Raw genomic sequence first — 72,089 nt, forward strand, 5'->3', positions numbered from 1 at the left:
CTGATTGATTGACTGTTATTTGGGGGATGGGAGGGCTGTTTGTTTTCTCATGCTCTGGCCATTTTGATCCTTTCCTAGAGAATCTCACCTATTTCTCTTTAGATATTCTCATTCAGTTTAAGAAACTAAGTCCTCTTCTTTATGTGCTGCAAGGTTACTACCCTTCTTGTCAGACAGAGGATAATTTTCAGTCTGAAAAGAAAATCTTTTGGAGGAAGGAATAAAGCCAGGGAGTTGGGTATATGAGGATACAACTTTCTGGGGATATCTGCTTCACTCCTTCCTTGTATCAGGTCATGTTAAAGTACTTTTGCTTTTCTGTTTCACATCCAGGTAACAGAGTTGATACCCACAGAGAGAGAAAGTGTCTCTCTTCCATTTTTCAACTTGTTATAGAAAATGTTAAGTAACGTGAGGTCCACGAAAGATCCCTGCATAATATAACTTAATAGGATAACCAAAGTGGACACACACCATGGTAAACAGATTTAGAATAGCAGCTAGCCCTTGTTTATTTTTAAATAATGGTGTTAAGGTTTGTGGTTTCTGTACCTGGGTAGACATCAGAATCACCTGGTATGCTTGTTAAAAATATAGATCAATCTTTACTCTCCACCTCTCTCACCCTCTGTCTCATCCCCACGTCTAGTAATCTGCTTCATTAAATCGGAGGTAAGGCTTTGGAATCTGTATCTTTAATAGCATTGGGAATCACTGTCTAAGATGATTTATACTTGTATTCATAAGAAATTGACTTGATAATATAATAATAGTGAGTCTTCATTTTTTTCTAAATTGACATTGAAAACTATCTTATTTTAAAACAAGATCCAATTTCCCTAAACAGTCTTTTTTCCTGAGTCCTGATGAAGAGGGACTGGGAGAAAGGGTTAAAAAATCAGTCATTTTTAACTTGTTAGAAGCAGAATTTTCAACCTGGAAGAGAGACTAAAAACATACTCATATTTTTTTACTTTGCAGATACAGAAACGACTCTTTCAGTGTAATGAGGGGCTACAATGAGAATTCACAGATCCACAGACATGATGACTTCCCAAAGCAAGACAGTTAGCTAGAAAAAAATTCTTGATTTCCATCATGCTTCACGGTCGCTTCATTGCTTTAATAATCACCCAAACGGATTGGATCTATTTCTCATTTTATGGCATTTAAATACCCAGTGTATTTTTTAAAAAAAACATGGGCATAGTAACTATATGCAGCATCCTTCTTATCAAATACCCCTTAGAAGCACATTTTGAGAATTAAATGGAATCTTACCTGTAAGAGGCACCTTGACATCAAGGCCATAGAATAAAGGCAAGAGAGAAGAACAAGAATAGAAACAGAAACTGCAGAAGAAAAAGAAGAAGATTATGTAAATCTGAATTTCTGTACTGCCATTCAGGTCGTACAAAACCTCAGCTTTTCCACTTTGCTCAAATCTGACCATTTCTCATATATACACCAAACACCTTTTATTTCAAAAAACCATACCTTTTATTTATCCACTGGTAAAGCAATGCAATGAATAACTGGTGTTTAACTAACATCGACTGATACATTTTAGAACTCTGAGAGGGTCTTAACAGGTCATCGGCCTAAGCTCCTAATTTTATAAGTAAGAAAAATAAGCACAGAGCAGTTAATCAATAGTCTAATTGCCTATAATCTGATGGTATAGTGAAGCCTAGAGGTTAGACCTTCCAAGTCCTACTCCATTACATGTTATTGTCTCTATTTTTAATGAGTGAGAGGGTAATTTAAAAAATTAAAAATGATCAAAGTGTACACAATCACTCAATGCTATCATTATTTGGTTAACGTGTTAGGTTTTAGGACTAAGGTATTAATCTGTAGGGTAAACATATGATCACTTATCCACAGTGGGGCACTCCTCAGAGGGAAATGGAATTGTATTAGTAATTACATCAGGGCAACAGGTATAACCTGGGTCTGTCCTGGTTGAGTGAGGATATGTGGTCCTCCTACTGGTATGAACTATGCTTATTCATCAGAGGTAACTACACACAGTGAATGGATGCTGCCGCTCCAGGCTGTCATGCTTCTGAGATAGATTTCTCCTTATTTGACTCATAAAAGTTAAATGGAGTCCGACATTTCTCTCTTCACCAAGAACCTTCACCAGAGAAGCAGATACTTGGATGGAAAACATGCTTGTGTAGCACTGGTAGAAAACCAACTGTATACTAATTATAAAATGTCATAGGTCAGATCAGTTTTTTCGAATACTGATTTCCTCGGTGATTTACAGAGTCATGAAGTCTTTTGCCTTGTTATCACACTTCAGGAGCCTTCTGTTGGTCATGACATTTTTGAATAGGGTCCTGTATGGCAGTCTCATATTGGGCATATTATTTGCATATTTCCTTTAATGCCATACTTATAAGGCTCTTGCTTCCCTGTGGCAAAATTGCATGAACAAGTTATAGACATGGTGTGAAGAGCCATGTATTAGTGACTGGTCTAGTACTATGAAAAGCAGAAACTCTGTCCTTTTTTTTTTTCCATTCCTTGAAGATGGATAGTAATAGGATGGCACATGGAACAGGAGTGGATGGAGGAGAGGAATGGAAGGCTTCCACTATTCCCATGAGAAGGTCCGGTGTCAGAGCTACCTCTCTGGGCATGAGGGGACGCCCATCACTTGATTTACAATGAGAGTCTAAATTCCATGCTATGTGGTAGGCAGGCTGTGGCACTTAGGGTCGGATACCTGACCTCTGGTCTTGATTTGCCATAGACTGGTTATATGATTTGGGGAAAGTTGTTTAATGTCTCTGAGCCTTTGTTTTATTATCTGTATAAAAGGGGAACATAATATCTGTGGTATGTTTCTCAGGATAATTATAATTAATTATAATAATTATTATTTATTATAATAATAATTATAATGAATGATGATAATTCATCATCAAATGAGATGATGAATGTGGAAGTGCCTTGGATGGTGAAGAGCGGCACATGGGAAGCAATTTTGCTATGTTTGTTTTTATCACCTGATTTATACTCACTGTGTGCATGGGAATTAGGAACAAAGAAGGAATACTGTATGTACCCTGAGAAGGTGTTCAAGTACTCCAGGGGAAAGAATGAAGACTATCCCTGACATAAGTGATCTTTAGCCTTTTCACTATGCTTGTGGATGAGTAGAATTGAGGTCAAGTGAATAGAAGGTACTTTATAAACCTCATCTGTCATTCTAACCTCTAATCAAAAACCAACTGGATTGTTTTTGAAGTGGCTTAGTTTAGTACTACATACGGAATATGCTGCTTTGATAGCTAAATAATCGTCATTTTCTGTTAATTACATTAACCTATTATCATAAATATTTAGGAAGTTCAGGCCTGTAAAATGAAAAGTTCACATTTAATTTGGCTAGGGTGGTGACCTGACTAGATGTTAGAAAATTCCTTTATTTGTTTGTTTTTCCTCAGTTCAGGACTGAACTGAACGAAGTTTCTGGGGAAGAGCTGGCAGCTTCCTCCTTGAGCCACCCCAGGACTGTTTACAAATTAGCAGAGAGACTGACTAGGACCAAGGGTAGCCATTTAAATACGTGGAAAATGGAAGATAGCAGGTGTGTCCTTTGACAGCCAGGGAAACTGTGGACAACCCCTGCTTTCTATGGGTCTTTCTGCCAAACACTGGGAAATTAGATGCAGCTTTTCGTTTACTACACTCTTACCCTGAAGAACTAAATAGCACAGTTTGGAAAAGAGGAAAATTCAAATTTAAAATTTTGTATAAGATATGTAACTTTACATTTGGAAATTTTAAAAAATATACTTTAATTTGACTTATACTTTTTTAGTATTTCCTAATTTTCATGTAAGTGACCTCATTTTTTTCCTCATGGAACCCATGAGAGGAGGTGAGGGTGAGTGTTACCATCCCTATTGAATAGATATGGCTTAGACACAGTGGGTAAAGTCACTTACCCAAGCTCAAATAAGTACATGAAGACCCAGACTACATAAGAATCTAGGTGGCTGATTGTTTGGCTACTGGACCCTACCAGTGGCCTTTGAGCTCACATAAGGGCAACGATAAAAGCCATTTGGAATGAACCAAATTCTAATCACTATCTCAGAAATGGCAGGTGGTTTGCTATTTGCTTCTTGGGTGCCCATGAGATACTGCAAAACAACCATGCTTTTTCGCAACACAGGGATTCAGGCTGCTACTTCCAGTCAATGAGACTGGAACTCCATAGAACACCTCTTGCCATCCCTGCTGTGTTCCTTGGCAGGGTGCCCCTGGCATCGCAGGCAGGATAATTCTTTGTTATGCAAGACTGTTGAACTCACTGCAGCTAAGGAGCATCCCTGCGCTAGCCCTCTCCCTTCTCCCAGAACACACACAATTCCAAATGCCCTCTTTACCTCACCCCCACCCCTGCCAAAAGTGTTGGCTGACTTGGAAGAAGCAGTTCCTCTCTCAGACCACTGGGGAAGTGACATGAGGGCATAGTTTTCATGTGTCAATCTAAATTTCTGAATGTATTATTGAGGTGAAATTGCAGCACAAGGAGGAAGGGCTTTTTATGAATAATGGGAAAGACTTTTTTAAAAAGGGACTAAAAAGATTTTAAAAAGGAAGAGGAACGTAGAGTAACAAAACTCAGAAGAAACTTTTGGCAAAGAAGTGAAGATGGGAAAGGGAAAACTGAGGAAAGAAAACACTGATAGAAAAGGACAGGAATCAACACAAAAGGCAAAAATGTAACTGAAGGCAGAAGCTTTGCTAGAATCCTGGTGCCTGACTACAGGCAGAGTTTACGTTTGCTGTAACTATACCTGCCTACACAAGATACACAATAGCTGAGAAGAAAGAAACACGGTGAGTGAAAACAATATTATTGTCTGATCTAAAAAATAAAGATTGAAATACATATTGAACTTCACATGTACCTTTTCTTCTAAGTCCTTTATCTGTCTTTTCTGGATGTCTGTTTTATCTTCTAAGTCACGAATTCTCTGAAAAAGAAAGGGATGGGAAAAAGAAGCTTTTCAGTCTGTTAAGTTAAACAAGAAGATCATTCACCAACCTAAAACACAGAACTTTTTATAAAAACATAACATCTGGAAATGTCACATATACGTTTTTCTATACCCAGTGGGTTATTGCATTTTTCAAAAATTACCCGTACTCACAGTGAAAATCATTTTCACTGATTATATTTTAAAAATATTTGCCATCCCTTTCTCTTCTGGGTCAATCTATCCCTGAAGACCCCTTCCCTGTGAGAGAGGCATGATTCTCACCCCACTGTCCTTGGGCTTGGTCAGGAGACCTGTTTTGGCCAGTGGAACGTGAGTGGGAGTGAGATGTGGGAAAGCCACATCCTTGTAGAGACAGCTGTATGTCCCAGAACTAGAGAGCAAGAAACAAATTTTGTTGTAAACCATTTGATTAAGGTTTTTGGTTGTTCATTACCTCATTAAAAAATGGCTAAAACTGGCTCACACAAATGCAACTATCCCATCGGTTTCTGTTCTACCTTTTTTTTTTTTCCAACCTTATTTCAAATCTGTTTCAGGGTGGAATTTCCTCACGAAACAGGACTGACCAATTTTCACAAAACAAGGTAGCGAATCCACTTCAAAAAAATTCAAAAGAAGGAACTGATAAACTAGGGGAAAAAAACCCCAAACATAACAAGAATAACACAAGTAATCCTGAAGACAAAAAAGTTCCAGGACTGTCTTTGAAATTACCTGTAAACTATAACAAAATTCCAGTAATTTAAATAGCACAGATTTGAAATTGACATTACATAGACTAATTTATAAGTGAAAAGAGTCTTCAAATTTCCTTCTGGCAATCTAAAGGCCTTGTATGTTCATGGTCCAGGGTTACACAGGGCAAGCTTGTAATTTAATGCCTCTTTTGGAAATAATTAGAAAATGGAGAACTGGAGTTTAAGAAGAAAACAGTGGAAGCTAAACAACGTGATAATATAGAAGGAGAGGTTTTACAATGCAATGTGGGGAGACAAAAGGGAAGCTAGAACAAAGAACAGTTGAACTTGGAAATCATATCTTCCTCTCTCTAAAGTGGTTCTCAACTGGGGGTGAGTTTGCACCCCAGATGACATCTGGCAATGTCTGGACATTTAAAAAAGTTAGTTAATTTATTTTAAAGTGTAATATTCAGTGGTTTTAGTATATTCACAAAGTTGTGCAACCATCACCACTATCTAATTTCTGGACAGTTTTGAATCACATGTGATCACTGGTCACAGGTGGGGGAAGGGGTGCAACTAGCACCTAAGGGGTAGAGGCCAAAGATGCTGCTAAACATCCTGCAGTACACAGATCAGTCTCCACCCCCCCACCCCACCCCCATAAAGAATCATCAGGCCCCAAATGTCAGTAGTGCAGAGACTGGGAAATCCTGCTTTAAAGGAAAGAGGGTGAGGTTTGTGCAGGAGAGGAGGGTGTGTTTTGTCAGAAGGACCATGAAATTATGTGACCATGATGTGTGTGACAGTGAATGATAAATGTGTGTGATGTGTGTGCTTGTATTTCCATAGTGCGGCTTATGCTCCAAAGCTACACAGTGAAAGGATAAATTTGCTAGCTATTTCTACCTTGAGTGTGCAAGAACTTCCTTCTTATGTCTGCTGGATGTAGAGGCAAGCACTACACCAATAAAATCATGAGCTTACTACGGCATCTATGCAGCCACCAAGCCTGTGCTTGTTGGGCACCTTCTCACATGTTCAGGACTGTGCTGGATGTGACGGAGAATACAGGCAAGGCATCAATTAGTTCCTGATCTCAAAGAACTATCACATCCAGATGGGGAGAAAAAATGTAAAACACAGGGACAAACAGATTAAGCAGAAAAAGTAAACAATGGCGAAACTATGCACAACTTCATCGCCAACCTCTAACACCCAGTACAGTGTTTAGCACAAAGAAGCTGCGTATACGTATTTATTCAATGAGTTAGGTAAGCTACACTGTGTGCTGCGGGCTTTATGTCTTTTTCCGTCCCATCTGCTTGCCAGCCTGCCATCCAGTCTCACAGTAAACTCTATGGAATCCAAAATAGATCCCTTTTCTACGACTTTTGGTCTCTACTGCTACTAAGTACACCAAGTCCCCCATCATGACTGTGTGAGAGGTTACTGCCGGCTCTTCCTGCTTCTAATCTTGTGCATCCTACATCCACCTATAGCAGCCAGTGTGAACTCTTAGAATGTGAAATGATCACGGCAGTCCTTGAGTTTTAAGGGGGCGAGGAAGAGGGAGAGGGACAGTTAGCCAAGTTGCTCTCAGAATAAAATGCAAACTCCTTCAAGGCCCAGCATGACCTTGGCCTGTCTCACCTCTCCAGATTCATCTCATAACCACCTTCCCTTGGCTCCATGTGCCCCTGCCATACTGGCCTTCTCTCTGCTCCTTAAATATTCCAAACATTCCCATGATAGAGACTTAGCCCCTGCTGACCCTAACTTCTGGGACACCTCGCCAAAATCCTTGCGTGGCTGATTTCTTGGGATTTCGACATTTTCAGAGAGGCCTGCTCTGATCAGCCAGTCTAGAGTGGCTAATCCTACTCCCAAACTCACTCTCATTCTCTCCCTCTCCCTCCCTCCCTCTCCCTCTCTCTCTCTCTCTCTCACACACACATCTTCAGAGCACTTATTGCCACTCTCTGAAATTGCCCTGGCTATTGCTCATTTGCACTGTCGCTTTTTCCCTCTTCATCGGTAGGATACATGAGAACAATGACCTTTATGTCTTTCTCCACCATCACATTCCCAGCACCCAGCACAAGCAGGCCCTCAATAAATGGTTCTGAGTGAGTGTATGAAAAGGGTATGGAATGTCGATTTTTTCAGTAGTATGTAGTTCATTGTGTTCATCAGGGACAGCATTCTGAAGAGCTGGATCTGAACTGAAAAGTGAGAAGATTTGGATAAGTGCAGCAGACTCTGAACGACATTTTGGGGTGAGCAGTCAGGAAAACAAAGGCTTGGAGGTGGGAAATCATGGCCTAAGGGGTACGGGAAGAGTTCTGCATGAACAGAGAGGAAGGTAAGCTATGAAGATTGTCTCAAATCTGGGTTTTAGGGGAGGAGTAGCCAGCTACTGAAGGACCTGGAGATAGCACGACTAGACTCAACTGGAAATTGGGGTCATGGAGGCTTTTGAGGAAGAATATGACATCAGAAAAGGGGAGAAGGACAGGGGAGACCCCAGGGTTTTCAGCTTGAGTGCTTTGACATATGGTAGTTCTACTAACCAAGACAGGCAGATGGGGAGAGAAGGGAGAAATAAGGATAAGAATGTGCGTTTAGGTATGTTTCATTTGAGTTCACTCTAAAACATTCAAACAGAAATGTCTAATAAGTGGTTAGTGATATGCTCTAGAATTTAGACTCCATTATAAACTTATATATGACAAATCCTGGCCAATGCTTTCTGGAATAATTCTCTCAAATCAAAGCTACTGATTGAAAGGAAAGTAAGAAATAACTGGAAAGGCATATTCTAATGAACATCTGCTTGCGAGACAGAAAATGTCAATGAAACTCTCTGAGGCTTAGAAATATAATGTACTTAACAGTTCAGACTCGGTAACTTAAAACAAAACAAACAGGACCATCTCTTTTGGGAGTGAAGTACCTTAGCTGACTGAAGAGACACAAAAGCATTGACAAGGCTTTAATCATAAAAAAATTTAGATAACTATTTGTCCATCTTAAAAATAAACACTTCTGCGGTTCTATGACACACCTCCTTCTTTGCTGAAATTAATTAAATGCTATTGCAGCCTGAGAAGTTTATGCAGAGGACATGTTCATTCCCTTATAGAAGGGAAGAATGCCTGCATTAATGCAATGATACCACACAGTCTATTATTGAAAGCTTTAAAACTCTCTTCAGAGTCAAAATCCAAACCTTTATGATAGAATCTCAAGAACCAGTGAAACAAACATGCATGTGTTTATCATCTCTGGGACAAAATGGCTTCAGAGTTCCCTGTTAACTTGGGTAATTTGTTAGCCTGTAAAGATCCACAACAAATAACCCCTGTTCCTTTTCTACTCACCTTGATCTCTAATGACCACGTGATTCTTACCTCCCGTAGAGCCCATCTGGATTTCGTACCAGTTGCTCATTTCAGCTTATGAGTACCGAATACCCTAGTTTGGAACTTTCAATTCTGGAATTATTTCAGAATCTGCTTTTTGACCAGGACCCTAGTCTTTGCCTGTCAATCTGTGACATGAACAAATAGTTGGAATTAAGAATTTTGGCTATAAGTTAATATTGGGTGTTTATTTTGAGCCTTGCCGGTCTAGATAAATCATATAAATTATAGATGATTCAAGTTGTAGAAGACAGCACAGTGCAATGTTTATGTGCACTGGCCTTGGAGTCAGGCCGATCTGGGGTGTAATTCTGGCTTTGTTGCTTACTCTCTGTCATCTTGGGCCAATCACCTAAGCACTCTTTTCTTCAGTATCATGATCTCTTAAGCTGGGATAATGAGAATACTTACAGTAGCGGGCTATTGCCAAGATTAAATGAAACAATGGAAGTAGAGCCCTTAGTTTAGTTCCTGACCTATATAGCACATGCCAGTAAGTAAGAGGCAGCTTCCATGCTTTGTTGCTGTTGCTGTTTATTCTGGGAATAAAGAGAAAGGTCCTTGTTCCCTTTTACCCTCTTCGGATTATTTGATCAGGCTAGGTTATGGACTGGGATGAGTAACAGCGGGGAAGCATTATCTGTGTCCTGGACTGAGTCCCAGAGAGTCCCTTCCCAGCATAAGGGACATAATCAGGCTCCATGAGATTCAAGGGGTGTTTCATGACAAAGTAGTTGCAAAAACAGTAGCATGACACAGTGCTTCTGAAGTGCCAATTCTCTTCAGATTAATTCATTATAAAACCATGGTCTTGTTTCTGAGTGTAGGTGGAAAACAACAGTTACTTATTTTACTCTTTGAAAATAGCTTCTAGCTCCCAGGCTTCTCCATACTCATACTCAACACTATGTACTGAGCACTTGGTCCCATTTTCTTAGTACCACCCAACACAGATGTAGTGACTACATCCTCACCTGATGGGCTTGCTGTAAGAGCTCCATTCTCTCCTGTAGAATCTGACAGTCGTACTCTCTGCTCTTCCTTAGCATCTGCCGCCGTAACTTTTCCACTGCTGTCCTCAGCTCCTCTTGCTGTTTTTCAGTTAATAATTCACCAAACTTGATAACAGTTTCTTGCTGCAGAGCATTGTACAAAGTCGCTTCTAGTTCCTGGATTCTCTGGCAAATAGAATTAGAAAACCTTGGAATTTAGCATCTTACCTGTGGTGTGTGAATGTACACGTGTGTACATGTGGAGGGATGTATTATTTTAGTCTCACAGGATCCTAGCAACAAAATAAATTTCAAAGCTTATCCAGCTTAGGGACTATCCTGATGGTGCAGTGGTTAAGAATGTCTGTCAGTGCAGGGGACAAGGGTTTGATCCCTGGTCTGAGAAGATCCCACATGCCGAAGAACAACTAAGCCCGTGCGCCACAGCTACTGAGCCTGCACACCACAACTAATGACCCCGTGCACCACAACTATTGAAGCCCGCACTTCCAGAGCCTGTGCTCCGCAACAAGAGAAGCCACTGCCATGAGAAGCCCACACACTGGGACTTCCCTGGTGGCGCAGTGGTTAAGAATCTGCCTGCCAGTGCAGGGGACACGGGTTCGAGCCCTGGTCCGGGAAGGTCCCACATGCCACAGAGCAACTAAGCCTATGCGCCACATCTACTGAGCCTGTGCTCTAGAGCCCACGAGCCATAACTACTGAGCCCGTGTGCCACAACTACTGAAGCCTGCTTGCCTAGAGCCTGTGCTCCACAACAAGAGAAGCCACCGCGATGAGAAGCCCGCGCACCGCAACGAAGAATAGCCCCCGCTCGCCACAACTAGAGAAAGCCCGCACGCAGCAATGTAGACCCAACACAGCCAAAAATAAGTAAATAAACTAAATTTATATATAAAAGAAAGAAGCCTGCGCACCGCAACGAAGAGTAGCCCCCCACTCGCCACAACTAGAGAAAGCCTGCGTGCAGCAATGAAGACCCAACTCAGCCAAAAATAAATAATTAAAAAAAAAAAAAGCTTCTCCAGCTTAAATATCCTTTTGATGATCCCCTTTATAAGATGCCATAAGGATCATCTAGCCAATACGTGAACTACTCCGATGATGGAGAGTTTGTTCTTTTTCTTGGGATCCTGTCCATGTCACATACTTTTCATTTTTAGGAAGTCCTTACTTTGTTATAATAACTGTATATCCTTCTATTCTCAAATGTAGCTGAAAATAAGTTTGTTCTCTCTTTCATTTGACAGATATTTAAAGACATCTATTGTGGTGGCCATATTTTTAGAAATAAGCATTGAAAAGTGGTCCAAGTTGGAATAAAATACTTGAAATTGGAGATATTTCACACACACAATGCCACCTCTCTTCCACATGACACACCTCTGAAGATGGCTTTATAGTCTCCATTTTTTTCTTATAAAAATAAAAATTGAGAAATATAGCCTAGAGTCTTTGGAGTTGGTCTGTTTTTTAATACTCTGAGATTTATAGTTGCTCTAGCTATAAAATGCTTCCTTGAGGCTTTTCTTTTTTAGATGAAGAGTCTACTGCTTCTTATATCCCAGTTTCCTTTTCTTTCACATGCTTCAGATACAGTTACCAAAATCTATCATCTTATCCCCTGTGACTCTGACATAGGTGAAAGGACACGCCCTGGTGAGGGATGTTCTCCAGGCTCCTGTCTTGGACTAAGCAGATCTCATCTCTTAAAAGTTAAATATATTAATAATTATCTGAATGAGTCTTCAGTCCTGGAACACACACACATGCAGTTTAATCTTACCGTGTGTAGGTAGAGAAGGCAAGGCTAAAAGGATAGGAAGGGAGGGAAAAATTACCTCCTTCTTTATTCTCTAATCAGCGGCCAATACTCATCCTCTCCTTTCCCCATCAGTCAGTGCTCTGAATCTCTTATTCATCTTGGGTGGGGAGTACTAATTCATCTTTGATATAAGCAGGGGCTAAGTGCTTCACTCTTTTCCCAAAAGTGACTCAGGCTGCTTCCAGGAAAGCATTATAAAAACCTCTACTAGCAACTCCTCAAAATGTTCCTCTTTTTCTCTTGAGTCATTACAGTGTATTACGGTGGGGGGCAGGGTGGTGTCCACACGGAGAGAAGAAGTGCAAGCTGTAGTCCAATATTAGGAATGATGCTTTATGAATTTGGTTCGGGGGGTGGATCAAATGTGCTCCTCCTTCAGCACAATCTTCTGGAGGAGAGAAAAAGGCACAGCCCATTTCCCCATATATTCTTTTTTTTAATTTTTAAATTTTATTTATTTTTTTATATAGGAGGTTCTTATTAGTTATCCATTTTATACATACCCATATATTCTTACTGTGGCTGGATGATGGTAGTTAAGGCCACAATGTCTGGAGTCAGATCTAAACACTACCTACTTGTGTACCAAGCTGGGCCAAGTTCTTTCTCTCTCTAAGCCTTCATTTTCTCATATGTAATATATAAATAATAATATTCCCTATACCTCTTAGGGTTGTTGTCAGAAATAAATGAATTAAAAATATGTATCACATTAAATACATCATTATTCTATCCCTAGACTAGGCTCCCCAACAATCAGATTTGATTTAATAAAATTTCTCTTTAATCTACATTGCCATCCAATCTGTTGTTCATTTAAATATTATTTAACAACACAATTCAATTTTTTAAAAAATCAAGTATAATGAAATATTTATTAACTATTATAAGAGTATTGTAACAGCAAAGAACTAGAGATATATTTGTTCTAGAATGAGAACTGGAAACCTCTGAATAAATGAGCTGCACGTTGTGGTCTATTCAAATACATGACATGACAAATTACACAGGATGCTTTACTCCAGAGCATGTAATCGTAAACACTCGGAGTGTCTCCAATGCTTGTTGTACCTACCATATATGCTTGGTCGAGAGCTTGTTTCCTGTAGTCTAGTTCTTCTTCCAGATAGCCTTTGATTTTGCAGAATTGTTCCTAGAAAAAAGGGCGACATTAATAGATAGAGTCAGCTTAGTTAATGAGAAAGTGATATATAAATTGTATTGATTAGCGTTTTCTCTAATTCTACTGTAAGACAAATCACTAGTATTTGTAGGGTCACAGATTTTGTCTTTTAGGGAAATAGTTCAACTTTTATAGTTTCACACAGGGAATGTACAAACCAATGGAAAGAAGAAAAAATATATAACAAACAATCCACATGGAATGTCTTAAAGGATTTTTTATACCAATTTAAGAGTATGTCATTAAGGATAGATTTTTGTTTGTTTGTTTGTTGGTTTGTTTTTTGGCCTCACTGCACGACATGTGGGATCTTAGTTCCCCGACCAGGGATCGAACACATGCCCCCTGCTGTGGAAGCACGGAGTCTTAACCACTGGACCGCCAGGTAAGTCCCTAAGGGTAGACTTCTGACAAGATAAATGCTATAGATGCTAATAAATATATCTGTGTAAATATACTGGGATAGTATATTTTTGTAAGAATGTCATGAAATGTAATAGAGCAAAGTTGTATAGTAAAAAACAATTTATTCAAACTCATCTGTGTATCATTAGCAGACACAAAGATAATTTAGAGAATGGGCACAAAGTTAACCACACATATTGCTCCATCCACATACCAACTAACTGACCAATTTATCCATCTGCCTGTCTCGCTAAGACTTATGAAGGGGTGGTGGAGGCAGGGGGTTGGGGGTGGGCATCTGCTTTAAGAAGAGTCATGGGGGACTTCCCTGGTGGTCCAGTGGTTAGGACTCTGTGCTCTCACTGCAGGGGGCATAGGTTTGATCCCTGGTCAGGGAACTTGGACCCTGTTGTGTCCTAAATAAACAAATAAATAATTTAGGATGGCAAATTGCATGCTGTATGTTTTTCTACCACAATTTAAAATAAATTTTATTTTAAAAAGAAAGAACAAAAAAAAGAGAGTGGAGGCAATTCCACCCACAGTGCCACTTAATGAGTGAGTGTCTGCTCTTGCTGCAAAGCCAGAGTGAGCTGGGAAACGTAAATCTGATGTTCCCTTGCTTGTCCTCAGTTTTTGTGTGGCTCTCATATTGTGAGCATCTTGCCATTGGCATTAAAAAATGTATCTTTGTATAGAACATAGCTCCAAGCACAAGTCCATTCTTTCCCTGTATGCTTAACAAGGAACAAGGGCCTCGTCCAACACTGAAGGTAAACTTGATTGCCTCAACTTTTGAGAGAGGATATGTCTGCATGCGATTTTGCTAGTGACTTTCCTAATTACCTCTGAGCTCCAGTGCCTAGAACAGTGTAACAAGCTGATTGCTTAATTAATGTTTGTGCATTTAAAGAGTTCAAGGGTATTTTGAATATAAACAGTTCTTGTTATATGTTTTGACTTTACAGCCTAACCTGTTGGTAAAATGTAAGTCCCGTGTAAAATATGAGCTAATGATTTGTAAGCTGTCACATGCTATGTAAATTCAACTTGTTCTTACGATAGGATTCCCTAACCTGATAGGAATCACTACCTGACTTTTAGTAATAATGATAACAGTAATGACCGTACTGTTAAAAAAAAGTCTATGTATTGCTGTAAGTTAAAAATGACCAATTCCCAGGCCTGGGGATTTAAAAAACAAAAGCTAATAGTGGCAAACTACACACAACGTAAAATTTATAATCGTAACCGTTTTTAAGTAGTGTTAAGTATATTCACAGATAAGAAAGTTTCACAGAAAAGTTTCACACAAACTTTCTTATCTTCAGTAGTGTTAAGTATATTCACAGTGTTATGAGACCAATCTCCAGAACTCTTTTCATCTTGCAAAACTGAAACTCTGTACCTATTAAACAGTAACTCCCCATTTCCTCCTCTTAGCTCCTGAGAACCAGCATTTTGCTTTCTGTTTCTATGAATATGACTACTGTAGGTACCCTATATTAGTAGAATCACACAGTATTTGTCTTTTCGTGACTGGCTTATTTCATTTAGCATAATGTCCTCAAAGTTCATCCATGTCATAGCATGTGTCATAATGTCCTTACTCTTTAGAGGCTGAATAATATTCCATAGATGGATATACCACATTTTGCTTATCCATTGACAGACACTTGGGTTGCTTCCATGTTTAAGCTATAGAGAATAATGCTGCTTTGAACACAGGTGTACAAATCTCTCTTCAAGAGCCCGCTTTCAGTTATTTTGGGTGTACTCCCAGAAGTGGTGTTGCTGTATCATATGGAAATTCTATTTTGAATTTTTTGAGCAACCACTAACCATACGGTTTTCCATAGCAGCTGCACCATTTTACATTCCCACCAACACTGCACAGGGTTCCAGTTTCTCCACATCTTCATCATCACTTGTTATTTTCTGATTTTTGTTGGGTTTTTTTGATAGTAGCCATCTTAATGGGAGTGAGGTGGCTTGGGGATTTTTAATACCAAAGTTACACCCATCATTTCTGTCAATTTGGTGGAAAAATTATTTAGCCTAAGAAAGAAAACACCTAACTGGATTTTCTTCAGCATTAGTTCTGGAAATACTACAAAATTACAACATGATATTTCTGGAGGCTATAACTTGAAATTGTGGGGTACTTCTGGGCATTCTGTTTCACAGTCTATACACAAAATAATGGCAAGGCTACAAACTTCCATCCGTGCCAGACAAAACTGCTAGAAAACAGTTGTTTTCCATTTGTCTTGTCAATTTTTCTTTTGTTTTCTGACATCCCATTTTTACTCACCATGTCACTTTCCAATTCCATCATTTTCTGGTGTAGGGCAGCCTCTGCTCCTTCAATTTGCTGGATCCACTAAGGGGTAAACCAGACACAAGTGTTTGACATGATTGCTTGACATGGTGTAAATGGTGCTGCCTCCTGAGCTGCTTAGTGTCTCTTCCCCTTATATCTCAGGAAGCAGACTAAGAACTGGAGTGAAAACTTGGTACATTTTAACTCTTAGCTCAGAAACAAGTTTATAAATTTCCACTCATTCATTCATTCTTCATTCAACGAAAGCCTTCATTGATATCTACCATGTGTGAGGCAATGTGCTAGGTACTAGGGCTGTGATGGTGAATAAGACCAACACATGTTTTGCCCTCATTGGAGGACACCATGGGAGGCTTTCTTGGAAATGACAATTGCACTGGGTGTAAGGAATGAGTCAGAGATGACTAAGCAAAGGTGAGGGGCAAGTTCCAAGCAGAAGGTATGTCTATTCTCCATGATTGGAGGGAGCATGATGAAAGAAAGAAGGCCAGGTGAGTCTGGAGAAATGGCATTTTTTTCAGTATATGACACTGATTACAGCTAAATGTTGAGGAATCATTTTTGTTGAGTGGAGACAAATTTTAAATCACACAGAAAGAACTTATCTTTCCTAACACTTAGAATATATCATTCTGTTAGATGGTGTTGATATTAGCACAGATCAATACCCTGAATGAATTTAGACTTTGAATAATATAGTGTGAGCCTACCACATATATGGTTTCAGAGAATAAATTGTTATAATGGGTCTCCATCAAGTTAACCATAAGCTTATCCCTCAGGGAGGCAATTGGGCAAATAATTAAGTGTGTGGGTCCTAGAGGCCGACTACCTTGGGTCTAATCCCAATCTTAGCTTTTCATGGCTATGTGGCCTTGAAATGTTACCTGGTTTCTCTAAGCCTCAACTTTCTTATCTGTGAAATGCGATTAATAATAATGTGAAGATTAAAGGATGTAATAAACCTAAGGTCCTACTGACAGTGTACTGCACGTACCAGGTAACCAATACATTCTTGTTTTTGGTTAACATTCATTTTTGTACTTCCACACTGTTAGAAATTTGCCTCACTACCAACTATTTCTTCTTAGTTTGTTTGTGATAAATTATGTGGTGTGCTGAGCATTTTTCTATATACTAAAGCCTTGGTATTCACAAGGGGCCACCATATCCAACAGCCCCTTGGCTGTAAGGAACATGGGGAAAGAAAAAAGGCCGTGGAGACTGGAGAGGTGCTAATCTCTCAGCTCTTGTACATACACATGGCTTCCCTCATGAAACAAATTTCAGTCCAAAGTCATGGGTTTCTTGTAAACACCCTCACATTGCAATTGTGTACCATCAAGCTTTATTAAAATGCTTCCTCTTGCTTGCTGCCCATTTACCATTGAGAAACAAATTCTCTTGTGTACCATGTTTTTTCTTTTTTAATATTTACTTATTTGGTTGCGCTGGGTCTTAGTTGCAGCAGGCGGGCTTCTTACTTGTGGCTCGTGGGCTCCTTAGTTGCGGTATGCATGTGGGATCTAGTTCCCTGACCAGGGATCGAACCCTGGCCCCCTGCATTGGGAATGCGGAGTCTTAACCACCGTGCTACCAGGGAAATCCCACACTATGTTTTTAAGAGAACCGTGAAGTGAAGTAGTCCGGTCATGGGCTTTAGCTATAGATTTGTATGTTGGCTCCCGACTCTGACTACGTGGATGATGCAGGATGAGGAATGAATAGCCCAGGCCACAGTTTTCTCACAGATAAAATGAAAATAGTGGATGAATATAGGGTGGTTGTGGGGAGCAATGAGATAATGCACAGACAGTATTTAGCATAGTCCGTGGCCCGTAACATGTCCTCACATAAGGTCACTGCTCTTATTATTTTTAATACGAAGTCACAATAGGATTTCCTTGTTGGAAATTTGTCTAGGCTCAACCTCTGGCTAAAGGTCACACTCTCAGATGGTAGAGAGATAATTCAAATGTGTGGCCTCAGGAAGTTCAAGATGATATTTACAATTACTTGGAGGTAGAAATGTTTATCTGTGAATCCCAAACATGGGGGGAGGCGGTGACTTTAGCTTATGAATTGCAAAGATTTGCACAAAAGGCAATTGCACAGACCATGAGCATTTTAAGGACAAGCTTGTGTCTTACTCAGCTGATTCCTCACTTTCAATCACAGTGCTAAGCGCATAGGCATCACCCCTTGATTGTTTAATCCAAACCCCTCACACCTGTTTTGCAAAGGAGGTAAGTGGAGGCACGAACTAATACGTCAAAGCGTTACTAGAACAGTTCCTACGTGCTATAGGGTACTTTCTGCTTTTAGTAGGAAGCTTGAGGGAAAGCTTGCAATAAAGAATCATAGCCCTTCATGACTCCAACTGGATGAGATGTTCTGGTGTGAAAAACTAGGAAAACAAAGAGTGAAAAACAGATTCCAGAGTTGCCCTCGTGGAGCGTAGAGTCTAGTGAACTACAGAAAAAAAAAAAAAAAAGTGTGGTTGTATTACCGTTGCTAAAAGCCATGGTAGCAGAAGCACAGGTCACTGTGGGAACACAGAGTGAGAAGATCTAACTGGGCTTGGGTGAATAGGAAGGCTTCCCCATGTATGGGAGGGTCTAATGATTAAGATTTAGCCAGACAAAGGTAGAAAGGGAAGAAGAGAAAATCTAGACAAAAGGAACAGTGTAAAGGACCAAGGGATGAAAATACGTAGAGGTAGATAGAGACAGAGACAGAGACAGAGATAGAGTGATAGAGAGACAGAGAGCGAGAGGAGAGAGAAGAGAGGAGAGAGGAGACTGGAGCCCCAAAAGGATCTGTGCATGGCTGGACCTTTGTTGGTGACCAAGGAAGGAAGTGGGGTGCTGGAGAAATAGGTAAGGGCCATTTCCAAGGGGGCCCTCTTGCCAAATTCTGGATTCTAGACCTATGTTAGGGACAATGTGGTGCTATTAATTTGATCACAAGAGGAAAGGGAAAGTGATAAGGTCTGTTATTAAATTGTGAAGGGTGGAAGTTTTTAAAAGAGCAAATCCCAGATATTTCACATGAAATACTTCAGTATGTGTCCCTAACACTTAAGGTCTTTTAAGAAATAACATAACCACAAGGCCATTTCCACACTTTGCAAAATTAATATTAATTCCTTTTGTCATCTGATACCTGGTCCATATTAAAATTTCCCCAGTTGTCAGCAAAATGTCCTTGGTTTCACACTTGGTTTGCTTGAATCAGGATGCAAAAAAGGACCATTTCAATATTTCTTAAGTAACTTTTTATTTCATAGCAATTCTTCCCTCTCCCTCTGCCATTTTTTTAAATGTCATTGTTTTGTTTGAGTAACTTAACTGGGTCATTTGACCAGTAGAATTCCCTCATTTCAGACTGGAGCAAGGTGAATGCTTGCTCATGGTTTCATTTAATTTACAACATGCTTTTTTATGCATTTAGAAATTAAGAAAGCATCTCAAGGAACTTATAGTACATAAGTTCTTACTTTACCCAGCCATGTACACATGACTGTCAACTATGTGCTGATTCTCAAGGTGCCCTGAATACAGCCAGTTACCAGGTTTCTTCACTTGGCTCTTTCCTTTTTTCTCTCTCTTGCATTTACCAGGTTTAGACACAAGGGGGTGAGAGAACGCGCAGTGTTGCTCTTCTGACAGTCCCCAGGTTGGGCTTTCTAAATGAAGGTGCAGGGAGCCACCACAAGTTACAGAATCAGTTGGAATAACTGGTAGGTACACACCCAAGGAAAAGCCCACAGAAAGAGCCATGCTCCAGTTTACCACTTAACAAAACCCTTCTTTATTGGTTTCCCAGCTTGGTAAGGATGGCTTAAGTAATGTAATCCAGGTTTTGCATTTTTACAGAATTATATTTTTAAGAGACTTCAAAGCAAGAATTATCCACCCACCCTAAATCAGTGTGTAGACTCTTCTTTTGTGTGTTCTCATTCTATCTGGGTTATATCACCCTGAAGAATAAAATAGTTATTAGGTATTCAATAATGCAAAATCATGTGCAAAGAGATTGTCTTTCAACCCCAAGTGTTAAGCCAGATACTGAGATGATTTGAATGTTAGTATGATTTATTACCTTTTCTGCCAGGGACAGCACAGTGCTGGCCTGAATTATAGCCACTTGCTCTTCATTTCTTAAATTCTGTGGTGGGGGTTGAAGGGGTGGGGAGAAAGAAAATAAGCTGAAAACACTTTTTGACATTTATACTATCAGAAGATACTGCCTAACTTGCCTGCCACATACGCATGCATAGAACATTCACAAACGGCCTATTCTATTTAGTAATAATTCCTAACAAAGAGTTCATTCAAAAGCTGTAAAAAGTACATTAAATGTGATGGTTTTATATCTCTAGTGCTGACTTGATTTTGTTTCACGGTAAGCATACTGCATGAATAGTCATAAGAAAAGCAGAAACCAAAATGAAATAAAGATAGTGGGAAGCAGCCACACAGCACAGGGAGATCAGCTCAGTGCTTTGTGACCACCTAGAGGGGTGGGATAGGGAGGGTGGGAGGGAGACGCAAGAGGGAGGAGATATGGGGATATATGTATATGTATAGCTGATTCACTTTGTTATACAGCAGAAACTAACACACCATTGTAAAGCAATTGTACTCCGATAAAGATATTAAAGAAATGAAATAAAGAGTAATCTCTTCACAGCAGTTTGATGTGATTTAATCGATTTTGTTCTCTCCTTTGGTAATTTTTCAAGGGAAAAAAAATAGTGTGACTATTTCAACCTACATACATCATTCATCTAGTATCTCAATGAATGGTCCTCCCACTGAATTAATATGCCTTGACCCTGTCTGGAAGGTGTTTTTAGAAAGAAAAGGGATTATAGTTTCCTAGTGCATTTTTATGGGGCTGCCACCAACCCTACTGTTTAGCAGCATTTGCAACTGCATGACTGATTAATTTCACCCCCATGCCTCCCAGCAACAGTCAGAAGGTAATTAGCTTTAATCAGCGCAGACTCCATTGGCATTCAAACCTGAAACCTGCGCATGAAAAGCACCTTACCAGTTCCCACTTCTGCCACTACCTTCCAGAGATCCTTACAATCCCTTAGCTGAGTGGTTTGATAGACTGCTGATTCTTTTCCAGAAGCCGCATTCTTAAGTGAACTGCTGTCTCACTTGCTATTATTTTTTTGCTTTTTTCTATTTATTTATTTAATTGAAGTATAGTTGATTTACAATGTTGTGTTAGTTTCAGGTGTACAGCACAGTGCTTTAGTTATACACATATATATGTATAACTACATATATACATGCATATATATGTGTATAGCTACATTTTCAGATTCTTTTCCCTTATAGGTTATTACAAAATACTGAGTATAGTTCCCTTCACTTGCTACTGTTTTACACGTAATGCATTGGCAAGTATTTCTTGCTTCTCTTTAGGCAAATGCATATCTTTACTGTACTTAATCAATTCATGACTTACCCCGTTATCACCCAAGATATCAAGCTGCTTTATGAGATCAGGGATGTTCACATCCTGCAAAATCAAGGAGATTCATTCAAGTCGTGGCTTACCATTCTATCAGTGCCTGCCTGAACCTTGAGTTAGAGAGGACATTTTGAGACCTGCTCTTCCTTGGTTCGTTTTCAATCAGGCACAGCTGGTTTTACAGTTCCACTTTGCTTCATATAAGCTGTGTGAACCTGGGAAAACTACTTAACAGTGCATTTTCAATTTCGCCAACTGCAAAATAAATACTTTCTTCATAGGCTGATTTGAGGATAAAGAGATTGTACATGAAAGCATCTAGGATGTACTAAGGACTCAGGATTTGCTCAGTAACTCTTTTTCTTATAATTGTTGAAAATTGTTTCAACTGTGGTAGATTTCAAGTATTAAGAAAAGTAACAAGAAAGAAATTTAAATAACCAACCAATTTCATTCTAATTAATGGAATTCTGACCTGGTTGAGATTTTGACTGCCACATAGAAAACTACAGAGCAGTTCTATTTTTTAGGTGTTTAGCATTAATTCCATCCTATGGAAAACAGCTGATTTTTATTATAGTCCCTGAGTCAATTTGAAGCAGCTGAACTCCATTTAAAAGAGTTCCCTTGTATATAAACTACATGCACTGATTAGGTTGTTTGTGATTTATCTAAAAACAAAACATCTAAGGAAAAGACAAAGTAAAGTGCTTCTCATTGAATTAGAGTTGAATCAAAAAACTGCTTTGGTTTACAAATTTTCACGCAGCCCAGGAAGGCCAGAAGTTTAAACAACGTGAGAGTGGTTTAAGACAGAAGTCAAAGAAGCACAATTTTCGACCTAATTTCCCCCCCATTAGTACCACGTTCTCCTTTTACTCAGGTTCAGATAACAGTTTAGCAGATCCCTACTGCCAGAAATACAGAAGTCTAGCTCAATCTCAGAGGTAGAGAGAAGGCAACTAAAGCAGGTATATTTGGCGGCTCAGAGTGGGAACAGGAAGGGCCATGCAGAAGGTAAGGAGAGACCAGAAAGAGCGGGAGGCTTCCTAGCCTTACCTCTGGAATAGTCAGTCACTATGTGATTCTGTTACATTGAGGGACAATATATCTTCCAGGAGATGGAGCCACCTCCACTCGACCTTAATATTTAAAATGTATTCCAATATCACTAAAGATGAAATTATATTTTGTCTAAGTGAGCAACATGTTATAATCCCCAAGGCCTTCCAAAAGTGAAATCCTCCCTAAAACACCCATATCAAAAGAGATGGTGGGCAAGATGATTTCAAGGTTTCTTCTAATACTGAAATTCCAAGATGATGAATTCCATAGCAATTAGAACAGCACAACAAAGGGACTCAACAAATACCTTTTCATCTGGCATCCTTGAGATATGTTTCTTAAAATATTGAATTTATTTAATATTTCTTCCAGATAATCAAGGGTAATTATCTTAATATTTTGATTCTGTATCACTCTTTATGTTACTGTTCTAAATAATCATGGCTTCCTAGTTTTTTGTTTTTTTTTGCTGTTACCATTCATACATCTGTCACACATTTATTTTGTGTATGTTCTGTCGATTTTCCCATAGATGTGACTATTTTCAGTTCCTACATAGTTTGTATCAAAATGACAACCAGTGACCGAAAGACAAAACAGTCACAAACAACCTCCCCTTTTCCAATTCCCAGTTTTTCTACTGTCTACAACATACACAGGGAAACATCTGCCTACCTTGACACCTTCTTTCATACAGTAGATCTGTAGAGCACTCACACCATCTGAGAATGGGTGAATTTGCAGATTAAATGGAGGGGATCGTCTCTCTCTTTCCTTGAAATACAGTGAAGAATATGTGGGAATTAAAAAAAAAAAGCAACAACTGATTAATCACTAAACCAGTTGTCTGTGGCCTCTATGCTATTTCAGCAGCTTATCAATATGCCATTTGGCAAAAAAAAAAAAAAAAAAAAATCGAACTCAAGATCTTCATGCTTGAATTTAATGGAAAAGAACTGATAAGTCAACTAAGAGATGTGGGAGAAGAATTTAACATGGTGTCATCCAGTTTTGCAAATTTTTTTTTTTTTTTTGCGATATGCGGGCCTCTCACTGCTGTGTCCTCTCCCACCGCGGAGCACAGGCTCCGGACGCGCAGGCCCAGCGGCCATGGCTCATGGGTCCAGCCACTCCGCGGCCAGTTTTGCAAATTTTTGGATCAAGGAAATGTGGGAAGTGGAGTTCCATTTTAAACTACATGAATATTTAGAGCTTTCACGTATCACAAAGAATGTTCTTCTGACCATGAAGTTTTATGGCAGCTCATGGTCTTCTGCATATTCAATCCACTCAAGCTTTATTAGTAAGATTTGTGGGCTACCAAAGATGACCTAACTCTTCTTCACTGAAGCATACCAACTACTAACTTTATCCAAACCTAATGTAAAATAACCTCAAGAAGAAATTGTTGGCGAAATAACAAAGAAATCAAATGGGAAATTTTCTTATCCTTTACATATCATGCACATTCAACCAGACCCTATGCCGGATTCTGCATGATACAATCAAAATCTGATTTGATTGATATGTTTTACTTAAAAACAAAGACTCTGAAACTTGGTCAAGTTAAACAAAGTATTTCCTAAAACAAATTACCTTGCTTCTTAGCCTTTTGCATAACGCATTACAGAATAAAAAGTTTACTTACAGATTCAAGGGTTTACCAATAAAATATTTGTGTATATAGTACATTTTAAAATATAATTCTTGAAGTAATATTTTCCTGAGTCAGAATTCAATGAAGGATGGAAATGATTATTTAAAAGCAATGAAATATTGATAAAGTTTGAAATATATTATTCAAATTATTTTAAAATTATTCATTAGCCTTGTTCATAAAGGCAACAGTGTTGTAAAGTACAGTATCTGAACAGACAATTCTGAGTTGCATCAGTGCTTCACCACGTACTAGTCACAGGACTTGGGCAAGTTATTTAACCTCAGTCAAATCTTGGTTGTGGTTGTGAGGTCCAATGAGAGTATGTATCTGAAATGCTTAAGCTAGTACCTCACACAAAGAATGGGTTCAGTGCATGTTAATATTTTTATTATCATTATCATCATTTCCTTACTTCTAGCTCTAGATTTCGAAACTCCAGCAGCTCATTCTGGTCTCTGGCATCCTGCAGTTCCTGTTGGAGCCGGTGATTTTCTGCCTCTTGTTTTTCTATCTGATAAAGTAAATCCTCAAGTTAGGTGGACATTGCGAAAAGCATCTACAACTTTGCAAAGCAAGCATGGACAGCATTCATTTACAGGGTGAATAAATCGTCTAGACCATGAAAAAAAGTCCCAAGTAGATGTGAATAAACTAAATCTTTGGTTTTCCCTCTAGTTATCCTTTGGTTGAGTTTTTCGGGTCATAGAAGAAAATACTGGAGGATGCCTCCATTCATTGAGATAAAGTCTAGGGACCCTATGAATACTGAATCTGTCCCTTGCTGTCTGGGACAGTGTCCAAGAACTAGATTTAATGGTGCAAATAATGGAGACTGACACCTCTTATTTCTGGAGTTACAAGTTGTTGAAGAAATATTTTTTTAAAACAGCTCTGATCCTACACAAAAATTTGTTGAATTCCAGTTACATGCAAAATAAAGCTGAAGTCTTCAATGGAATTCAAAAACCTTAATAATCTGCTCACCAGATTTACGTGTTATCACTGTCATGTCTACACACACACACACACACACACACACACACACACACACACACTCACATGTGATCACATACACTTGAATCTAGAAACCCAGATCTACCCTATGTTCTGGTTACTCTAGGAGCTCTGTCTGTGCTCACCTCTGCCTGAAAAGGGCTCCCCAACTCCCTTTTCTACATGAGGAAATCCTATACTTCCTTGATGTCTCCTACCATAAGAGCCTTCCCCCTGGCTCCTTAATCCAAAGTGACAACTCTCCCTTCTGTTTTCCCATAGGGCTTTCCTGTAGGACATCTAGTGTAACCTGATGAAGCATGGAATTAAGTTAGTTGTGTACAAACCTGCCTTGCCCTGTACACAGTGCCCATGTCCACAAGGGATCAGAACATTTTCATGATTTGCAATAGGTTTGGGGCTGCCTTCGATATTAGCTGTGTGGGTGGGCCTTCTGTACAGTAACTGTTTAAAATCTTGAATTTAGAAGTAAAAAATCAGGGGCTTTTTAATGTAGGGTGAATCTTACTTTCTCAAGGATAAACACTTGAAGTAGAATGTTTAGCTTTATTGTCACTTTGGTTTTCTTTTACTCTTAGAAGACTGAGCTCAAAAAATTCCCCTTTTAGCCCAAAGAAATCAAGACCAAAGAAAATCAGAAAGAAGACATAATGGGAGTTATTTTTTAGATGATAAATAAGTGTAATAACACTTATTACTGGGTATCTCGGAGACTACTAAAATCTTCTTTTTCTCATAGTCTCCTGATATAGAAAAATTATAGAAAATAAAGATGGGGGAAAGTGAGATACTATGTAACATTAATTTATGTAGCCAACTCAAGTTTTTTCCACTAGATTTTTGTGGTCTAGTAAACTTTTGAAAGTTTTTAGAAGTTGACTATTTCCTAGAATCTTGGATTGACATCAGAGATGGGATATTTGGGGAGATGCCTGGCTCTGGTGGTGAGCACTAGCCATAATATTAGTGGTTCACAGGTGGCTACAATTCATAGACCAGGGCTAATGTCCATAAAGTTTCTTTATAGGGACCCGCAACCTTTCTGAGAGTACCAGTCCTCAATCCTGGAACACCCACCCCCCTTCCATACATCAGCTCTGTCTCTCATCATGTAGAAAGTGAGACAGGACGAGAGGGAGGGGAGGACAAGCGTCTTCTTTACCTTTTCATGCTTACCAGGGTGTTGCAGTTAACTTTTATTACTTGTCAAGGCTAGTGAATATTGGCAGAAACAATCCTAAAATAATTTCTATATAACTCTACATCACCCTACAGAATTATTTCCCTTTTTCAAATGGGCTTTCAAATTCTCTTTCTGTCAAGAATAATATGAGATTATTTTGTAATCGTTTCACATCATCAAAGGGAAATACCAAAGGAAAAGCCACGTTTGAACTTAAAATGATCTCTGTTGTATTTCACTGCCCCTAATCAAAAGTCTATGTTCAGCTAACCCAAACTAATTTTATCTATTGGGCCGAAACCAAGTCTTTGCATCTTGATTTGTTCCAACCTCCTGGAAATGCTCTTTTGTGATCTGGATGTATCTTTTGAAATGTTCTTTCATAAAAAATAAACAAACAAGCAGCGAACATTAGCAAAAAATTAACAGTAAGAACACACTCTATGCTAGGTTGCAGCATGTCCTTGCACAAAATAACAGGTCCTATTCAAAGGGTGCTCTTGTAGATGGACAACCACATAGGATGTGTGCATGTGTGGGTGTGTAAATATATATATACGTACAGTACATATACAGTATATATATATGGGTAACAAATCAATAGGTTTCAGGGATCACATCCTTTCAAGTCGGCACAATGCCCAGCGCAGAGCCATGCACACCACGTGCCACTCAACTGATGGTGATGGCAGTGACAGAGATGCAGTTGGGCACTCAGCAGAGGGGAGCACAGCGCCAGAAAAGCCTCCCCGTCCCCTAGCCCCTGTGCCACTCCTGAGAGGACCCCCTGCTGCTCCTGGATCTCTCATCATTCTCTCCTCTGCCCCACTAGGGTGTTGCGCCCCACATACCTTTTCTAAAAGCTCCTGGTTTCTCTTAATGAAAAGTTGTTTATCTTCTACCCAGTGTGAATCCTGTTTGACAAAGAATATCGCGCAGTCAGCATTTCAGAGTGGCATGAAAGAGCATGTGTCGTCAAACCACTTTGTCAGAGCCGTCTTCTCTCCACCTGGATTGTTTGCCTGCCAACGACTGGTAAATGACATCCACCCCAGCCTGCTCCTTATTCCAAGACACTGGGGCCAAAGTTGCCGGGAAAATTGAACCCCCTTTTTATTGTCACTCACTATCCCTATCTTTTTAAGTCTGAATAATCCAGGACCAGCCTTCTGGGGACTCAGAAGTGACCACACAGGCAAAAAGTGAAAAGGGTCAGAATGCACACAGGCTAGATACATATGGATGGAAAACATTAAAATGCAGAACCATAAATGTAGCATAGAGGCAAAGAATGCAGCTTGAGGGGTGGGTCTTGGTCTTAGCAGCTCATGACCACTCTAGGCTACGTGTACAGGGCTCCTCTTCCTCTGGCATTCTCTCTCTTGCCCAGCCTCATTCACTGTTGTAGCTGGGTTCACACTCTGGCCAACCAAACACCAGGGACAGAAACAGAGAGTTGAACATTCTGACACAGTTTGAGAAAGGTCACTGTGGAGAGCCAAGCCGTGTCCTGGATGGGCCCATGCACAGGGTGATCTAGAGGAAGGTCAGTTTGAACTGTCTGCATCTGCAGAAGTGGGAGCAACCAAATGCCTACCTGCCCTTTCTGAGCCAGAGTCGCTTCCAGATCTTCAATTTTGGCTTTATACCTTAGCACCTCTGCCTGGAGTTGCTCTTGAGCCTAGTGAAATCAGAATTCCAGAACTCAGTACGTAAAATGGCAACTCAACATTTTTCTTCCCCTCGTGTTCCTTGATTAGAACTCAACAATTGAGAAAAAAAAAAAAAGAATTTTCTATCACCAAAGAATATTTTCTATCTATTTTTACAACCTAAATTCTCTATGTACAATTTTCAGTGGCTCCCTTTACCATCTGGTTAAAATTCAAACTGTTTAGCTTAGGATTAGAGAACTTCTCTTATATTTCCAATCTTTTCCCACCACTATCAATGCAGGGTCCATCCCTTACCTGCTGGTGATCTCCTTGTTTCCTAAATATGCCTTGTACCTCTCTGCTTCTCTCTTTATTTGAACGACTTCCGCTTCTGGAAAGCATTCTCCCATTTTGCCTCCCCAAAATCCTTCTGTTCTTTTGAAGCCAACTTTGTGCCCTATATTTAAATCTAAATCCAAATCTATGTATGTAGGTATGTACATATGTATCTATCATGTGTTTTGTGTGTGTGTGCACGCACATCAGCAGTTTGGGACACTGATTTGTACGGAACAACCTTACTTCATTTAGTCTAGTAATTTTTTAGATTCACTTGTATTCTCTCTTAATATGATCCTACTTTCTGTGAAAAATAGCTTTTTTTGTTTTCTGGTCACACATATTTTTTTTCCTTGTCTTATGATCTGGATAGGTTCAACAAAGTTGAACAAAATCAGTGATGATAAGTATTCTTTTCTTATTATTCGCTGTGAGGAGAATATTTCTTTGGACTGTTAAGTGTTATATTTAGTGTTAGCTTCTTTATCAGGTTAAAAAATTCCAAGCTTCGTTTGCTAAGAATTAATTTAACTTTGTTGGCGCAGTGGTTAAGAATCCACCTGCCAATGCAGGTGACATGAGTTCAATCCCTGGTCCGGGAAGATCCCACATGCCTCGGAGCAACTAAGCCTGTGTGTCACAACTACTGAAGCCCGTGTGCCTAGAGCCCGTGCTCTGCAACTAGAAGCCACCACAATGAGAAGCCCGTGAACCACAACGAAGACCCAACGCAGCCGGAAAAAAAAAAAAAAAAGAATTATTTTAACTTTGAATGGGTGTTGAGTATAACCTATTTTTTTTCCTTGTCTTGAAGTGATTAGGTCTTCTGTTTTCACTGATACTTTTTCATCTATACTATTTTTGCACTTCTACTTTCTTTGAATTTACTCTACTACTCTTTTCCCAACATCTTGATTTGTTTTAGACTATTTTGCTCAGAATAGTTAAGTTGTCTTACTTTAATGGCCATAAACAATGCTAAACCTGTATTTTGATGGGAGAATGAGACTAGAGAAAGAGAACTGGGTTCTATGTCGTCACCTCTCCAAAAAACAAGGCATATGCTATTATTTCAATTGACCAATCCTACGCTGCTAAGAATGGGTAGTAAATACTGATAAAGGAATCCACAACTCTTATAGTATTAGGGCACAGACATGAAAGCACACACACACACATCCCTTCCTAATGATTGTTTACGTGTCTATTCCAAATCACAGTGGGTTTTCTTTAATGTTTGCTCTCTATGTATGTGTATGTGCATGTATGTATGTATGCTACCATTTAAAAATACAGCTATAATATCTATCCTTTCCCACTAACCAACTAACAGTAGTTCCTACAACACTCCTCAGTACATTGTAGACCTTCTAATTAGGAAGTAGGATAAAATCACTGGATGGTCACACTCTTTCTTGCCCCAAGTAAACTAACCTATAAGGAAGTTATGGCATAGTGGTTATGACTGAACTCAGAAGGACGAGGTTCATATCCTAGCTTTCATCTAAGCTACATACCCTGGTTTTAACCTAACTAAGCTACATTTAACTTCTACTAGGCTACTATTTCCTCTCCTGTAAAAAGGAGTTAATAATAGCATCTAACTCATAGAGTTGTTTTAGGATTACATGAGATAATGCATATAAAGTACTCAGTACAATGCCTAAAACACAGCAACGACTCAATAAATGTCAAGTATTAGTACTGTATGTGGCTTTTTAAAAAAACAGACTTATGAGAGGCAGTTGCAACATAATGGAAAAAACAACTGACCCAGTATGATATGACTTGGAATCCCAGTTTTGCACTTATTAGCTGTGTGATCTGGGGCAATTCAATTAACCTCTCTGAGCCTCAAATTCCTCTTTTATAAAATACCCACCTTAGGGGGCTGGCACAAGGGTTAAGTGAGATATTGTTAGTGACAATTCTCAGTAAGCTGTCAATGTAATGCTGTGCACTTATTAACTAAGAAAAAGAACTGGCTACCCATTGCTTTTGAAAGATAAAAGTTTTCTTTTTTATTAAGCAAGAAACTAAAAAACATGGATTACCAAAATTCAACATTGTTTAGCTTTGAAAATATAAGTTTTCAAATAGCAAAAATAAGAACTATGTACTCACCTATCTTTAAAGGAACAAAAGCATCGCTCTAAGCTGGTTCTAATGTCTCTAGATCCAAGGTTTGTTGACATAAAAGATAAAGCAGTTCAAAACTGCAGTGGAGAGAAGGGTACAGAGAATGCTACCCTATTGGTACTTTTATGTCTGCAATACTTTTATGCTATGACTGTCGCAAGCCTATTCAGGGCACTCTCCCAGATGTACACTAACCTTGGCTTCTCTTTCAGCATCAATGATGCCTCCAGTCTGCTCCTGCAAGAGGGCATAGGCTCTTTGGAGAGCCTGGTACTCTTTTGTTAATTGTCGGAATCGTAGCTCAGATTCTTCAGCTGCTAGACTCTTGAGGTTAAAAAAAAAGTCAAAAAATAATTATGTTCAGGTCCTGTGTTCAATGTGAAATATTAGCATTTGTCCATTTTTTAAAGAGAAATAAAGGTTTGTATGATATTGGATTCTATGTGATTTTATTCTTAATTTTAAAGTATGTGTATGGGCACAAATACTATGACAATTTCCAGATGCGCATTTCAGAAATATTTAAGTATTCATTAATAAGAGAAGCATTTGCTTATTTATACCTTTCTGATTATTACCCATTTGGGCTTGGATTACAGACAATTTTGGATCCAAATGAGAAAAATGTACACCCAGATTTTGGATCCAAATTTGAGGAGATGGTAATCAGAGTTTTAGTTTCAGTTCCTTTCAATACATTCATATCTAACAACTTCTTCCCCAGATAAATGATAAAAACATAGTTTTACAGCGTTAGGTCCCAAACTTCGGAGCATAATACAATCATCAAGGCGTTCTGTGAAAAATGCAGATTTGGGGGTTCCACCCTCAAGATCCTGAGTCAGGAGTTGTGTGGTCCAGGAACTTTCATGGTAATTGAACCCCCTAGATAGTTCAGATGAAGGTGGCCAACAAAGAAACTTGGCTAAACACTGTCTTAGACTTATTTAAAAGCTGTTCCTCTAAGCTTCTTCTTTGGTTCACACCTCCTCTGGATGAAGAATCTGGAAGAATAATTTTATTTTGAAAGAAGTCTTCAAGTTACAGAGCTGAACTTCAGAGAAGTTTCTACAAGGGCTACATAACATAGGTGAAGCTATTTCTAAGAGGTAACAAAGTCAAGCACAGTCTCAAAATTGGTCACTAGTATGAGATTATGTGCTGTTCATAAAGCAGATAAAAAGTGAAATGGTTTTTCTCCCCCTTCAAGGAAAGATGTGGTGACAATATCACAAAAGGAGAGAGAAGTGAAAAAGCTTACTTCATCCAAGTCATCATCAGGAGTAGCTGGCGTTCGGTCTGTTCTAAATGAGGCCATGGATGATGTTTCTGAATCCATGGAGTCCTCATCGTAGCCAATAAATGGGTCCAAAACAGGCCTCTAATGGAGGGACAGTACATATTTACCAATAAAACTAACAGTGGGGAAAGTCAACATATTATTAAAGCACTGTCAACTGGCAAACATGCAAATGAACAGAGAAGACATAGATCCTTTAATGCTTCTTTGATGAAATAAACATATTAGGCATGAACACAATAATTCCAATAAATGTTTGTCCTACGTTATTTCACTTCTGATATTTCAGAGGAAGATTCATTAATATTTGGGCTCTTCATAAAAACACTGTATCCTCTTTTATGTTACATTTTATACCATGATGATTTTATGTCATTTACTCTGTCCAGTATTTAAAATATAATTAAGGAAAAAAAATAAATAAAATAAAATAAAATATAATTAAGGAATTCTGAAAGTCCAGGCATCTATGGGAAGCGATTATCAACTCATATCATCTAATTCCACATCCAAATCAAATGATGCAATTGTTAAAAGCAAAAATCAAACACATTGACAAATTAAATAACAAAACTTTGTGGATTATAAGAGGCTATACAGATATTCATGGATTGAGAGTATCATTATCAATAATATTGCCCAAGTGAATAATGAAAATATATTAATCAATTATAGGATGGGTACCAGATGCTAATATTATTCAGGGGAGACATCAAATAATAAGTATCTCTTTCATGTTCTTGGAGTGTGACTCTCCAGCTTGTCAGATAACCCTTTCTATGTCAAACCTAGTGGCTTCTTCACTAAGAGGAACTCATATTAAAGCAAACCCTTTCAGGTTAAGATCCACAACGCAATCATTTTTGGACTTCTGAGAACTGTCAAGAGAAGAGGTTTTCTTCCGGCAGATAAACCCCAGGGTTTGCTGCAATTCAGGAACATGCGATTTATCACATCTTTGCAGGAAGATTCCTTGGCAAGTCTCACTTCTCTGGCTCTATGTGTGGCAAAAGCCTGATAACCTAGTTTTCTCATTACCTTAATCGGCTTGGAACTTCTTCTATGCTTTCTCCTACGAATGAGCTTTTCCCGGTCCTGGAAAATAGATTAACGACTTTTCAGATCTTGAGTTGGTACATATCTCCCCGTAGGGTTTTGGGTTTTTTTTTTCCCCCAAAGACAGAGTTGTTTTTCCCCTGAGGCATTACATATTTCTATTTAAAATAAGATTATGTTTTGTAAATTTTCGCAACTTTGGGTTTGATACTTAAGTATTTTCAAAGGAAGGATATTCTACAACCTTTCCTGATTATGTGGATCTGAGAGCCTCACAGTCAGGAAGTACACTGTGTACACTGTGTTGCTAATTGGATTTCAAGTGTGTTATACTTGAAATCAAGAACAAAATAGTCATTCATGTTCTCCCAAAGCACAATTCTTCAATTTTCTCAGATCCCAAATTATTTTAAATTTAGGTGTGGAAAAAAATATTATTTTATTTTAAAGAATAAAACATTCTTTTCACTTAATCACTTGAAAAGCATAGAAAGCTATCTTTTGACTATGCTTGGATCCTTGTTCTCACCTGTAGCCTCTGAAAATGGGACAGGGTATCTGCTTGATTGGAATCATCTAGTGTTTTCTTTTTTTGGATGGGGGGTGGTCCTCGTTAGAATGTTCTGGGAAATTCAAAGAATATCTAGAAATAACAATCGATTTCTTAATTCATTCTTTTTGTGAAAGGAGATATCCTGGGACTTTGGTGTCCACCTGCTAAATACTCCATATACTTACTGTACAAATTCAAAAGTGGATGGAGGGACTTCCCTGGTGGTCCAATGGTTAAGAATCCGCCTTCCAATGCAGGGGACACGGATTCGATCCCTGGTCTGGGAGCTAAGATCCCACATGCTGCAGGGCAATCCCGTGTGCCACAACTACAGAGCCCACGAGCCACAACTACTGAGCCTGCGTGCTCTGGAGCCCGTGCACCACAACTAGAGAGAAGTCCACACGCTGCAACGACAATCCCGTGTGCCGCAACTAAGACCCGACGCAGCCAAATAAATAAATAAATATTTTTTTAAAAAGTGGATGGAATAAGTGACACTTATGTCTTCTTGAAAGTCTGGTGGACATGCCTCAAAATTCTGTAGGAAACTTTTAGCTTAAACTCAGGATACTCAAAGCCAAGCAAATTCCTGGACTAGTGAATCTGTGAGATTTATGAGTTATTAAGGATGTGGAAGTGAAGTGAGAGGCATAGAGCTTTTAAGCACATGTTTAAGAAATAATCTGGTTAAGCCAGTGGTGTTAACTTTTTTGATCTTTCACCTTTATAAGTAAAAGTAATTTGATCATGCAACCTTAATATATCCAAAACTTTTAAAATTTATACTTAGATGACCCTCCAAATGTAGCATATGCATTATAACATACACTCAACATGGAAACTTTTAAAAAGGTGAACCATAAATAATTATAAAGCAGAATTTATCATCTTTTCTTCCCTCAATGGCAGTAAATCACCTTGCTCACCCTACTCTGGAGACTACTGCTTGAAACTCCCCCATCACTAGTTCACCTCTGTAAGCCTTGGCTTGGTCCTCAGGAGTGATCACAGATGTCATTCACATAATAAAGACAGAGGCAAACAGGAAAACCCAAACGCGTATACAGGTCTCAGCCCAAAGTTGTAGGTAACACAGGCCTCAGCCAGATGCAGATGGGAGTAACAACTGCTTTACCTACTTCAGCAGGTACTGAAGTCACAGTCAGAAGATCTGGACTGGAATTTCAGCTGTTATGTCATTATGATGTTGGTGTTCATTTGACAAATATTTATTAAACTACCACTATGCGCCAGACACTGAATCAGGTGTTGGGAAACAAGAGACCTATGGTCCTGTTATTGTAGGCAAAGTATTTAATCTCTGAGCCTCAGAATCTTGATACTGGAAAGCAATTATAAGATACATCACACAATCCACCTACTCACATTATAATGCATTTGGGAATTATTTTAATGTGCTTTGCAGCTATTATTTGTGTTACCAAAATTATTAACTGCTTCTAGTGTATGTTGATTTCTTGGCTACTTGTCCTTGGAAACAGCTTAGAGTTTATAGATTAATCAAGACCTACCCTTGTGAGCTCATCAATAATGTTCTGCTGTTCAATGACCTGAAGTTTTAGAAACTCTGTCTCTTGTTCTTCATTAGCTTGATCGAGGTCATTCAGAGATTTTAATTTCTTCAAGGGTGGATGAGATGTAATTTTTTCTCTCTGGGTTGAAAAAAAAAAGAAAGTGCAGGTGGAGACTTTGAAAATCCCAAACTTTAGTGGTTAACATAAAATATCTGTAGAAACTTTATGAGGCTACAGCTAAATGTGAAAATGGCCCAGCTTCAATACACACACACACACCAACTAACACCCTCAAGTACATTTTGTCTTCTGTAATAGGTGGAAATCACTGGGAATGTCTGAAGATCTCTACAGCAGGACGGGAAGTCTGTGAAGGAGTACGTTAGCACGTCACCTCTATATATAATGAAAATGATGGCATCTGTTCTCAGTTACTATGCAAGATCTTAGGAGATGTGGGGTACCCACTGTACGGTTCCACAAAGTGCACGTTAGTGAAATTCTTGGAAGGAGGTTTCTATTTTTTAAATTTTATTAATTTTTAAAAAAGTTTTATTGACGTTTAGTTGATTTACAACGTTGTGTTAATTTCTGCTGTATAGCAAAGTGACTCAGTTATACATATATATATATTCTTTTTCATATTCTTTTCCATTCTGGAATATCACAGGATATTGAATACAGTTCCCTGTGCTATACAGTAGGACCTTGTTTATCTTGGAAGGAGGTTTCTGTGGCTGAGGAGCTAGGTTGGAACTCTGCTTCTCTATTTTGGAGCTTTTGGAGAGTGTACAGATTCCTGGAAGTGCTCTCATCATTCTGCAAAATTTAGAAACCCCACAAAATTCAAAGCCAGCAACCTTCTCTTGATTTCTTCCTTTTGTGTTCCTTGCTTACATAAGGGAAAAATCTAAGCTTTCACAAATAGCATTGTATTTTAAAAATAAACTGGGAAAGACCAGGAAGTCAGGTTAACAGAGTAATAAAAAGAAAGAAGCAAAGAAGCTGCAGTTTTGCAGAGTCTGTGGTACACACCATTTCTGAATTTTCCTTGGTAACGGCTTTTAGTTTCTCTTCCATGCGCTGCAAAGACACCACCAGTTCATCGTTTCTCTTGGCGAGGCACTTGTTCCTTTCCAGAAGAGGTTTACATTGTTTTTCGGTTTCCCGCACGCGTTTTAACTGGGAAGACATAAGACAATGTGTCCCTCGTGTTTAGAGGCTGAAAATGACCTCATTCTACCAAGAGCCACCAAAAAGAATGTAAAATGTAAGGCACAGAGCATGATAATCTAAACACAAGCATCCAAAAATGACGTAAAAAATCCCTAATACTAATAAGAAAATGAACGCACAAGAGGAAATGGGCAAAAGACAAAGGGCAAATCACACAGGATACCCAAAAGGCCAATAGATATTTGAAAAGTTACTCCACCTCATTAGTGAGAAGGAAAATAAAAATGAAAATCCTACAGTAAGAATATACCTCACACCCACCAAAATGACTAAAATGACCAATTAACTTTGCATGTTGACAAAGACATGGAGAAACTACAACTCTCATACATTGTTGGGGGAAATGTGGCTATTAAGACAACTGTGGAAAACTGGTAGCAACTGCTGAAGCTGACTGCATGCATATTCTATGATCCAGTAATTCTGTTCCTTAGTATATTCCCCCCAGACATGAGCACATTTTCTCACCAGGACATGTAGCAGCACCATTAACAGCTATAAATTGTTATGAAACAACATTAATGTCCATTAACAATAGATGAATCTATATATATTTATCATATAATTGTATATACATATCATATATTGTTTATACTTTTACAATAAATATATAATTATATCATATATAATTGAATATGATAGAAAGTGAAAATGAATGAATTCTACATGCAACACAGTGGATGACTCTCACCAATGGAATGCTGAGCAAAAAAGCCCGACACAAAGGAGTAATTATCATATGATTCCATTTACAACACATTTTGTTGTTGTTGTTGGTTGGGCCGCACGGCTTGCGGGAATCTTAGTTCCCCAACCAGAGACTGAACCCAGGCCCCAGTAATCAAAGTGCCGAGCCCTAACCACTGGACCGCCAGGGAATTCCCTACAACACGTTTTAAAAATGGCGATAGACATCTATAGTGAGAGAATTCAGTATAGTGGTTAACTTTAGAAGGATGGTGATTGGAAGAGGTCACACAAAGGGGAAGTCCTGAGATGCTGGTAATCTTCCACTTATTCATCTGGGTAGTGGTTATATGGGTGCTTCGCCCATAATATGCTTCACTGGGGCATATTTACTGAGCCATACCTTTATTATTTGTGCACTTTTCTTTACTGTGCTATACTTCTATAACATCGTATATACTACTATAACAAAATGTTTAAAAAATAATAAAATAAAAAAAATTTGCTTAGAACTCACCAATTCATTTCGTTCATCTCCAAGCAAGGTATTCCTGTCTTCTAATTTTCTTATAGTGGCGTTCAACTCAGCTATTCTCTTTTGATTTCTTCGCAAATCCTACACATGAAAATTAAAATTATTATTTCTTCAATAATACTTTTCTCAAAATTTTAGAATACTGCTCATGAAAGTAGTAGGCTTGGTTCCTTTCATTTGGCTCATGAGTTGAGAGTAAAATGTTCTCTTATTCAGAGAAGAGTAAATATTTACCCTATTCCAATCCCCAATATTCTCTGCTTGGGTTTAAGATCAAGCCTGTTTGAAGTTGTAAATGAATTCCATGTGGCAGATACTCCCTGGAGCCCTGGCTCCTGGCAAAGGAAGTGGTAGATGGTTGGATCAGTTTATGAGATCTGTGAGCTGTGAGACCAAGGTCACGCTGTGATTACATGAGGTTCATGGTTACATGAGGTTCATCCCTTGTGTCATGGCTGTACAATGCTTCCCAAAGCCTAGACAGATGTCCTGCTATTACTCTTAGCCAAAGAGAGGATAGAGCAGGATATAGGGACGGGATTTGCAAATCCCTGCATACCCCGGAGAAAAAGGTCAGACTCAGAAGGCTGGTGCATTACTTTCATGTATAGAAGACAGTAGATTATAGGATAAACTTCGCTGGTAGATTCTGCCCAGATCAGCTGGCTTCCCCACTGGCATAATAGTCATGGAATCACTTTACACGCAGCAGTCATAGATTAAGTCTGTGCTCTAGAGTCCATAGGACATATATACTTGCAATTCCATTATCATCTTACATTTTGATAGTGCTGTACTGTTGGCAAAGCAGTTTCACACACACTCTATTCCTTGATTCACAATATCCTAAAGGATTCAGCAGAACCGGTAAGATTCAGGGAGGTAGTAAGTTGTTCAAGGTCTATACTAATATGTATTGGATGCTGTGTGCCAGACACTATGTTCTATATTTACATATCTTTTCTTCTAAACCTTAGACCAGCTCTGTGGAGTACCACTATTGCCTCTATTTTACAGATGAGGAAACTCTGAGCAGTCAAAGGATCTGCCTAAGGTCACAAAGCAAACAGCAGATCCAGGATTTAAACTAAAGGGTATGACTCTAGAGCTCATTCTCTTGACAATTTTACTACACTGCAGCTAAGCGTCAGTGACAGAACTAAAACTTACATCTGCTGAATCCTAGTTCAGTATTCTTTCCGCCACCTACTGGGATATATGTGTATATATATATATGTATATATATATATATATATACACACACACACACATATATTCATAAATTATTTATTAGTCAGTTCTAAGTACTACTTTGGAACCTACCTCTGTTCCTAAAAAATACATTGTCATCTTTTTTAGCACTAAATAATTCGCAAGGTATAAGATATGAAAGTAAACTATATACAAGCTGATTTCTATCACTAAACTTCTGAAAATAATTTCTCATATAAAATGAGGAAACTCCAGGAAAATAAGTGTCAAACAATCAGACTTGAAGCTTTCAGGTGACGATTATAAATGGTTTAGTCTTTTACACAGTTATACATTTTGACCCCTGTACATGATAACCATTTTTACCAATTTTCAACTCAATTGTTCACACAAGGGAAAATGACCAGTCTTGGCAAGAGGCAAAGTATTTTCATCTAATTTATGATTCTTATAATATGCTGATGTTTGGACAGGTATCATGGCTAGAAAAATTCTATAAAGGATTTTAAAAGATATGTAATTCTCTTGTGATCAGCTAATGCAGTACAGACCACTTTGTTGTCTATGAGTTTAGAAAACTCTGCTCCCAAGATACTTGCTTGTTTTATCGTAGGAGGTGGAATTGATTGCTCTGTAGTAAACAGGAAAAGAGCTTAAGTGAAAAGTAAAACTTAGGCGCTAAATAAAAGATGACTCCTGAGTTTCTAACTTCAACTTGAATAGACTTACAGGACTGCTGCAGTGTTCAGAGCCATCTCCTGCCCTTCCCGGAATTTCTCGTTTTGGACTGCTCATGTTACATTCAGCCTCCTTGACCAGAAAGAGCTGTTCATCCAAAGCCTCCTTCTGCAGTTGGAGTTTCTGTACATAGCCTGTTTGGGTTTCCAGTTCCTTTTCCAGGGAAAAGATGATCCTGTCCTTGGCTTTGATTTCATCCATCTGAATTAAATGACACCCATGACATTTTATTTAACAATGCTGCAAAGAAATGCATTTTTACGATGGTATGAGCTTAACTTTTGTTCTGCTGATTGATATAGGGAAAAAAATCATGAATATGACAAGTATACTGAATTCAGGAGTCAGACAAGGCAGGAATATGTAATGAACGACCATCCTAGACTAATTAGGTGTCAAGGAGGGTAATTTTTTCTCTCTAGTATATCCTATGTAGGTGCTGTGATTCAATATATTGTTTGAAACAGTCTGGTTTGGTTGGATATGGAAAGCAAAAGTTAACTTTAAAACAGGGCATTAGTGTTAATAAGGACAGATGCTAAATATTCTACTACAATGTTTCCCAGGACAATGTGTGGTGTTACCTCCTGTTTGGGGGAATGACTTTTGAGTTCAGTTTAAATAGCAGTAACAACTATGAACAGGTCATTTGTAACTGAAGAAGCTACAGTATTTCCAGTAGCCTCATCATTTCCTAAGGCCAATATGTTTGCATTCAAGTGGTGAATTTGTCCTTCCATGGTTCATGTTGTATGGTTCTTTCCATTCCTATCCATTTTTCAGAGCAGCCAGTTCTTAGCAACCATTTTACTATTATAGTCAGAAAATCATGGTTGGGACAAGAACTGGAATAGAAAATACCTGGTAATATTAGTTACTATTTTCCCACCTATATCTGTGGGATATATTTATTGATCCCAACACTCATTTTTGTTAAGCCTGGGCATGGCCTCAGAAATACTTCTCAACTAAAGGCCAAAAGCATTTGATACCAGTTGATCAGAGTTCCACTGGACTGAAAACTTTTTGCCATCCCTGGGTGAGGGCTAGTGAAGTTAATATCTATAAACAATCTCTGAAGAAAGCATAGCCATTAGGTAAAACCTTTCTTCTCATTTCATTATATTCCATGAGAATCTTAAAAATGGAAATAGAATAGACACATTTAATGCAAACAATAGTATACTGTTCTCCTCTTTATAAAAATGTCTCCTTATATATAACAAATCACTTGGTATAAATCTTTCTTTGCTGTGTTCCTAAGACCAAAATACATATTTATATATATTTGGAACAGAAACTGTATTATACAATCACATCTTCCCACATGTAACTCTCTGTGAGCTACTGCCTCCAAGTCACAGGATAAAATTTTAGATCATTTTTGGGAGGCCATGGTGCTGTGACATCATCTGATAACTTGGCAAGTAATCAAACGCTGTCCTGTTAATTTGGGAGTAAAAGCATTGTCTTCATTTTATCTCCTTGCAGGAAACTTGAGTCCAGTGTTACTCTTATCTAAGTAGCACGTTCCTTTGTTAGATCTGTCATCTATGGTTTATTTCCAGTTTACCGTAGCTCCAGATCTGCATGCTCTTACTTGGTTCTTAAGTACCCTACATAACTGAACTGGCTGGGAAATCACCCCATTACACCCATATAATCAGCCTCATCATTATCACTGAAATTTATTGATCTTTTTCTACATTCAAGGCATTCAGGGCCTTACATACCTTGTCTAATTTTATAACAATCCTATTATATAGGTTCTGTTATCACCATTTCACAGGTGACGACTGAGGACCCAAAGGGTTAAGAACTTGTTCATGGTCATATGGCTAATAAATGATGAAGACTGATTTAATATACAGTCTTATGACCCTAGAGCCGATTCTATTTGGCCCTATGCTATACTTATGCCAAGGTTATCCTTCCAGCATTTTCCCAAAGTGGTTTTCTGTAGACTATCCAGTACCTAGTATCAAGCAGTCTCTATTGCATGCTGGTTATAAATATGGACTCTGGTTTCAGAATACTGAAAATCTTCCAAATTTCTAGTTAGATGGGTACATACCAGAATTCCCTGGGAAAATTTTCTACACAGAATAGCTCCCATTTCTCTCCTTTTCAGTTCCAAAAATAAAACTGGGTGTTGCAGTAAGAACAGGATTAGAAGGAAAAAATGAAGTGCATCTGTATTAATGAAAAAGTTTCCCCTGTTTTTCTGTTTGTACCCAATTTTTGAACCAATCTTCAGACAGATTAGATTTTACATTGTTATTAAGAGGGATTTCATGTCTGCTTCTGCAATGTGCTGGTGAAAGGAAATCATGGAAGAAATTGCAGACGAACAGGTAGATATATTTGTAGATTTTACATTAAAAGCATCGACAAGCAAAAATATTTAATGTAAATATAATGTAAAAAAGTATTTAATGTAAAGCTTCCTTTTCATTTAAGATTTTACATTAAGAGCATCGACAAGCAAAAATATTTAATGTAAGCTTCCTTACCTACCTGCTGACTCCAGAGTTCACAGTCTTGATTCTTTCTTCATCAGCCATTGTTGTCTTAAAAACCAAAGGCAGGGCAGAGACCAATATTTCTGCACTGTGTTTGGTCTTTATTGTCAACCAATGCGATAGTATGAATTGCAGATAAAGAATTTGGAAAGTGTAGCAAAGGCAACATTTTACAGTCACACTGTATTGCAGTACAAAGAAAATCACATGTTTAGTTTTCTAAAATGTTCTACGATAACCATTTTTTACATAAAATTGAAATCCTAGAGATACTGTCTAAGACACATAATTGGAATTCTTAGAATATAAATGCTTAGACCTGGCACACACAAGAAGGAAGGTGTAGTTTTTCCTAAGAAAATATTTTTAGAGAAGCATAAAGTACACTCGAACAGGTGATAGTTAATATATAACCAAGATATAACTAATGCTAAACATTCTGAATATAGATGCATATAAATACTTCTAAGAGAAGGCCAATCTGCAACATTATAGCTTTCACACAATAATTCTATTTGTTTTACTTTTAAGCATAGTGAGAGACTGACGTGGCTTTTGGTCATACATATTAAAAAGAAAGACTCAACTCAGTAGGGGTTGAAGGAAGTCTTGGAAATTTGTAATAGCAAATAAGCTATTTAGGAATGACATCCAATTTAAGAATTATAATGGCCCCTATTTTCAGTGGCCCCTGTTTATTCTGGGAAAGAAGATCTCTTTGTAAAATGACTAGGGGTTTTATAGCTCTATTTCTTGCTTTCAGACACAGTTCCTGGAGAGAAGACAGGTGAATCCCAGAGGATGTTCCCAGTGGCTGCCATTTTCAGACACCTTGAAAGCCAAAGAAACTTCCCTTTTCCCGGTAAAAACCCCAGAACATTTTATAAATGGAAAGCCTACAAAACATGCTGATTTTGGAAGAGTTCATAATTCAGAATATTTCCATGGACATCCAAGAAAACAGGAGTCATTAAACCCATACTCTCCATACGTGTGGGGCTGGAAGAATCCAGTTTTCATGAGAAAGGTGACTCCAAAATCTTTTACCTTTTACAATGCCAATTTTGGCCTGGGCGCATCTACTTATCTATTGACCTATCTTGCATCTTGGCCATAGCACTAGACAGAAGGAGGGTACTGTTTACAATGCTCTCATGAAAGACACCTTTCATGAAAAAGACACCTTTCATGAAAAAGCAAACCCCAAAGCACTCTGAAGCCTGGAAAGAGAATGGTTCTGCCCTGGGTTACTAACCAGCCTCCGAATATCCCGCTCCGACTCCCACTTGATCTTGGAGATGGCTTCTTGGTGGGACTGATGCTCACTCCTGAGGTCCCCAGCCTTGATTTTATCCGCTTGGATCATATTGCTTAGCGCCTCATCCACCTGCTTCTTGGCCGTTTTCAGGTCCGCAATTTCCTGTAAGAGCTTAAGGCGCTCTGCATCAAACAGTTTCCGGGCCTCCTCGCGGGCCTCGATGGTGAGCGCTGTCCTTACTTTGTCGCTGCTGCCGTCCCGGAGCGCACACAGCGCCGACTTGAGCCTCTGGATCTCCCCGTCCCGCACCTTCACCGTCCGGGCCATTTCCTGCTCGTGCTGCTTGATGAGATTCTCCCGCACGGCCTGCAGCTCCTTCATCTTCTCCTCGTGGAGCTTGGTTTTCAGTTCGGTCACCAGGACCGTGTGCTTGCGCTGCTCCAGCTCACGGATCCTCTTGGCTTCTTGAGTTTTCTCTCTTTCGAGTTTAGATACCTGAAGGCAGAGAGGTGAAAGGATGAAAAGAGGTGAGCCTCATCAAACAGGTGTGCTCCTAGGCAGGACTGGCAGCTCAGGCCTCTGAGATCTCTTAATGCCTCGTCTCTTTTCAAGTTCCAGCCCCCTGTGGAAGGAGCGAGGGGAACCACAGGCCTTTTAATGCTGGGAATGCAGTGGGAAAGGAGGAAATACCCGAGGGTGCTTACATTACTTTGTTCAGAAAAATAGTTGATGTTCTGGGGCCTTACTGTTCTGTGTGGTCTGCAGACAAGCAGCACAGCCATCACCCAGGGGCCTGTCAGAAATGCAGGGGCTCCATCCCAGACCTACGAATCAGAGGCTGTAGTGTAACAAATCCCCAGGTGACTGGTGTACACATTAAAATTAGGAAGTGGTACTATAATAGTCTTCACCCTGGTGAGGAGTTCAAAACAGATCACCTGGAGAGCTTTCTAGACTACACATCCCTAACAAGGTCCAAACTGATAAATGTGGGTGTACCGGGACACCCAGGTTGGTCCATAGTTCAATATTATGATCAGGCTAATAAATTGGTGCCTAAAGTGATAGTATAAAATATTCTTCCGCCCCCTTTTTTTGGAAGAGGAGCTAATTGCTGCTAAGGGGGAGGTGAGAAATGAAGACAGTTGATATGTTCTCAACCTTACCTTTCTTACTATGGCAACTTGGTTCCACCCCCAAAATTATTACAGGTACACACACACCAGCCCAAAACCCTGCAGTGCAGGGCCCTGTGCTAAAGGCGTTCAGTGGCTGTTGTTATTTCTGCTACATGGGTGTCTGCATCCTTCACTACCCCGTGCTTTTATCTCCCTCTCTCTCCCACCTAAGCCAACACTCCAAGGAATTTAATAAAGTATTCCTTTTCAAATTTTCATCAGTCAGGTATTCTGGTTTAAAAAATTCTCCTGTGTTTTGTACTATTTCTAATGATAATATAGGTCTCTTCATAGATTAGCAATGGCACTACCTTAATTTGTCTGTGAGTCCATCTCTGATTCAGTAGATCAGGGTAGGGCCCCAGCATCTGTAGCTTAAAAAAGACTCACCAGGCTCTTGTACTGTTCTCCTTCCCCCTCCTCATCTCTGCTGCCTGCCTTTGTTCCTCTGTCTCTGTTGTTTGCACATACACCACACACACACATACACCCACACAGTAACCTGGAAAAAGGGAAGAACTGGGCAGCCCCAGGAGTAATATCTAGGTGAGTGATACTGAGTCTCTGCCATTTGTAAAATTAGAACGTTTCATAAAATAATTAAGAGCCCTTCCAGCTGCAAAATGTTAAGATCCAAATTCCTTATTGAAACCATTGTAATTATAATGTAAAGTGTCTGAGATTTCACTTACCTTCACAGTTTACCTACCTTTAGCTAGAACAGGATTTTCTAAGTCCACATGGCATTTTATGAACATTTTATTTTAAAAGCACAGCAATTATTCCCATGTAGGTTATTCTAAAAGAACTCAGGGCACAAGGAGACTTGGCAAAATATGCAGCCAGGCATCCCCAAATGACTGTCCTTGGGTCTTACCTCCAGCCTAGGCTCAGGTCCCCTCCCGGATGCCCTTTAGTTCATATGTTCTAGAGCTGTGCTGTCCCATGCGGTGGCCACTAGCCACACTGAGCACTTGCAATATTGAAAATCTGAATTGAGCCCTGCCCTAAGTGTAAAATACATACCCGATTTTGAAGACTTAGTATGAGGTAAACATTAATAGCTCATTAATAATTTTTACATTGATTACATGTTGAAACTATAATACTTTGGATAAATTAGGTAAAATAAAGTATATTATTAAAATTAATTCTGTTTAGTTTTACTTTTTAAAATTGTGGTTATAAGAAATTTTAAAATCACATATGTGGCTTGCGTTTGTGGCACATATTATATTTCTTTTGGACAGCATTGCTCCAGAGTTCTTGGAGGTTCATTTAATGAACTGAGCTTTCTTCACACTGCTGCTGACATTCTCTTAGTAAAGTCCTGTTATGATCTGATTTATGTGCCAGGACTCCTTTCTGTCGGGGAATAAAATTCCAACACTTCAGCTGCATCTTTCAGCTCTCAGAAGACTTGGTTGGACTTCCAGCTCCCATTTCCACTCCTCACTTTACCTCTCCAGGCACGGGGGATTATCCTATTTTCTGCACATGCCCTACATCGCTGTACCTGTGTGCTTACCTGAGATTCTTCTTCCTGACCTGCCCTTCCCTCAGCTCCTTTTGGGATCCTTTCATTCCTCATGACCCAACTAAATGTCACCCTCTCTGATCATGACACCCCAATCACCCAGGACCAAGCTTATTTCTCCTGCATTTGTCTTCTCAGTGCAGTTTGCTAATACCTCCTTACTGGTCTCTTCCACATTTTTCTTTATGCTGTATTTTTTTTACATACTTGTCTGTCCTCACCACCTCTTCTCCTACCTCACCTCAGACTGGAAACTCCTAGAAGGCTGCCAGTGAGCCTTGTTCATCTTTGTCTACCCATTGGTTGTCAGCACAACACATGATAAGAAGACAAAGAGTACGTGTGGAATTAAAGAATGTAAGCCAATATGTTTCCCTGGCTAGCCTCGTAACCAGAGGCAGGAATAATATATCCTGTCAATGATTTAGAGAACGAACATAGGCTTGCACTGTTACCCAGAGCAGCCCTCATCCATCACCTCCCTGTATAAAACAAAAAAAACCCTAACATATAATGTTTGCCTGTCCTCTGTTTGATGTTTCTCTCTGTTCTTCAGTGATGAAAACCTAAATCTAACTTTCCATTTTTCTACAATGAACTGAAGAAGTATCTTCTAGACCATGAGTGGGCAAACAACAGCTCATAGGCCAAATCTTTCCTGCCCCACCCCCAGTCTTTGTTAATAAAGTTTTATTGGAACACAACCAGGCCCATCCATTTCCATATTGCCTATGGCTGCTTTCACGCTACAATGAAGTTGAGTAGTTTCACAGAGACTGTCTGGCCCACAAAGCCTAAAATATTTACTGTTTTGCCCTTCACAGAAAATGTTTGCTGATTCTTCTTTTAGATAATGCACTTTTTGACATGAGGCCTTATTTTTCACTGATTTAGAAACTCTGTAATTTATCTTCCATCTAGGACCTTGGGGAAGTTAACTTTAGCTTGAGTGATACGAAACGGGATCATCTTCAATTTCAGCAGGACGTATTTATGTTCCTTAGGCATTTGGAACAGTATCATGACCATTAAGAGCTGATAGGTAACAAGTTACTAAGGGAATTTTAGCAACTCTTCCTAAAACAATAAAACGTTGTAGTAAAAATGGATAAAGGGTAATGAATTCTGGGTTTGTATTTTGATTTCATCATCTGCTGTCTCTAAGAAGGTTGCTTTATTCTGAGGATCTTTGATTACAATTTTAAAAATACCTGTAAAAGAATTATTTTTAGGATTAAATTAGATATGGGAATGGGAAAGTAGAATGGGAAAGTAGCTTGAACTGTAAAGTACTATAAAATGTAAGGTAATGATATTATTATTGGATATAAGAGGAGATACTCTTGATCTAAAATTATTTGTCAAGTTCTCTGCAGGTGCATTAGATTGTACCACTTTGTGATTCTGTAATTTCTCTCAAATTTATTTATAAACACTAATCTTTTGTGTGTAGACTGGAGAGGAAATGAATGAAAAAGAAAAAAAAAGTGAAAATACAGGTATATGGGAAATATATTCCAGCATGAAGACAAAACTAACACTGGCCTTTTTGTCTATCACATAAAAGGAATCCACAGAACTCAAAGAAAATTCAAAGGTATTGAATTACATTTGGCATTTTTTATGTCTGCTTATTTTGGTTGTCATGGAAACTGTCATTTTTGGCAGGATTTCTAGGTATGATTTTTTTAGGCTTGGGAGAAGGGTTTCACTGTGAAGGAGATACAAAGAATGTGACTGACATCTGGGAGGAAAAAAGAACCAATAGAAATTTTGTAGTAAAATCATTTTCTGAAAATTATTTGCAGCTTAGATTGCACCACTAAGGAAATAGATCTTAATATCTTAATGTAAATCATGAGAATGAGTATACGAAAAGATGAAGAACTACCCCTGAGTAACAGTGAAAAAATGTGAAGATGATAATACTTTGAAATGGAAAAAATTATTTATTAATTGGAGAGAGAATCAATTTCGTTAGTGGAAATGTTTTATGGAGAAAAATTTCAACTCGATCACGTAAATAGTAAGCATTTATTGAGGGTTTAATTTACTACGTATGAGTCAGGCGATTTTTTAAAGGCTTTACACCTATCAGTACATTTAACCTCCTAGGCAGCTCTATGATGTAGCTAGTATTTGTTGCACCTGAATTTCTGATGAGAAAAATGGGGAACAGGCTCTACATAAGCACAACATAAAGAAGGCTGATCAGAGTCCAGTGTGGGCCAGGAGCCAGGTCAGGTCAGATCCCAGGTCTCCTAGTTTGCTCTGAAACCTTGGGCAAGCTGGGGCCCCTGACTCAGCCTCAGCCTCATGTGTAAACTAGAATTGGTGATATCCTTCTCATATGATTGTTGCGAGGACTGACTTCCATAATGTAGCAAAAGTCCTTTGGAAAGGCTGGAACACACGGGAGGTTAATACTTATTAATACATGGTAGATACTAGATATTAATTTTGATGAACATTATAGCATATATTAACATTATATCATGCAATGATATACTAATACCAACAAAAACATAAATCTAAATACCCATATTATGGTAGTAAGACGAATGTTACTATTATTACATTATCAAGACCATAGCAACGATTTTCCTAATAGAAAGAGATGTTCAAAGATAACATTTTCCTCAAGATGTCTTGAGTTCCCTGGTGCCATCTAATCTTAACTGGGAAGATACCTGGATTATGTGTACGAAGGACTAGGGGGATGGGGTGGGACAGGGCCAGGGGGTGAGCACTGAACAGAGCTTTGAATGGTACACTTCCCATATCCCTTTTACCCCAGAGGTGTTTTCCAAAAAATAAAATAAAATAAATAAAGATCATTAGGAAAATTTAATCCGGCTGGGGAAAGCTTCCACTATGACAGAAGGAAGAAAATTCATGACTAGCCCTCCCAGGCCTCACATTATGATTTCTTCTTCTGTCTTCATTCTGTTCTGGCCTTTGAAAAATGCCACTGTAAGTTCTGCCAAGATAAAGAGGGTGGTGTTTGAGCTTTAATGTGACCTTAGAAATCTAGGATTAAACATTGGACAGCCTGTCGAAGATAAGGAGAATTGAGAGGTTATCAAGACAAGACAAGTTAGCAAAAGGTTCAGCTTGGATTATCTGCATCGAATGTTGCTGGAGATCTAACTCATGGTAGGCAGGCAGGGATTTTCATGGGCACTGAGTAACTCTCCAACAGGAGATGTGAAGAGGGAAAGGCTGCCGCCACAGGAACGTGACCCATAAGGGAGACTTTTTATACAGCCTGGGGAAGTAATAAAAGCTTCTCTCTTTCCATTTCTTGCTTTTAGCTACTTAGGCTTCCTGAAAATAAAACTAAATTTGCAGAAAGCAAGAAATACTGGATGCCCAGTGTGGTCCCTGAACCTGGAAGCTCTAGAGTACTAGCCTGAGGATAGAGAAGGTTGGCTGGTTTTCTGAGAGTGCCCTGGAGGCAACAGAGTGCGGTGGAATAAGACAGCATTACCTTGATCACCGCCTTGGAGAAGATGGGAATTCCCATTTTGGCTGCTCGACTAGTTGTGTCACTGGGAGCAAATGAGTTACATGGTTAGAACTCATTTTCTTTCTCAGTGAAATCAGAATAGTATCGCATGCTGCCTTTGTCCCAGGCTCTCTGTGAGGACTGCTTTGTAGGCTGAAGGGCTGTCCAAGGTGGCAACTGCTGTCTGGAGCCGACTCCTCCCAGAGCCTGCATCCCAGGCCTGTTGCCCCCCTGCCCCTACCCTTGGAGCCCTGTCCTCTGCTCCTGCTTCATCCCCTCTGTGCCTGTGGGGTTCACCCTAGCTGCAGGCTGCCTCTGAGGGAGAAGACCAAACCCTGGGGAATCGGGTGGGTGGATTTCACATCTCACAGCAATCCCTGGTGTGCTTACACACCCTGATCAGCGGATCATGGTGTCCAAGGAGCAGACAGACAGGGAAATACCATGGCTTAATGGCTCAGTGCTGCTCTAAGAAAAACAGACCTGGGTGGAAATACTTTCTCCACCCAGGCTTGGGGATGCCCACCTAAATAAATACTATAATGTACTTATCCCTTGGGGTGGTTGGGAATGTTTTAAAAAGAACCATGGAAATTCATTCAACAAGTAGGACATGTCTCCTACATGCCCGGCAGCACTGCAAGCTCTGGGGATACCTTACTTAGGGGATCCCTTAAGCAGACATGGTCTCTTACCCATAGAAGCATATATTTCATTGGGGTGGGGGCAGCAGGCAATAAACAAGCAAATAAACGAATAACATAACTTCAGACAGTACAGAGCCCGGTGATTAAAGTATTACAGGGCGATGTGATAGAGTACATGGAACTAGGGGAACAGTGTCATCTAACTCGGTGGTCAGGGAAGGGTCCCGAAGAGCTAAAGCAGTTTCCTTTCCTAACCAATCTCGACCGTTTTGCAAGGACCTTAGCTCTTTTATCTTGTCTACAATCTGCTCGTTTTATAGATGCACAAGTGCAGGCCAGAAATGACAAGATCATCCAGCATAAAGACCTCACCCTGGGCTTCCCTGGTGGCGCAGGTGGTTAAGAATCCGCCTGCCAATGCATGGGACACAGGTTTGAGCCCTGGTCTGGGAAGATCCCACATGCTGCGGAGCAACTAAGCCCGTGTGCCACAACTACTGAGCCTGTGTTCTAGAGTCCACGAACCACAACTACTGAAGCCCATGTGCCTAGAGCCCATGCTCCCCAACAAGAGAAGCCACTGCAATGAGAACCCTGTGCACCGCAACAGAGTAGCCCCCACTCGCCGCAACTAGAGAAAGCCCGTGCAGAGCAACGAAGACCCAACGCGGCCAAAAAAATAAGAAAATAATAAATAAATTAATTAACTAAAGAAAAAGACCCCGCCTTGTGTTCTTTCCTATCCACCACAGGCTCTTCACAGTTACATCCTCTTGGCCCTTATGCCTGGAGTCCAGTCAAAATGACCTACCTATCTGCATGGTTATTCCTATCAGCGATTGGCAAATCTTTTAGATAATTTCTACTCACCAGAAGTTGACTGTATCTAGTATTTTTGTTTCATTTCCCTGCAGTGGAAATGCAGGCATCTATGGGAGAAGGATAGGGGTATGTTCCCACTCCCTCTCCCACTTTGTTTCTCCATTTGAAATTTTGCACAATAGTGTAAAGAAAAGTTCTTACATCCTCTCTTCCTCTGCCTAAACTTTTCAGTATTTTCCAGACCTTCACATATTTTAAGCATAGGCTTTGCAAGACATGGAAACAACCTAAGTGTCCACTGATGTAAAATGGATAAAGAAAATGTGATATATCACACATACACACACACACACACACACACACACACAAAATATTATTCAGCCATAAAAAGGAAGGAAATTCTGTCATTTGCAACATTATGCCAAGTGAAATAAGTCAGACAGAGGAAGACAGATGCTGTGTGGAATCTAAAAAAAAAAAATTAGAGCTCATAGATACAGGGAACGGACTGGCGGTTGTGGCCAGAGGCAGGATGTAGGAGATGGGAGAAGTGGGCGAGGGGGGTCAAAAGGTACAAACTTCCAGTTATACAATAAGTAAGTTCTGAGGATGTAATGTACAGCATGGCAACTATAGTTAACAATCCTGTTAACAATATTTGAAGGTTGCAAGGAGAGTATATCTTAGAGGTTCTGATCACAAGAAAACAAAACTTTGTAACTATGTGAGGTGACTGATACTGACTAGATTTATTGTGTAATCATTTCACAATTTATACATATATCAAATCATTATGTTGTATACCTAAAACAAATACAATGTGATATGTCAATTATATCTCAATAAAACTGGGGAAAAAACATATTTCAAAAAAGGAGCATTGGCTTGGGAGGAGAGAGAAGGGGAGTTAAAGACTCAGCTCTGTCACCGACTAGCATGTGACTCTGGGTGAATTGCTTAACCTCACCAAGCCTCGGTTTCCTCATCTGTAAAATGTGGATCACAACAATGCCCACCTCAGAGAATGGTAGTGAGGATGAAGTGAGATGACTGAATTATAACACAACATGTTTGACACTAACTCCTCAAAAAATAACACACTTAGGAAGTAAACATGACTATTATCCTATATGACAGATGAGGGAAGGAAGATGCAGAGGGATTTCATAACCTGCTCAGGGTCACTCAGGCGCTAAGGGAAAGAGCTGGGATTATGTCAGGAGGAAATGCAGTTCTTACGGTGTGGGACAGAGAGTAAACATTCAAAACAGTCCAGCATTTGTGACTCTGCTCTACTACAATGTGTTCTGCAAATGTCAATGGGATGATTTGTCTTTCTGGAAAAATGAGTAATGCCCCATTGCTCCAAAGGTTTCTGCTCTTTAACTAGTCCATTCCCCAGTGGCTAAACTGTCATTTTATCATCATAGCCTTGGAGCCAAACTGAGAGTGTGAATTCACATGTTGGCATTGTTCATATTCTCTCTCTTAAAGCTTGGGCCTTTGGAAACACAATCGTATTTATTTTAATAAAACTGCTTTATGGCTTGTTTGCCCTCTAAATTCCCTTTGCTCTTTGGGGAAAGCTGCTGACAGGCAGTGAGGCTTTGCTGTGGCCCCTGTGCTGGGATTGTAATTAAGGACCGCGGAGAGGGAGACTGGGGAGGGGGCAGCAGAGGGGACAATAGGGCAGTGCTTTTATTCCAGGGTCTGGTTTCTCGTCTCTTGTCAGAGGCAAGGGAGATTACCCCTGACCTGCTGGCTTAGACACCAGGGCCAGGCCCTGGATAAACAGGCAGGATAAACAGCTCTGTCCGTGGTCAAGAGTTACTCCTTTTAAAAGGCTTGAATGAAAAAAAAAAAAAAAAGCTTGAATGTGTGGAAAATGGCAGGGTGGGGTCTGTCGGGCCTCTGCCTCTTTAAAATCTCATGAGTTTGCTCTCTGTAAATCAGCAGCAGGTTATAGTTGCCGGTCTTTAGACGGATAGGTTTCTTCCCGTGAAGGTAGTTTGTCATTCTGTTGTTACTACAATTAAAGGACTCTGCCGGGCTTCCCTGGTGGCGCAGTGGTTGAGAGTCCGCTTGCCGATGCAGGGGACACGGGTTCGTGCCCCAGTCTGGGAGGATCCCACATGCCGCGGAGCGGCTGAGCCTGTGGGCCATGGCCACTGAGCCTGTGCATCCGGAGCCTTGCTCCGCAACGGGAGAGGCCACAACAGTGAGAGGCCCATGTACCGCAAAAAAAAAAAGGAGTCTGCCTCCCTTGAAATGTTATGTTGCCCCAGGGAAAGTTAAAACCAATGAAATGTTTATAGGTTGTCAACCTGGAAGGAATCGTGGAGTGGAGTGTTTGTCAACATGAAGGCAGAGAGCCACCTCCATGGGGACTGTCTGGACTGTTTGCTGGAATTGCCGTCCTGAACCTTAACCCACCTACTTTATCACAATCCTTGGGTTGTGGGCCCAGGGATCTCAATTTTTAATAAGTTCCCTCAGGTTATTCTAACGCCCAGTGATGCTTGAGGGACACAGATATGGAGAAACAGATTCAGTCACTGAATTACAGATCGAGATACTGAAACACTGAAATTTGTCCCCAAGGAGAGATAAAGACAATATTCTGGTTTTCTGACTCTTACACAAAAGTTTTTGGGTTTTGTTTGTTTGTTTTCATTTCGGGACATCCCAGTCCTTTTAGCTTCGTGGAAACTATAATATCCTTCACAAACTTTACATTGGGGTCTGGTTATCCAAGGTCAAGGCTTAGCTGAGACGGGAGGCCAGGAGCTTTGGCCAATCCAAGCTTTATTATTGCTCAAACCAGGAGAAATAGATTTGGGTGAAAATAACTAATTAAAATGTAATAGCAACGTCAAGGAAGAAGAGGTAGATTAAAAAGAATAAGGATATCTGTTGGTTTGTGATCTATAGCTTGACCAAGAACGTTTCCTTACTACACAAGGCTCTATCTCTTTAAGGCAACTTTATGCTGACATGGCTGTCTCTAGTTTGCAAAAATGTCTTATGCCTGTCACATATTTCAAAATGCTTTCCTGTCCGTGACCCTGTTTGATATCCATACCACTCTAGTAAGATAAGTGTTAGCATATTCATTTAAGGGATGAGATTCAGAGAATTAAAGAGACTTTCTTAAGTCTAGATAGCAACTGACTCAAGCATACAGCATTTTAGAAGGGATATTACCATGCATTTTTTTTTCAGAGTTTGCTATGTGCCAGGCAGCTCTCTGAGCCTCTGACGTGAATTTTCTCATGTACTCCTCATGACTCCTTTTTGTACTTGTCTAACTTAAACCTCATCCCAGCTCAACAGGAAAACAGTATGTGACTGATGAAGAAGCTAAGGTATAGTGAAGAAATCACCTCTTGGTCATGTCATTCATCTACTCATTTAACAAATATATGTTGAGCTTTTCAGTTCTGGACATTTATTTAGGCTCTAGGAATAGAGACGTAAGATGAGACTCTGTTGTCATAGAGATTACACTTGACTGGGGAGAGAGAACCACTAAACAAGTTGAATACATAAACATAGAAATTGCTCTGAGATGAATCAAGAAGAGGCAGGCCTTAAGCAGTATGTGGGCCCAGGAAGTGCTCTGTTTTGGACACTGTGGTCAGATGCTTGTACTAGGGCTGACACTTGAAGTTGGTGAGGAAGGAGCATGCCGCTGACTGGGGAAGAACAAGGGCAAAGGCCCAAATGTGATGGGCATATGTCTCCTGGTCCAGCGAAGAGGCTGAAGCAGAGTGATCTGGGGGACAGCAGTGGGAGATGGGTCTGGGAGACAGCTGGAGGGAGAGTCCTCAGTGGTGGGGAAAGTCCTGACTGAGAGGCAGGAAGCCGTTGCAGGGTTCTGAGCAGTGGAGTGACACCAGGGACACATCTGAGAAATGCCACAGGGGAAATGACTACAGAGGGCAAGGGTGGAACCTACCCAAGGCCGTATGCCTATGAAGTGTCCAGAGGTGTAGGTGGGGACAGGTGTGGTCTCCATTTTTACATCTGGCCCCCTGGGGAGGCAGAGCTCAGCCCCACAGGCAGGTTTTTCTCATGTTCTGTGTATCCTGTGGTCAACTTCCTCCTGCCACACACAGGGAATCTCCCTCTGTCCAGGGGTTGTTGCCCTTTCTGGCAACCAGCAGACAGAGGCCCACTGAGGCAGGCCAGCGGGCAGAGCTGGCCCAGAGCCTCCCAGGCTGCAGCCTTGGGGAGCCCCACTCACCTTGGACTTCTCTTGATGTAGCTCTATCTGGATGTCTGTGAGCTTGGTCCTGAGGTCTTCGTTGGCAGCTTGAAGGGCGACAATGAGCGCCTCGGGCTTCTCGCCCTTATTTCGCCCTTTCTTGGACATTGTTCCTCTCTGAATGGAGTCTGTTGGTGTTTAATTCCTCTCAAGCAGGGGCTGCCATGTTACTGCTGCTTCTCCCGGGTGCGATGGCTCAGCAGCTACTGCGTGCTGCCCCTCGGGAAGGTCTCCTCAGCCGCTGTCCTAGAAGCCCTGGGAGAGGCAGAGACAGTAGTTACCGCTGTGACCAAGACCTGGGCCACGTGCCCGTCAGGCACGCAGCCTGAGCCGCCTGCGCGAGCCTCCTCCCTAGGGCTCCTGTCCACTTGGTGCTTCAATTTAGGGCCGGCTTTCTAAAGGGCGAGTTTGGTCATGTCAACGCCCTGCTTAAAACCCTTCAAAGACCTATGAAGACATATATGAGTATACCTTTCACACCTCAGAGTGCTCCTTATGCCTGAACCTGCCCATTCTCCTAGCCTCACCTCCTCCACATCACTCACTTATACACTGGCCGTAAGGAATGTCTTTTTCTGATTCTTCCTCTCTTCGCATAAGGACTTTTCATTTTTCTCCATCCTCTGCCCAGCCTGCTCACATGGTCCTCCCCGTATCCTCATCCTCACATGCTGCCACACAGACAGGTTAGTCTGACTAACCTTTATGACTCCATCAGGTCTCAGCTGGCATATCAGTTCCTCCTCGAAGCCTCCCACCTTACCCCCAGGTTAATACATGCCCTTGTTATTCAAGTGCGGTCACCTCCATAATCTGTAAGCTTTGTAAGAGCAGGAATGTGTTGTTTGTATTTACAACTTGCTTCTCAGGGTCCATCACAAGACCTGGGACATACCAGGCACTTAATTAGTATTTGTGAAAGGAAGTCACCTATATGATGACCTATGGTCGCCCTACAGAGAGACCCAACTTTAAGAAAATCTGATATATAAAGATCTAGAATTATACAGTGGATAAACTGGGAGAAGTGGGGATTAATTATGCTGAGTTAATTGGGTCACTCACTTACTCATTTAGTCAATAGGCTTGTATATGTTGTGCTAAGTATAGTATGTTGAAATTGAAATTGTTAGCTTTCCAAGGCAAAAACAACAACAAACCTTTATCCCTATCTATCTATCTATCTTCATCATCATCACCATCATCTATCTGATAACTGCCTTAAAAAAATAAACACTAGTTGTTTCAAAAATATAGACTTCTCAAGAGAGAAGTAAGGAGTAAGGAGGGCTCCCTGAAGACGGTGGCATTGCCTGGAACTTGAGGAGCGGGTAGGATTGTAACAGGTAGAGAAACAGGTGAACCTTGGGTGAAGGAAACAGCAGGTGCCAAGATACAGCAAAGAGAAAGCACAGTAACTATTTTGGGGGAAACGGGGGCCTGATTAGTTACAACCCAGGATATGGTTGGTGGGCATTAATGCTAGAAAGGTTGCCTGGAAATGATAGATTCTGGGAGACCTGGTATGCCATCCTTAGAATTATGGAATCTTTTATTTATTTATTTATTTATTTTTCAGTAAGTAACAAGGAAGCTGTAGGAGCTCTTGGCAGGTAGATGCCCTGATACAGCAGTACTTTGGCATGGTTATTCTGGTGGCAGAGTGGGGAGAGAATGAAGGCAGGGAGACCAGATAGAAGGCTATTAAACTTGCCAAGGTGAAGGATGATGAAGGCCTAGTCAGAACAGTAGAAAGAGGAGAGAAAAAAGAGAGATGTATCTTGATTTACAAATTCTTAAATGTGTCATAGGAACAAGGAGGTAAGGAAAATATGAATACTAAACTGTTAAGAGTCCATGCAAAAAAAACATGACTAGATAAAGAAGACACTAGAGAGTTTCCCATGCAACCTTTCAGAAAATTGAGTATTGTGTACATCTAGGTGCTTCAGTCCAGAACTAAGGGGAATTCCTGCTGATGACCCATATGTTCTAGCAGCTGCTGCTCTACCAAGACCCCTGGTATTCAGCCTTGAGGACCATGCTGGGATCCTGGACTTTCTGCCATCTACCCATGAGCACTGGGGCCATGCCCTTTGGAGAGTGTCCCTAGGGAAAGGGGATAGGAAAAGGTTAGGAAGTTGGATTCGCCTGTCTCCAGCCGTCACGGACCTGTCCACCATATTCCACCCTCGGCTAGATGCTGGAGTTGTCCTTCATGCTTGTTTTGCGAATGTTGCGAAATCATTAAAGTGTATGGCTGGGAGACTTCTAAGTGGTTACCATTCTTTGCTTTTAGAATTGAAATGAATTCAACAAGCATTTATTGAAAATTTGTAAGACAAACACCACTAGGCACAAAGATAAGTAAGACAGTACTTAACTCCAAGCAGGTTCTGGGTGAGTAAACTCACATGTATACAGTTAACAGGTTTCTCTTCCTCTAGTTGCTCTCTAGATGTTGCTGGTTCCCAGGGCTTCGTCCAGGTTATCTCCACTGGCCCCACCTACAGGGTTATGACTCTCAGTGCTATATCCATAGCCCTGACCATTCCCCAAACCCCAGACTCATGTATTCAACTGCTTCCTTACCAAATCCACTTGGACATCCAATTGGTATCTCAAACCTAACTAATACAGAGGTCTTTTCTACTAGTTCCTCAAAAACCTTATCCTCCCCAAGTTTTCCCATATCAATAAACGGCACCAGCGCATGCCCAGTTATTCCAGATCTAAGCTTAGAAATCATCCTTTTTTTTTATCCCTTATTTCCCTTATCCGGTCCACTAGGAAGTCTGGTTTGTTTTACCTATAAAATATGTCTCACTTTGGTCAACTTCTCTCAAACCCCTATGGTGCTGTCACAACACAGAGGAAAGGACAGTTTGGGAAAAGCTTCCCAGTCGCTTCCTGGCCATATTGTCATCTTGAACGAAGAATGGGCTTTTCTAACTGGAGATACTCAAATGGCAGAGGAAGGAACTTGAGAAAAACATGGAGCCACACAACTGATGTATGTAGAGAAGGTTGTGAACTGGGAGAAGAGAGACTGGGGTTAGATTTCACAGGCTCCTGAATAATCGATGATTAAATTTAATTCATAATGATTAGATTTCATTATGGAGAAATGGAGAAACATAGCAGCCTTTGCATATAAGTGTAATAATAATAAAAGCTTACAGTGACTGATTGCCATGAGCCTGTCATTGGATTTAGCAATTAAAATACTGCTCTCATCTAATGCTCACTAAACATAGGGGGGGAAATAAAATGATTCACAGAAAGATTAAGTAACTTGCCTAAGAGGACTGAGTGGAAAGCTGGTGAGGCCCAGATTCAAATCCAGGCAGTTTGAAACTGAGACCCAAGGTGTGTACCCTGGGCTAGCCTGCCTCATATTTGCGTTTTAGAAAGGTAGCTCCAGCAGTGTGATGGAGGATGAGTTACTAAGGAGGGAGAGACTGGAGGCAGGAAATTAGTGAGTCTGCTTCAATGGTCCAGGCGAGAAATAATTCAGCCCTGAATGAGGCCATGGCCGTGGGGATGAAAAAGGAGGTGGCAGCTCTGTCACACGGAGACTTTGATGGAATCACGTCCTACTTTTAAACATTACATGCTTCTGTCCCATTGTAAATAACGAGTACCAGCTCTCTGTCATTGCTTGCAGCAAGAATGTGCAAAGCAACAGCCATATTTTACATTTTAATTTATAATCCTTTCCAAAAAATATAAAATATGTGCCTGACTTCACATATTTTTAGTCTGGGAATTATTGTGAACTTCATCCCATAAAAGCTGGGAAAAAGAATAGGATTAATAAATTAGACATGTTCAGGAGAGAAAAAAGCATCACAGGAATTTGAGGATGGAATCAATTTATAGATACCTTGAGGTAAGCAACTGTTCATACGTATGGCCCTACACACCCCTCTGTTGGAGAGCAACTTTCCAAAGTCTTTTCCAGTTGTGACGGGTGCCTGACAATCTCATGATTCTCATATATAATTTCACTAAAATGCTTCTGTTGCTTTGTGCTGCCTCCTCCCCGTTTTGGACAGCTTTATTGAGGTATAATTCACATACCATAAAATTCATAACTCAGTTTTTTAGCATATTTACAAGGTTTCACGACCATTACCACAATCCATTTTAGAACTTTTCATCATGCCAAAGAGAAAACCCATACTTGTCAGCAGTCATTTCCCATTGCCCACCAAACTCTCCCAACCCAGGCAATCACTAATTTACTTTTTCTCTCTATGGATTTGTCTATTCTGGATATTTTGTATAAATGGAATCATACAATATGTGGATTTTTTAAAAATTAACTGGCTTCTTCTACTTCAAAAGAGTCACCCATAATACAGCATGTATCAATATTTCATTTCTTTTTATTGCGGAATAATATTCCATTGTATGGTTGAAGCTGAATTTTATTTATCCCTTCATCAGTTGATGGGCACTTGTGCTGCCTTTCCTTAAGCAGTTTGAGGTCAGCCTTCAAGAAAGGCTGCCACATGCAGAGGGACACCACCCCTCAAAGGAGCGTGCTCCAGAGCATAAAGGAGAGCTTGAAGGGATCACTGCACACAGATGGAATGTTTCTGGGCCACCCTCAGAGCCCCTGTCGCTGATAACATCTGATGTAGCAGATGATCTGGAGGAGAGACAGAAGCCTTGTTCAACTAAGGGCCAATCCTGGTGGGGGTGGGTGGGCAGGGGGAGACGGCTTCATAACTTAAAAAAACTTGAAGGAATTTTAAGTGATCCCTAGGTTTCCAGCTCTTAGCTGCAATGATGGTAGTGCCAGCCTCAGGCAATGCGGTGAGGTACCAAAGGTGAGAATTTTAGCTTATACTCTGGTCCTACCCTGTCCTTAATCGGATACCTCCCATAGCCACCGAGGCTGAATTTCTCTGCAACCAAGTCTCTGATAAAGATACCAGAAAATTTAGAGACAGGCTCTCAGGAGCAATTGCATTTTAAAATAAGGACCACTGCTTGAGAGCAAATCTTAATGTAGGAATATATTATCAATGGAAGAGTTATAGTCATCATTCATTCAGTAGACATTTATTGAGGAGGAAATACAGTGTAGTGTTAATTTCTCATTTAAGATTTTAAACTATTTCTATAAACAACTTTGTTAGGAAAAGAAAACTCAATTTTTTTTTTTTCTGTACACAGACCCACAAGAAAGATTCTGAGATCCATTATTTCCTCTTTGTATGGTAAGCAATCTTTGATATTCCAAAACCTTGGAGTGCTGGTCTATAATATTCTAGATCATCATAGCTTTTGTACAGATAATTATTATACTTCATCTACTTACTCACCTCATACTGTGACAGCTGAATACTACTACTACTGCTAATTATCATCATCATTATTATTATTGACCATTTACTACTGCCGGCCACTGGGTTAAGCTGTTTACATGCATTATATTTTTAATGCTCTGAGGTAGGAACACAAGTCATCTAGTCCAGTCTCAAATGTATGACTTATGAATACTTTTTATAGCTATCCCCACTGGGAGGGATTGCCATGTAAATAATGAACTGCAAGTTTGAAGATGCAATGAGTGCTGTAACAGGGAAGCAAACCAGGCACTACTGGAGCACATAGGAGGAGACCCAATTCCCTGAGGGGGACTAGGCCTGCTTCTAACAGAAGGGATGGCTGAGCAGAGTCTTGAACGATGAGAGATGATTTGTCACGTGGTTGAGGAAATAAGGAAGAAGTGAATAAATGTTATATGAGAAGATTTCATAAGAATTATGTAGGAGGGAGGGAGACGCAAGCAGGAAGAGATATGGGAATATATGTATGTATATAACTGATTCATTTTGTTGTGAAGCTGAAGCTAACATACCATTGTAAAGCAATTATACTCCAATAAAGATGTTTAAAAAAAAAAAAAAAAAAAAAAAAAAGAATTATGTATATACCAAGACTATTGATTAACTCGAGTTAGGGGGAGAATGGAGGAGGGAGAAGAGAGAATTTGGAAAGGGCTCATTTTTATATCTGATACTAAGCGCATCTCTATTTTTACACCTCATGTAAAACATTAAATTTGGGGGAGGAGGGTTCCACATGCTGAGCTGTAGACTAAAAAATTATTTAATAATAGTGCTATTGAAATCTTTCTATATGTCAAACACAGTATTTACCGTTGCACATATAGTCTCTCTCTAAAACATGTTCTTGATGTAGATATCATTTTCCCATTATGCAAGAGAAGACATTAAAAATTCTAAATCTGCCCAACTTTACACAGCTTGTATGTCTATGAGCCATTCATTGATTCAGTTGTTTCTTGACAGCCTATGATATGTCTGTCAAAGTTTAAAATCAGGTCAGCCTGATTCGAAAACATTCATTTTAACCACTCCATAGCGCTTGTCTCTCCTTTAGGATCAGAAAGGGAATATCTTTTTTTTTCCTTTTTTTCTATCTATTATTAGCTTTAAAATTCTCAGATGAATCAAAAATAAGTCCTGCTCTATAGAAATCAAAGCATAAGGCGGCAAACACATTTCTTGTCCAGGGTGTTTCAAAGATTTAACACAAGGCTGCGTATCATTATTGCAGCAATGCGCTGAGCCCTGATTGAAGTAGTCACTTAGGGCATTTCAGTGATAAATCCCACTCTTCAGGGCACTTATAACCTAGCAGTTAACATTTTTCCTGTGTGAAATAGGGTAAGACAAGGGAGTACTTTACTCCTGCAAAACAGTGCACACAAAATAGCTATTAAGTCTTAAATGATCACATGAGACAGGTAATTAAATAAGATGGGATTAGAAGCCTGCATCTAGGGCTGTGGTTGAAAAACTTCGTATAGTGTCGACCTGGTTCCTTCAGACAGTCTGACAAAATACAACCAATAGTAGTAAACAGTAATTAGTAATATTTCCCGTGTATTCATTCAGATGGGGTAACAGAGACTTAGTGAAGATTAATGATTGACCTTCATTCAGCCCTGAGCTGGTAAGTACTGACTGGGGAAGATTTAATCCAAGCCGTTTGACTGTAGAGCCCATGTCTTCACTCTATCACTCAGTGCCTCTCTTGGAGGGTGGTGATGAAAATTCCATGGACTAAGGCAGGTGAAGGGTTTAGCACGGTATGTATCCAATAAGAGGTCTTTTTAAAAATGCCTCTTTGAACACTTCATAGCTGCCAATCACTGGTCTTGGCACTGAGTAAGTAAATGAAGACAGACATAATCCCCAGCTCATGGAGGTAACATGTTAGTTGGGAGGGGCACACAATAAGCATGATAAATAAATAAGTACTCTGCTAGATTATGACAAAGTTCTATGGGGAAAAATAAAAGCATGGAAGGTGATGGGAAGTGTCCAGGTAGGTTGTGATTTTAGATAACGGAAAGCCTAACCAAGCAGGTGTTAGTTGGCTAAAGACTGGAAGGGGTGAGCCATGCAGATGCCCGGGCGGAAGCATTCCAGGAGTGCAGGGCAAGGATAAGAGCTCAGCAGTGGGCACAGACATCCAAGTTCCAGGAGCTGAAGGAAGCCAGCCAGGCTGGAGAGAGTGAGCAAGCTAGGACAGCAGCCAAGTTGAGGGCAGGCATTAATGGGAAGGCAGCATGTGCAGACCATGCTGCGCTTCTTAGGCCATTTTACATCGACTTGGGTTTTTACTCAGAGTGAGGTCCCATTAGAGGGTTTGACAGGAGGGATGCCCTGATCTGACTTGGGTTTTAGCATCTCACTGACTGCAATGGTAAGAGTAGAAGAATTTTCATAAGAGTGGAAGTAAGGAGACTGGCTTGGAAGCCACTGCAAAAATCCAGCTTAGAGATGGTGGTGGCTTAGGTCAGGGTGAGAGCTGTAGAGGTGGTAAGAGGGACCAGATATAAGCTGCTGTTAATCCTTTCTAAGTTGGTGTTTGGCCACAATTACAATGAATCAGTTGTTAAGCTGAGATGCAAAGTCACATAGGGCTGCATGAAGTATTAAACAGTACGCTAGAGTGTTTCTCTCTGAAATTTATTAAGCTCCCACTCTAAGAAAGGCATTATGCCAGGCACTGCAGATGAAAGAGATGAGGGTGACTATCCCCGCTCCTTTGAGAGCTTAACTCTAGTAAAAGGACAATATACCACAGCTATATGTAGAGGCAGAATGTGGCCGTATGCATTCTTCCAATGAATATCTGCTAGATGCGGTTTTAGGTGCTGAAGACCAATAGATAGAATGTAGATAGAAGAGACAAAAATCCCTGCTCTCATGGAGTTTATATTCTAGGAGAGCGAGACAAAAAACGAGCAAGAGAAATATATAAATTATATAGCATGTTAAAAGGTAACAATGAAGGACTTCATAAAGGTCAAACCCATACCTGCACAACACTGTAATAGGGAAAAATTAGGAACATTGTAACATCCATGTGAAAGGAACTGGCTTAATAAAGTGGTATGTCCAGTCTATAAACTAGTATACAATAGTTATAGGATACATAAGTAGATATACTGAACCAATGAGACTAGCTGCACTTCAAGATATATTACTGAATCAAAAAAGCAATATGATGAACAAAACACAAAGTGTAATTTTTAATATACACACACACATATACCACCATGTGCACATATATGTATAAGAAGTCACAATACATTTTGGAAAGACACGGATGAAGGGATCAAAAAAGCTTCCCACATGCTTCACATCATTTGCTCCCAGGCCTCCAACTCCTCCCTTCTCAACTGTGGGTCAGTCTGCAGGTCATTCTCCAGAGCTGTGTGGCAGTGTGGCCACTGCAAGATACACTGTGTCATCCTCTGTGTGATAAGCCCCACCTTCATGACAGCTCTGACAGTGACATACTTTGATCTGTCTCTGGGAAAGCTGAGACCCTTAGAGTGGACAGGTCAGGCCTGGGCAAAAAAAAAAATCTCTTCTGTTTCTTTCCTCTCTCCCAGGATCTTCCTGGGGGTGTGGAGGTGACTGGAGCCTCATTCTGGCCTCTTTCCCTCCCACCTTTGTCACCATCTTCTGGCCCAGTGTCTCACTCCACTCAGCCTTCCCAAGCTCAGTAAACATGATAAGCCACTCTTGCCAACATGCTAGCAGATAAGGTTTGTGTTTACAGATTCTCCCATCCCCCTGACATGTGAGTTTTATTTTAGAAAGGGGTTTAGGAGACACAGGCATTGCATGAGATTTTATATGAGAAAATTAGTGTTAACCATAAACCACGGTACATAAACTCAGTTATGAAAATGATCAATATTAACTCTCCCGGACTTCCTTGGTGGCACAGTGGTTAAGAATCTGCCTGCCAATGCAGGGGACACAGGTTCGATCCCTGGTCTGGGAAGATCTCACATGCCGCAGAGCAACTAAGCCCATGTGCCCTGACTACTGAGCCTGCGCTCTAGAGCCTGCGAGCCACAACTACTGAGCCCGTGCGTCACAACTACTGAGCCCGTGTGTCACAACTACTGAAGCCCGCGTGCCTAGAGCCTGTGCTCTGCAACAAGGGAAGCCACTGCAATGAGAAGCCTGCGTGCAGCAATGAACACCCAACACAGACAAAAACGAATAAATAAATAAATTTATAAAACAAAACAAAAAACTCTCCCACCTTTCCCACTGTACACAGATTAAATGTTATTGTTATTATTAACCTTCTCACCTCCTCCACAGTAGACAGATTGGGAAATGATATTAATAAATCTCCCCATCCCCCAGCCCTGCTTTTTCTGTCACTGGGAAGATATTTGCATGAACTGCGCTGGGCTTAAAAGGCCAAGGATTTTTAATCTTCCCTGGTCCTAGTACTGCCTAGCATTCTTTCTCCTTTTTTTCCTTTTTTTTTTTTTTACAAGTTTATAAATTTACGAAGTGCTCAAACATGCTTTATCTTATTTAACATTCACAATGAGACTCTGAGACATACTATGATCCCCACTTTACGGATGACAAAACTGGCCCTCAAAAGCATGAAGTCACTTACCCAAGTTGTTATAAAGCTGGGATATAACCTAACTTGTCTTCTTCCAAGCACTGTGTTCATGTAACACAACCCAAGCTTGGCCAAACAGACTTTCTGTCCTACAGCCTCACCCGGAAGAGGGGAGTGTTTTTCCCTCGTTCTGCTCAAGGACACAGGAGGTGCTGTTGATTATTGGGATGCAGAGGAAGGAGCACTGGAACTACAGTGGAGGTGGCCAGGCTTGTGACTGTCCACAGCTGTGTGAGGGGACACCGAGTGGGAGCCTATGTGCTGCACCTGTGCCTCTTGAGTCTGCACGTCCTTGAGTTTGCACATTGTTGAGTCTTCACTCCTGTGTTTCCCTATGCATGCAACTGTTTCTGTGTCCTTCTTCCAAGTCATCAAATAGAATGCCCCATCCTGCCTCAGGACCTTTACACATCCCACTCCCTCTGCAGGGTCTTCTTTTCCTTCAGAGTCTAATGATCTCAGCTCAAATGTAACTGACTCAGGGAAGTTGTTGTAGGTTGAATTGTGCTCCCTGATAAAGACATGGTCAAGTCCAAACACCCAGTACCATGAATGTGACATTATTTAGGAAACAGGGTCATTTCAGATGTAATCACGTTAAGAAGAGGTCATACTGGATTAGGGCCCTAATCCAAGGACTGGTGTCCTTTTAAGAAAAGGAAAAATTTACACACAAACGCACAAACACAAAGGAGAGAAGGCCTGGACAATGGAAGCTGAGTTTGGTGTGACACATCTACAAGCTAAGGAACACCGGGGATTGGCAGCAACCACCAGAAGCTAGGAGAGGAGGTATGAAGAGGTCTCCTCAGAGCCTGCAGAAAGAGCCAACTCTACTAATAACCGGATTTCAGATTTCTGGCCTCCAGAACTATAAGACAATACATTTCTGTCATTTTGCCACCGAGTTTGTGGTCATCACGTTAGCCCTAGGAAACTACGACAGAAGTCATCCAGCTTTTCCAGAATAGGCCAGGTTCATCTAGTGCATGTTTGCATAGCATCAGCTACTTTTTTCTAAATAGCATTGTATCACAGCTTCTTGTCGTTATATATTTGCTTTTTTTTTTTGATCAATATTTATCCCCCCACTAAAATGGAAGCCCTATGAAAATGGATAGTGTTGGGTTTTGATCACTATAATGAGGTAAAGAGAAAAACCCCAACAGTGACTAGCATAAAAACAGCATGGTATGCAATGAACATTTTTAAATGAAAGAAAGAGTAAATGAATGAATAGATTGGCAAGAAGAGAGAATGGCACTTGTAATTTTGGCCTGGGACTATGGGAAAAGCATCTGAAACCAAAACAAAGATCTCTGTTTCTCTCTCAAACTCTGTGTCTCTTATCTCTCCCTCAATCTCTGTCTCTCTGATTTCTTGCTTTTGTCAAGTTAGATTAGAACATTTGTCTTTTCAAAAGTCTGTGGGGACTGATAAGATTGACAAAACAGTCCATGGTAACAGGGAAAGCTGTCAACACCAATGCTGATGATAAACACTGTAAAACTGTGAGAAAATGAAAACAAATGATTTCTTTCTGTAAGTTAGAGAAAGTGGATTTTTTTCACTGTCTTATCAAACAGTACAATGATCTAATTATTTGTACCATCAATTTTGTATACAACTAAAAATGGTAGATAATTTTTATTTAATGAAAACAGCAGAAGTCATATATATATTTTTCCTATCTTTATGTTAGCTATTTACAAACATCATCACATACTCATACATCTTAAAAAGTACAGGAAAATGATGTTGCATAATGGTTAAGGGCAAGAGCTCTGGAATCAGACCCCAGGCTTAAAGATCAGCCCTAACCACTTAGGGTGTGACCTGGGACACATTACTTAACTCCTCTCTGCCCAGCTTTTAATTTCTGTCTCATAGGGTTGTTGTATGGATGAAATAAGCTAATACATGCAAATACATACAAGAGTAATTGGCACTTAGTAAAACTCAATACATTTTAGCATTATTATTACTATTAGACATCTGACAGTTGATGAGACCATGGTAAGTAGTCACTGAGATAATCTCACCTATTTATGTCATAAGTTACAACTTACAAATCATTTTCCGTCTTCATCTTCCAGAATTAAAAAGCAATGAACAAAATAGACTGGTGGATGATGCGTGGGGTTAGGGATGACAAAGAGATTTTGCAAACACATTTCTTTGTAATAAGAAGTACTGAAAGCTTAATTAATCTTTTATTTCTGGCAAGGTGGTAGGGGGAGTAAAATGTCAAAAAATGGAATTAAAAATTAAGATGCCCTATTTCCATTCTTTTGAAGCAACTAATTTATTTTTATGGTAATTTTTAAGTTCAAATTTTTGCACTTTAGTCTTAGTCCTGTCAAGTCAAAATTTCAAAGGATTGTAAAAAACTCAGGTTAACAGAATGATTTAAATGGTTTAAAGACTCAGAATTATAATTAATTTGGGGGTTGAACTTCTGATCACACAAATCAGATTTCAGTAGAAAATCAAATCCATTAAGCATATCTGTGGTGTTCGCTCCTTCTCAAATAAATACTTACTTCTAACAACATTTCTATTAACTGGTTTATTAAAGAATTTTATGGCAAATTAATTAATATATTTAAACTGATGATCAGAATAGCCACACTGGAACTTAGCTCTTCTCTTGGTGTCAAAGAAGATCACTCTCATTCCATCTTAGATTTAATGGAGTTGTCTGCTGACAGTTGCTACCACTTATACTGGAAAAATACTGAGGTTTAAAAAATTCCTTTAGTGGTCTATTTTGGCTAGAGAAGATAAAGTTCATTTGAGAGGGATGCCAGCAGCTTGTTATCTTTTAGGGTGTTTCCTGTCTTGCCTTCGTGGCTAATTTTGGGATCACATTTCGATTATGGGCAGCTAAAATAGAAACAGGACTCCTCAGCGGGCTGTCTACATCACAAGTAGTCATTACCCCAGGCCAGAACTTCCTGAGATGGAGAGGCCATGCAGGAAAATGAGCCACCCCAACAAAATTCCTGCAGATCCTATCATTGTCTGGAAAATGGATAGGCTATGCTTGTCAAAGCCACTGTTTTTCATTCTCTCCCACTCCCTCTTTGCGGCTGGTGATTTCCATCTGCAGCTTTTGCAGTCTGGTGTGTAATTTGGCCTCTCCTGACTCCCTGAATGTGCCTTCATGTTACATCTTCTTTTGAGACTGCATCTTTCTCAAAGTTTTCTTATCTCTTAGTATTGTTCAGATTCATTCTTCTTTGTTGTTGAGAGTCAGAGTTCAACTTTGAAAAAAATACAGTAAAGATGGAAACAAAATGAAAGAAAATAAAACATAGAGAACTAAACTGTTTTGACAGGGATAGAAGTTAAGTTTTATGTCATCTTGGCCTTTTGACAAAAGTAATGCATATATATGTGGCTCAGAGCTTATCAAATTGTGACAGATGTTGTGTTTGTTTAAGGTTCTACAATGGAGGCCGAGTAACTTGAAGGCATAGAATAAAATAGAAGTACATGCAAGTAAGCCAATTTGTTTTACTGTATGACCATTCCTAGATACAGGACCAGAAGGATTTTCTCGCCTTTCTCAAATTTAGACTGAGGATGAGTATTCATGATCAAATTAGAATCATACCAAACTGAAGACATAAATATTAACACCCAGAGCTTTTTTTAATTATACTTGATTTACAAAATTATATTAGTTTCAGGTGTACAACATAGTGATTCAATATTTTTATAGATTATACTTCATTTAAAGTTATTATAAAATAATGGCTAATATACAATATATTATTTATGTTATACATAGTAGTTTATACCTCGTAAACCCCTACCCCTATTTTGCCCCTCCCCCCTGCCTCTCTCTGCTAGTAACCACTAGTTTTTCTCTTTATCTGTAACTCTGTTTCTATTTTGTAAATAAATTCATTTCGATTATTTTTTAGATTCCACATATAAGTGATATCATATGATAGTTATCTTTCTCTGGCTTACCTCACTTAGTATGATAATCTCTAGGTCCATCCATGTTGCTGCAAATGGCATTGTTTCACTCTTTTTTATAGCTGCATAGTATTCCATTGTGTGTGTATTTATATATATACATATATGTATGTGTGTGTGTGTGTGTATATATATATATATCACATCTTCTTTATCCATTCATCTGTTGATGGACACTTAGTTTACTTCCATATCTTGACTATTGTAAATAATGCTGCTATGAACATTGGGGTGCATGTATCTTTTCAAATTATAGTTTTGCCTGGGTATATGCCCAGGAGTGGGATTGCAGGATCATATGGTAACTCTAATTTTAGTTTTTTAAGGAACCTCCATACTGTTCTCCATAGTGGCTGCACCAATTTACATTCCCACCAACAGCGTAGGAGGGTTCCCTTTTTTCCACATCAGCACTCAGGACTCTTATGGAGTAATTTTTGTACTAAATTTGGCAGTTTATAGATAGCTACCAATCCAGTTAAATTAATTGCTGTTTAACACCAGCTTAAACAAAGAAAAGCCTCTATATTGGTTGAGAGGATAAAAGAGAAAAGCAAACTGGGACCAATTGCCAGGTTTCCTTCCACACCCGTGGAAATGAGCGGAACCCTGCAGGGCCCCCTCCAAGTACAAAACAGAGCAGTTAATGATTAGGACAATAGAGTCATAGACTCAGTGTCTGCTGCACACACCTGAGTTGTTTTACAGATACTATCACTGCCACCAGAGGCAGAAGCTAACTGCATGATGACCAGGCTATAGCTATGACATAAGCTGCTCCGTCTTCAGAGCAGTACTGAATCTATGGCTAGCACTATACCAAGAACTGGCCTCAAGAGAATGGAATTAACATTATTGTTCACAATAATCTATATCTTTGTGGGCATCAAAATAATTGTAGCTTGCTCTACCCGTATATGTAAGTGGGCAATTAAAATTGTCAGCAAAGAGATGTGACAGACCCATGTCCACATCTTCCACTCTGAGAATATGGCACCCTATGTCAGCATGAAGAAGTTACAGAAGACAGATGTTTGGCCATAATCCCATAGAAATGGAATGATGTTCTGACAAGTGGGGATTTGTAAGCAGTTCTTTGCAGGAAACCGCCTTCAGCAGGAAGCCTCTTTCCCTGTCACTTTAGCAAAGTTATATTGTAATTTTTAACCAGGCACCCCGGTACTCTACTCATCTCTGGCTCAAGCCCATCTTTCAAATCTTTTAATCACACAATACATTGCCTAACTTGTCGGTTCTTTCCATAGACTGAAGAACTAGAAATGAAGAATAAGTAATTAACAGATGACCAGATCTCTTCCTTAGCTTCCCCTTCAGTAATCTCCTGAACAAACTGTGTGAACAAACTGTGTGAACAAGATAACATCTACAGGAAGATCATGAGGAGAGGACAAGCCTGCACACAAGCCTGCACTCAGCGGGGGATGGCAACAACTCTGACCCCCTATCTCAGTGATTAACTGAGATTACTTCCCTGTTTCCTTTTAAAAGTTTCATGGCTGAGCAGAATCTTCAGAGGGGGTTTTTGGGGGACACTGATTCCATCATCTCCCCAGACTACCGGCATTCTGATTAAAGGCACCTTTCCTTTCTACCGACATTTGTAAGTATGTAGTTGATTTTGCAAGTGGCGAGCAGTGGGACCCCCATTCGATAACACTCCACAGGGTAGAAGACTCTCAAGGATGCAGGCTTTTTTCCCTTAGATTTGAGGCAGGTGAAATTTATGATGGCTTCTCTCAGTCTGCAGTTTGGCTACACAGGTTCCCGTATTTCTTTAGAGAGAGCTAGATGCACTGGATTCCTTCCTATGGCATTATCTAATGGAAACATCACTTTCCAACTTCAGCAGCCCTAGCCTGTGCCCAGACATGTATGCGCCTCCCTAGCTTCTGACCTGCAAAGCAAGGCTTGTTTCTTTCTTCTCCTATGTTACAGAAGTGGAGGGTCTATCTTTGTGGGGGCAGGGGGAGTGGAAGGGGAAGGGGAGAGAGAGAGAGAGTGAGAGAGAGAGAAAGCTCAGGGACTTTTTCTTCATTTATACTCATTTAATGCATACTGATTTATAGGAATTGAGGACTTACTTGACTTAGACATAAATTATATAAAATCAAAACATTTTTTCTGAAAAAGTTATGCAGAATAATACATAGTTCTATTATATTATATATTTTAAAGCCACAATGGATCCAGTATCTAAAATCTGAATATAATATTATGCTAATTTGCTTCCATTTTAAAGGAGAGACAAAAACAAAACAAGATTCTATGGAGATCTTCCCAATATACAGACTGCTACCTGTCTTGACTTTTCTTGTCCCAACAAAGGTTAGGTAATTACAAAATGGATGTTAAGACAAATCCCTATGGAGGATGGACAAAATTTAGTAAGCAGATAATGAATGCCAGCCATGCTTAAGACTTTTTTCTATATGAAATGAGGGTTATTGAGACTGACACGTTACACAGCTTCAGGGCATGTCACTCATGTATGCTCCCTAGTGCTGTGCAAAGTGGTGATATAAAAATATATATAATATGGTCTTTCATTGGTGCACTGTGGTCCCCAGAATAATGACATTTCAACATTAAAAGCTCTTTGCTATCTGGCCCGAACTTCATTTATCACCATCTGTGTAATCTAAGATTTGGCTGTAAAGGATCTATTCGCTACCCACCTTTTGCTGTAATTAACCTATACTCTTCTACCCCTCCTGCCTTTGCTCATGCTGTGACCCCCATCTAATAGAGCAGAGAGTATATACACACTCAAGTATTACATAGGGTATGAAAAACACTAAGGCACACCAAGTTTGTGCTCTTGGCGAAGGAAACTGAAAGAAAATAGAGCTGGAAAGGTAATTCAGGCCAGTTAAAGGCCTTATTTAGTAGGTCACAGGGTTTGCTAATGGTTTGAATAGGTGCATGACAGAAGCAGAGTTGTGTATTAGTAAGACAAATGGATTTGGTAAGAAAAGTATTGCAATTGTTAAACAAGACAGAATCAGGATCTAGCCACATTGGATATGGATAAGGAT

General features: G+C 39.8%; 1 protein-coding gene across 2 annotated transcripts; it reads right to left on the minus strand.

Moving 5' to 3' along the window:
- Window positions 1-1,301: 1,301 nt before the first annotated feature.
- JAKMIP2 (janus kinase and microtubule interacting protein 2) lies at window positions 1,302-55,155 on the minus strand. Of its 2 annotated transcripts, XM_060146464.1 has the most exons (20): window positions 55,027-55,155; window positions 43,086-43,583; window positions 39,300-39,509; window positions 37,341-37,439; window positions 35,936-36,082; window positions 34,898-35,038; window positions 32,792-32,848; window positions 31,715-31,834; window positions 30,649-30,777; window positions 27,918-28,001; window positions 27,172-27,234; window positions 24,536-24,634; window positions 23,139-23,237; window positions 21,393-21,446; window positions 20,010-20,075; window positions 15,876-15,944; window positions 13,049-13,126; window positions 10,110-10,313; window positions 4,938-5,003; window positions 1,302-1,352 (listed from the first exon to the last, which is right to left on the minus strand). In XM_060146464.1, exons 1-20 carry the CDS (start codon window positions 55,153-55,155, stop codon window positions 1,302-1,304), a joined length of 2,463 nt encoding a protein of 820 aa, XP_060002447.1. The 2 variants fall into 2 exon arrangements, with proteins under 2 accessions (XP_060002447.1, XP_060002448.1); XM_060146465.1 differs by lacking the exon at window positions 27,172-27,234.
- Between the last annotated feature and the right edge of the window lie 16,934 nt (window positions 55,156-72,089).

This window comes from Lagenorhynchus albirostris, chromosome 3 (assembly GCF_949774975.1).
Source record: "Lagenorhynchus albirostris chromosome 3, mLagAlb1.1, whole genome shotgun sequence".
Classification (NCBI taxonomy): domain Eukaryota; kingdom Metazoa; phylum Chordata; class Mammalia; order Artiodactyla; family Delphinidae; genus Lagenorhynchus; species Lagenorhynchus albirostris.

Coding starts and splice junctions, on each gene's coding strand:
- JAKMIP2 (XM_060146464.1), bottom strand. CDS start 55,155: ATGTCCAAGAAAGGGCGAAATAAGGGCGAGAAGCCCGAGGCGCTCATT. Junction 32,849..34,897: donor TTATTGATGAGCTCACAAGG/GTAGGTCTTGAT, acceptor TCTATTTTCCAG/GACCGGGAAAAGCTCATTCG. Junction 5,004..10,109: donor TCTTACAGCAAGCCCATCAG/GTGAGGATGTAG, acceptor TTTCTTTTTCAG/AGAATTCGTGACTTAGAAGA.